This window comes from Caloenas nicobarica, chromosome Z (assembly GCF_036013445.1).
Source record: "Caloenas nicobarica isolate bCalNic1 chromosome Z, bCalNic1.hap1, whole genome shotgun sequence".
NCBI lineage: Eukaryota > Metazoa > Chordata > Aves > Columbiformes > Columbidae > Caloenas > Caloenas nicobarica.
In genome coordinates this window covers 41,558,772-41,630,860 of record NC_088284.1, presented here as the reverse complement: position 1 = coordinate 41,630,860, position 72,089 = coordinate 41,558,772, and the positions used below count along the sequence as shown (strand labels likewise).

Below are 72,089 nucleotides of genomic sequence, written 5' to 3'. Positions count from 1 at the left end.
TGATACACTAATCAATATTCAAAGTGTTCATCTTTCAGACACTGCCTCACAGCATACACTGTGTGTTTTAAAGACAATATTGGTTTATACGGTTACCTTCAAAAGGTTCTCCTATATGAAGGGCAGCAAAATATAGCCCATTTGATAGTAATTTCAGCATCCAGTTAAGTGTGTGGATTACATAATAAGAATAAATGTGAACAAGATGTAAACCCCCTGTGAACAGAAGGCCTTTTGGTCACGACTAAGTAGGATATTGAAAACTCTAGTTTATGGGCAGTACTTCTGTAGGTTAAAAATTAAGATGAATGTCACAGAAATTAAACTAAGTTCTTGGCAATTTTGTGCTAAGAATTTCATCATCATGTTGAACATTCCTCTCCTTTAGGTGATTCATATATTGTAGTGTGCTGGCACTATACTAATACAAAAGAAAAAGGAATCTCATAGACGTAGAAAGGAAAGTTACTGAAATAAGTCCAAGACTCAAATGGAAAAATTATTTTTAAAAATTTAGATAATGAAAAGTAAATTGAGAGTGTCAAGACCTAAAATGGCACAACTATGGGTCAGACCATTAAAGAACACATGTGAACAAATTTTTTAAAATGGCAAGCCTTTTTCTATTCATTAAACATATTTGATTTAAATGGTCAAGTTTCACCTCCAACGTGCTCTGGCAGTTCATTTATTTTCAAAGACAAAGTAGGAGTATCTCAGTCTCAGTGAAAACGCAGCTGAAGCTTAAAGCAATCATATTTTTAGACAACTAGTTTTACCAACAGTATGCCATCCATTCAAAAAAAAAAAGCATATTTGAGTATTTTAATCCCAAATGACCCCATTTTTGCAGCAAACATCCCTGAAAAACAGAATATTTTTGCAAGTCATAGGGTCAGAACAAGGAATTAGGAGGAAACCTGTCAATACAATTGAAGATAGCATCTGCTCTCCATAGATATTTTCCAAGGGATATTTTCCATATCCCTTAAATGGTCCTTTATCAATCTCAGGGAAGTTGGAAGCACCCATCAGATGTTCTTCTCTAACAAGACAAGATTCCATGCTCAGCAAGTCATTGGCATCTTTGTTGCAACCGTTTGGTGTACAGTTTTGTGGAAAACATTTATTGTTTCATTCTTTGCCATAATTGATTTTCATGTCTCTGAAATACCAGTCCTGAAGGTCTGTGCAAAAATGAAAACAATGAGATCTTACTTGTCTGGATGACCTCTCTCAACAGCAGCATCACTCACTTCTGTCAGACTAGAACTTCCAATGTCAGGACTGTCTCCTGCTAGCTGCTCCTGAGGTGTGCATGCTACAAAACCTGAGCTCTTCAGAGCTCAGTCCCTAACAGTCCCCAGGAAGGACATGAACACACCTAGTGATACAGGGCAAGACTCAAGAGTCACCAAGTGGTCAGGGGTTCCTCAGAGCTTCCCCCTAGTGGGAAGTATATATGCCCCTTTCCAGCATATATCAGGACACTGCTCTTATATTTAAGGACACTTTATCCAAATAAAAAACACTCAGTAAAAAATATAAATTTCAATGAATCATCATGATCATGTGGAAAAATTCTTTGTCCAGGTTCTCCCATGATTTCCCCTTAGGTAGTGCAAATGGGCAACAGAATGTGTGTAGTTCGCAGGGGGAAGGGTGTTGTTTTGTTTCACTTTTTCTTAACTCCTGGCACTGATCTGATGATCTGCTGATAATGCTGCTGCAGGAGAAAAACACATAGCAGAAGTATAAAGCATGCCAGCAGTCCTCACTTAATATCACATAGGAGCTGACAAGGAGCTAGTAGAATTCATTTTCTTGTACTTAAGGGAGAACTTCTGTTGCTTTAATAACCTGCAGATCTTGGCTCCTTAGTCATTACAAAGACAGTGAAAAGACATGACCACTTTTTCCCAAAACCCTTCAGGAAGTTTATGTTGAGTGAGGCTGAGAATATGGTGCATGAATTCAGTCATTCAATCCATTACTTAAGCATATGAAGAAGTTATTGTGGTTCTGCTACTGTTTTAGAAAAGAACCTTGTACTCACATCTGTGATGTGCCAGCCATACCTTCTGTAAACTATAGACTTCTAACCTGAATGATGCAAGAGTTACTTTTTAGATGGCTGTAGGGTCTTTAAAATCCATAAAATGCAATTATTTATGCTACAGCCTAACTAGTTATATATTATTTGACATACAGTATAGCCAACTTCTCTTAAAATCTGATAAGTATTTATGCTCTAAAGAAGTTTATAGAGGAGTTCGCTAAAGTTGTAAGTAGAAGCACAGTAATGATTGTATATTGAAATAGCCTAATAAACAGCTTGGAGCAAAGACAGCTGCCAGCAGCCTATCTGTCAGTGCTATCTATAATGACTTAGCTTCATTATTGCATTTCTGGTTTACTGCCATGGTAGAGAACACAAATTTACAGATCCATACCTTCGTTCAATTATCCGTGCAATTTAGCTTCACTAGAGATTGTCCTGTGCTTTATACTGATGCAACGTATTGTTATGATTACCTGGTTAAGAATTTACTTGGTGTGTTCATAAATTCAGCCCACCATTCGCAACTGCTTTTCAAAAAAAAAAAAAAGACCCAAGGTTCAGTACTTGTGTGTTAATATTTCTCCCGACACATACCTTCTTATTTTAATTACAAAGTCTTTGGCTCATTTCCAGTTGATAAATGAAACCACTACTAATAAGAGATTGTTTAGATTCTACTTAGGCTCTTTTATTTTCTTAGCAGGTGATTCGGTACCAATTCATCTCAAGTGTAGTTCAGTGCTTTTAATTCAGTGGTTTCTGTGATCCCTGGGTACACTGACATTTCAGCTTGTTACATTTTGCAGTACATTCAAGAGCATCACTGCACATTAATGTAAGATCAGTATCATCTTCATATATCTATTATTATTTCAGTAGGAGGTATTTCAACATACACTGTTGGCTCTGAAGCTCAACCTTTTCACTTTAGAGAACACCGGAAGATCCCACTAAAAGAGAGAAGCATATGGTTAGCCACCAGATGGCAGCAAGGAATATCGGAATCTGCCCACTGCTAAATACAAAAATAACTGTTCGTAGCATTCATTATTTATTTACATTTCAGTACATGCAAAGAGATAGCCTTTCATGTCCCATTCAGACATAAGACACTTCTAATGTTTATAGTAGCTAAATAGCTAAACAAAGAATTGTGACAGGAGTACACACCTTATTTCTGGAAAGCTTACATGCTTACAAATATACAAACCATACACCATTAACTTTTTTAAAAATTAATTTACTTCTGTGCATTTGGGTAACAAGATTTCAGTCCATTCAGATAGTCATAGTTAGTCTAAAAGTCAGTCCCTCAAGAATCTCTGGAAAAAACTATTTCAGCACGTAAATCATGGACAAGCCATTAACTGTGAATATTCACTCTTCAGTGGTTTTGACTGAACACAAAAATTTCATTATAAAGTTTTCCTTATTAGAGAGATCAAAACCAACTGTCACAGCTCTTTTCCCACAACAGATAAGCAGTGGCTGCTGTTACTATTGACTGAAGAGTGGAAGTTAAAACAGCTTAGCAAATCTTTTCCTAAATACAAAATGCTAAAGACTTAGTTCCAACTATTTAGGAGTTAATAGGGGAATCTTACCTTCACTTTCTGTGGCACACTTTGAGCTAGTCAAACTACTAACAGGCTGCCCAGGGAGGTTGTGGAGTCTCCTTCTCTGGAGACATTCAAAACCTGCCTGGTCACCTTCCTGTGTAACCTCATCTAAGTGTTTCTGCTTCAAGCAGGGGGATTGGACTAGATGATCTTCTGAGGTCCCTTCCAATCCCTAACATTCTGTGATTCTGTGATACCATTACATTAATATTGCTGGAGATATCGTTGGGTTTCTAATAGCAGGTGAACATCTAAAGTATTATAACACAGGCAGGATACAGTGTTTAAAAACTGAAAATAATTTTCATACTAAAATGAAAGGTAGATGACCAAAGGAAAAAAAAAATGCTGATACTTGACCTCTGCCTTGCAGCAAGTGAGAAATTGTAGCTTGTGTAGGGTTACTCTCAACAGAACTAATTTTTGCTAAAATACATTTTTCCCAGTGAGTGGACACTAGCTAAAAATTGCAGGTTCAAAACTGCCAGACCTGTCAGAGAAATAGGGAAATAGATGGACTTCTGTCAAAACTTTGTGCCATAATTTTGTTTAATTATAATTTAATATAATGTAATTATAACCATAGAATCATTTTGTTAAGAAGAGAGCCTCAAGATCATTGAGTCCAACCATTAACCTAATTCTGGCACTTAACCATGTCTCTAAGAACCTCGCCTACACATCTTTCAAACACCTCCAGGGATTGTGACTCCACCGCTTCCCTGGGCAGTCTGTTCCAACACATGACAACCCTTTCCGTCAATAATTTTTTCCTAATATCCAATCTGAACCTCCCCTGGTGCAACTTGAGGCTATTTCCTCTTGTCCTATAACTTGCTACTTGGGAGAAGAGACCAGCACCCTCCATGCTACAACCTCCTTTCAGGTAGTTGTAGACAGCGATAAGGTCTCCCCTCAGACCTCCTTTTCTCCAGGGTAAACAGCCCCAGATCCCTCAGCTGCTCCTCGTAAGACTTGTGCTCCAGACCCTTCAGCAGCTTCATTGCCCTTCTCTGAACTGGCTCCAGCATCTCAATGTCTTTGTTGTACTGAAGAGCCTACAACTGAGCACAGTATTCAAGGTGTGGCCTCACCAGCACTGAGTACAGGGTGACGATCACTTCCCTAGTCCTGCTGGCCACACTATTCCTGATACAAGCCAGGATGCTGTTGGCCTTTTTGGCCACCTGGGCACACTGCTGGCTCATTTTCAGCTGGCTGTTGAGCGACACTCCCACGTCCTTTTCCGACAAGCAGCTTTCCAGCCACTCTTCCCCAAGCCTGTATAATTCTAGGATGTTGTTGTGATCCAAGTGCAGGGAACCAGCCCTTAACCTTGTAAAGCCTCATACAGCTGCCCTTGGACCATCAATTCAGCCAGTCCAGATCCCTCTGTATGGCCTTCCTACCCTCCGGCAGGTCAACGCTCCCACCCAATTTGGTGTCATCTGCAAACTGACTGAGGGTGCACTCAATCCCTTCATCCAGATCATTGATAAAGATACGAAACAGAACTGGCCCCAATACTCAACCCTGGCGAACACCACTCGTCACCAGTCACCAACTGGATTTGACTCCATTCACTACAACTCTTTGGGCCTGGCCCTCCAGCCAGTTCTTTACCCAGCAAAGAGTATGCCAGTCCAATCCATGAGCTGCCAGCTTCTCCCCAATGCTGTGGGATGCAGTGTCAAAGGCTTTACTGGAGTCTAAGCACACAATATCCACAGCCTTTCCCTCATCCACTGAGCAGGTCACCTTGTCACAGAAGGAGAGCAGGTTGGTCAAGCAGGACTTGCCTTTCCTAAACCCATGCTGACTTGGCCTGATCGCTTGGTTGTCTTGTATGCGTGCATGATGGCACTCAGGATGATCTGCTCCATGACCTTCCCTGGCACCAAGGTCAGACTGACAGGTCTCTAGTAGCACAGAAGTCAATAGACAGGGAAACCCTGCTCCCTTTGGACTTTCAAGTCAAATAGAAAGTAGTAATAATAGCTTCCAAAGCTCTGCCCCATTGCTCACTCTGACTACTGGGAATCCTAATATCCTGCTCCATCTAGCAGCTGAAATTCTGAAAATCATCAAGGAAACAATGTATTCAGATAATAAATATGCCATAGCAGCAAGAGCTGCTTTGCAAGATACATTTATCTATATTAACACGTGTGTACACATATACACACAGAAGGTGCAAGTTATCAGCCACTACAAACCGTGGAGGAAGTAATAACATCCTGCATTATTAACTTCTCCCTAAAATATTATTTATTACTTTCTCATTCAACATATCAGCTGTCCTTGATGCACTCTATTCTCAGCAAGTCAGGGCCTCTTAATAAATATATAGAGCAGTGCTGCAGTCATAATTTACTCAACAGAACGCAGATGAAAGTAAAAGAAAATTTCCCTACCAAAAAAAAAAAAGGTACTTGTATTTCACTAATTTTTTTATTGCAAAACCTTGAAAATTATTTCTTAAAATGTCATTGATAGCAAAAAGTGCATGTTGGGAGGAAGCTGAAGTTTAAATTTCAAAGTGCACAGCCCTGTACAAAATGTATCTATTAGCATAATGCATAAAGTGAAAAAAACCAAGCTCCAAGCACATATCCACATGTATTTGAGCTTTATAAGTAGTCACATTGCAGAAAATAAAAAATATTTTGCAGCACAAAACCAGGGTATCACATCCTGAGCTTACATAGAGTACACAACTGACATCTTTTACAGAAGTATCTCTAGCAGTACCAGTTTGGTGCTTACTGATTAAAGTTAATGCTATGCAACAAAATTAAGCACCAGATCTGTTGGATAAACTGCACTGTATTACTTAGTTAAAGTGGTTTTGGAGAATTAACTGTCGTTGCTGGGTTTTGCATTGTGGTTTTAGAGTCTTATCTCCACAGGTCTTGTGCATTCAGCATGAACAGGAAACTAGACAAGTGTATAAAATGTGTAAAATATTAAACACAATATAGTCATTTTATCTCCAAAAATAGGTAAAAATAAATCTAAACAAGTAACACTAACACTAGAATCAAGATGAAGCAATCTGACAAGCAATAATTAATTTTATATCCTTTAAAGTACTGTTTATAATATTACTCTGCAGTCTGGCAAGAAGCAACCTCAGGTTAATAAAACAAACAGTTTATTAACTCAGTCAGTTACACACCAATAATGTCAAAAAGTTGAAGTATATGAACAGATATCATATGCAAAAGACAGTCACTTTTAACAGAAATCCCAGTCACTTTTAACAGAAATCCCCATAGCTACCCATAGCCAAACAATCAATTACTCATCTTCAACAAGCTTAATCTCTAGAATTGTGGATAAAATAAAACCTAAGTCTGTATTTACCTATCCCTAATGAGCTTTAATTCTTGCATTTGTGTAACATCACTGCATTGCCGTGGACAACTCAGTGAGAACAACTGTTCAGTTCACAGAGGATGGTCAAAAAAGAAAACACATTCAAATGTGGATATACACACACATCTGGGGGTTTGGGTTCATGGCAAGTTTAATAGGAGTCAACAGTGTGCCCTGGCAGCCGGAAGAGCCAGCTGTGTCCTGGAGTACATCAAGCACAGCACAGCTAGTGATCGAGGGAGGTGATTATCCCGTTCTGCTCTGCACTGGTGTGGCCCCACCTCAGGTACTGTGTGCAGTTTTGGGCACCTTAATAAAACAAGAACAGCAAACTCTTAAAGTGTGTCCAGAGGAGGGAGACCAAGATAGTGAAATGTCTTGAGGGCAAGACCTAAAATGAATGGCTGAGGTCACTTGGTTTGTTCAGCTTAGAGAAGAGAAGGCTGAGGGGTGACCTCATCACAGTCACAAACTTCCTCAAGGAGGGCAGCGGAGTGGGACGTGCTGATCTCCTCTCTGCTGACCAGTGATAGGACATGAGGAAGTGGCATGAAGCTCTGTCAGAGTGAGTTCAGATTGGACATTAGGAAAAAGTACTTCACTGAGAGTGTGGTCAGCCACTGGGACAGGCTTCCAGGCAAGTGGTCACAGCACCAAGCCTGTCAGAGTTCAAGGACTGTCAGGGTAATGATCTTTGTCATATGGTTTAGTTTTGAATAGTCCTGTGAGGAGAAGGGAGTTGGACTCAATGACCCTTATGGGTCCCTTCTGAAGCAAGATATTATATTGCTCTATATACATAGACTAATGTTGAAAATGGTTTATATAAATCAATGACAAAACTAATATTGAGTCCAGCCCCACCAGAATACTCCATGACAGTAAAATTGTTTGAGATACACAGTAAAAGTGGCAATAGACATGAAAAAAAAATCCTTGTGAAGAGACATACAATGTCACAACTAGATTGGACAAAAAAGTACTTAGAGACAAACGTGAAATAATGAATTAAGACAAAAGAGAGGATGAGCTGAAGCATTCAGTTGGATCTGTCATAACATGAGAAGAAAGCAATATTCTCTGAAACTGGAAAGTGATAACTTGAGAATTAAGAAGAACCAACTTTATGAGATTAAAAATAAACTAGGTACCAATATAATTAACAAGAACATCTCTATTACATTAAAGAAGATAAAAACCAGTCTATAAACTCCTATGCTGTCTGGAGTCAGAGGAAAAGCTTAGGAATGTCAAGGTTTCAGAAGCAGCTCCAACTTCATTATTTTCATAATTACATATTACAGAGATCCTAATGCCATTTCTCTGAAAGTACAGCTATGGTGACAGGAGGGCTAGTTGCAGAGTACAATGGATTAGAGAGCCATGCTGACACGATGAGCAGAAAGCAGATGCAGGAGCTAGAAGGCAGCTGAGCAATGTGTAGGAGCATTGTAGGATGCTCTGAATACTCAAATATCTCTGCAATCACTTTGGTAACACCGTCAAAGATAAGATCCAGGAGCAAATTAAAAACAAGCTTCACCAAGTATATAACTCCCTTTTTTTCATGTCATGTTTTTTTTGATTGATAGAAAATATGGTAATGCCAACTCTTTTGTGGAATTTGTGAATCCTAAGAAAATTTTAAAAGCTGCATTCTTGTTATGTGAGAATTTATACATAGACATAGTGTAACTTTTTGATTTTAAACAAACTCAGAAGTTTTCAGTTTTGATCATCTTTAATCCCACTCAAACAAAACTTGTCCTTTTTCCTGCAGGACACACTTCCATAAGCTACTTTAACACAGGATGTCATGGATGCAAAGGCTTTCTAGAAGTTAAGGGAAGAATGGACAAATTCTTGAAAAGCCCATCTGCTAATAAACACAGAGTGCAGATAGAATCATAGAAACACAGAATGTCCTGCGTTGGAAGGGAGCCACAAGGATCATCGAGTCCAACTCCTGTCCCTGCATATGACAACCCCACAGTTCACACCATGTGTCTGAGGGGCTTGTCCATTCTCTCCTTGAACACTGCCAGGCTTGGGCCGTGACACCTCCCTGGGGAGCCTGTTCCAGTGCTCCACCACCCTCTGGGGGAAGAACCTTTTCCTCATGTCCAACCTAAACCTCCCCGGCACATGCTCCTGCCACTCCCTCGGGTTCTGTCGTTGGTTGCTAGAGAGAAGAGTTCAGCGCCTACCCTTCCTTGTGAGGAAGCTGTAAACCGCGATGAGGTCTCCCCTCAGTCTCCTCCAGGCTGAACAAAACAAGTGACTTTAGCTGCTCCTCATAGGGCTTCCCCTCCAAACCCTTCACCAACTTTGTAGCCCTCTTCTGGACTCTATCCAGTAGCTTTATATCCTTTTTATCCTGTGGCGCCCAGAACTGCACACAGTGCTCCAGGTGAGGCCGCACCAGTGCAGAGCAGAGCGGGACAATCACCTCCCTCGCCTGGCTGGCAATGCTGTGCTTAATAGATAGAGAAATCCTGTGCTTAACAGAAATGCTGTGCTCAATAGACATTCTCTCTTTAATAGATAGAGAAACCACTCACAAAATCCCTGAGTCAGAAAATTTCCAGAGCCTGCAGTAGTCCATAGGAATCATTACTGCTTGCTGTATGTCTTTTTTCCATTTCTGTTGCTTCTTTCTAGATGTTCTCTCTTGACCATAACAGAAGAGAGCAGAGGGAACACAGCTGGATTCAGCAGGGCTGTCTTATGTAACATTTACCTTACAGAACATTATAGTTTTCTCTCAGATGCAGAAAAAAAAAAGGAAACCAATGATATTACATGATCAGAGCAGTGAAATAAATGTCTTTGAAAAAAGTTGCAAGCCTACATTGCAATACTCACTATGGCTTCTTGATAGATTCTTTACTCTGTCCTTCAAATAGCACAGTATCATACATTATGATACAATGGGATGAAATACGGTCAAGTGGGGTCCAGGTACAACAGCATTCTCATCAGTTCCTAGATGTCCCATTCCAACCTTCCAGGTCCATTTTGAGATTTTCCTGCCTTCTTTTCCTCTGAATATTTTCTACTTAATGCAACTCTACAAGGCTCTCTCTCCGGTGGCTAAATTTCTGCCTTTGTCTCTATGGCAGCAGAAAGGTGCATTGACTCACTTTATTCTTCCAGTGCTGTCCTTCAGCAAAGATTTCGTCAATAATTTGCTTAGTAGCCAAATCATTTGTGACATTCCAGCAGAAAAGACAAGTTCCCATTTCCTTCTTTCTAGATTTTGCTTTACTAACTTGAAGACTTAATAGCCTAGGCATATCATGTTCAGCTTCAACCACAAATAGCAAGGTATTTTTTTCACAAGCTAAGTGTTTTCAGATCAGCTCTAAGGCAGAGGCAGCCTAGACTGAACAGGCCTTTTCTAATTTGAAGCAGCTCTGTTGTTCAGAGTTTGTTAGATGTTAAAGGAAAACAATTACTTTTACTATATCTCCATCCCAGTCAGGACAGAAGTGTTTAAAAAACATCTTTACATCGTTTGACATCAAGCTCAGCACAGAACTTTCACTACAAAATAGTCTTTTATTGTATTTTGTTTGTCAAAACCCATTATTTGATTTGTTCTTATGAAGATTAAGTCAAGGAGAAGAATGTCAAAGACTACACTTTGCCGTATAACTTTCAAATCTGAAATATGGAAGACGTTTCATTATGAATTCTGCTATGAGCAGACATACTGTAATATTATGGGGTAGAAATACTGCCTCTTATACAAATAGAAAGAGAAGGGCCTAAGATTTTAAAATTGTAATTGGAAAAAAAAAAGAAAACAGGAAAAACAAAACAAAAGAGTAATGTCTAGGGATTTTGTAATTTCCAGGGCCTGTAGATAGAAATACTAATCATATTAAAGATACTTGCTTTATGTGTGAATTTTCCAGAATAAACTCACTAATAAACCTAAGACTTTCTCTCTACTCCCATCTTTTCTGATATTAGTTGCATCAATTGATTTTAGACAGTACAAAGATTTCATTATCATTAATCTCAAACTTATTTGTACTGTTGTTGCCAAAAAATAATAAAGATGAATGTAAAGAAAAATATGATAACACACAGAGTGCATTTATGTGCAGTGTGCATATCCCACAGAGCTATCATGGACACTGCAGAATCCCAATATGCAACAAACCCAACACTATGCAAATTATGGAGATTACTTCTAATCACTATCCTTGCCCTCGTGCTATCCCCAAGCACATTGTGAAGGACAGAGAAATAGACTAGGTTTTATACAATGTTTCTTCCTTCCTCAAGTGGATTAAAAAGAATGGATTTCAATTCTAAGAAAATACTTTTGAGTATTGGCTCCTTCAATTTTTAAACTGGAATGAACTTTCATTTTGGTGCTTTCTTTGTTTACAGTTTAAGTGGTTTCAAATAAAAGGTTAAGTCCAGGCAATAACATCACATACGCAAAACAAGGTCAGGAGAAAAAAACATACAAGCATCTAAGGGGACATTAAAATACATTTAGATTGCAATAGTAAAATTCTTAACAGCAGGCACTTACTCAGTGGTTAATGGTCCAAGATGCGGCCGAGGACTATTAACTCCTTCCAACTGGTCATTAACCGGCAAAAGAACAAGAATCCAACTGTGATTACGAATCATTCATTTAGCTCTTTAGATACTAAGTCAACTTCTTCATACCCAAATGTTAAAACACAGGGAATTCAGCTTTTCTGTTTCTCCAAATAAGTTTAAAGAAAGGAGAATCACCATCCACAAAGAATCATCATCATTAAGCTGTCAACACTTGCAGCTCACCAAAATAAACTTCCTGGCTTATATATCCAGGGCATATATGCATTCTCCAAAATCTGTCAAAGGAACCACCAAAGAGGATGAAAGGGAAGGAAACAAAAATTCCAATGATTAGGTTCAGATCATTTAGTAAAGAAAAATGGAGAGACTGCATACAGACTACCTCCTGCTGAATTGTAAGACACGTTTTCTCTAGGAGATTAGGGAAAAAACTGCCAAATTTTACCACAGCCTTAATATATAATCTTGGAGAGGTCACTTACGCTATTATCATAGGCTTGAAAGGACTTCTGGAGGTCATTTAGTCCAACTTCCTATTCCAAATCCAAGTTCAAAAACTATACAAAGTTGCCCATGGCCTTGTCCAGACTAGTTTTTAAATCCTTCAAGAGTTCACAGCCTCCCCTGACTACCTGCTTAGAGTAATTGCCTCTTCTCATTATAAACCTTTATTTATACTTTAGAATGTGCATTTCTGTTTTCCCTTCATAGACCAAAAACAGAAAACCCACTTTCATTCCTGTTTCAATAGAAAGTTTTTTAAACATAAATGAGTAGTCACAAGTTAAATACGATTAAGCAATGTTACATGATAGATGAAGAAGTGTACATCTTGATTCAGTCATATACAGAACAAGTGCTCATCAGACTTCCCACTCTCCATGTTGGGCTGGGTATCATTCCACTGATGTGTAACTAACTCCATCATGTGCACTAACTCCATCAAATACCGTAAGAAGTTCATCCTTTCTTCTTCCTCCTCACTCACCTGCCACCCCACCACCTTTTAATTGTCCCTGCAACAACCACTTATTTTTGCCAGCATAACATTTTGGTCAGGAAATCAAGTCAGAGAAGTGACCAGGTTAAAACTATTCATCTGAAATGGAAAATGTGATGAGTGCAGCTTGAAGTAACTGCAAAACTGCAGCCCTGCCCTATATGTACTCCAATACAGAACTGAACCTCTTTGTACACAAAAGATGCTCCATCCTGATTCAATGGTTTCTCAGTACTATGGCAGTATAATAAATATAATATTGTATCATGTTTTAAAAGTAGTGTGTAGATTTACTTTATATATAACGGTGACCACCGTCCTTCTAAATATTCTGATTACTTCCAAGTACTAATTGGAAGGCGGTAATAGGCTACATTTCTGAGATTCTGGTCATTCTCTGCACCATGAAGTGAAAGGTTTGGTTTGATTTTGAACAGGGACAGACCAAAAGTTAGGATAAGCACTGAAGTTCTAGGTGTCTATGAAAAGAGATTTTTATATATCACGTCCAAAACATTTTGTTTACAGTTTTGATCAAATGATTTTGAAAAAAGTAAAGTCGTCATTTCCACATATATCTTCTTTTTCTGCCTTCTGAGATACGACTGTTTACTTCAGTGTCCAAATCAGGTTTATGGTATTAATCATGTATACTGCTGATGTCTTATAGCCAAAATAACTGAGGAAAAGAAAAATGTTTCATTTGCAAAACATATCAATAGGCTTGCCAAAGAAATTCTGCCTCCAGACTATTTATATTAAGGATGATGTAGAAAGTTGAATGGAAACACCTTGAATTTCAGATAAATCACTGGACTTGCTTTGCGGGCTGTTAGAAAAATCTTGCTTTGACTTATTAACTGAGCACAGCTGATCTGGAAGCTTCAACAGAAAATAAATATGAAACGCCAAGGTGTTATTTTCAGATAACTACTTTTCTAACTATGCTTTACAGAGTCCATTGTTGTAAATACAAGTTTTTTTCTTCTTTTTATTGTCTGTTTTATTGTATGTTGTTGTATGTTACTGTATGTATTGTATTTCCTTCTATATTTGTATGGAAATATTCAGTATTTGCTACTCAGAGAAACTGGAGGTACCAGAACTGTAGACATATAAGATGTTCTATTTGTGCTGAGCGTGGTGCTAAGCCTGTCTACAATGTCTTTTCTTTCGTCAGAGCCTATTAACTTAACATCCCATTAATTAAAGTCATATGTCTTTTGGTCAAATCAGAACAGGAGCAGAAATAGTTTCCAGCTGCTTGCAACACACTATGACAATATCTTAATTAAAGCCTTTTTTAGGACAATTAGCTGGAAGGTACAATATATGTATTCCAGCTCCAATTAGCACAGAAACATAATTAGTTCAAATAAAATCAGTTCAAATAAAATCAGTTCAAATACAATTAATGAGACTTAAGGGCACATCCCTCAAGCATCTGGAGAAGCCTGCAAACAGAAATTGATGTGCTTCTAGACTTTGTGCATTTCCTGAGACAGACAGCAACCACTCAGGGATATCAAGAATCTAAAATCTGGGCTTCTGTCCTGAACACAACTTTATTCCTGGAGGTGCTACCTCTGGCTTAGTGTTATCAGCCCTGTGCAGATATTGCACTCATCTCAGACTGAATGAGTGTGACTGTCCCAGTGTGCTGAATGGCTTTTGAAAGATTTTTTTCCAAATTACACCAGCAATTAAATCTGTTATGGCAATACAGAAATTGCTCTCATGTTTTTATTGTTTTTCCTAAACTAAATAAAAAGTGAATATGTCCATCAATGAGCTCTCCTATACATGTGATATGCACAACTGGCATGAAAGCGTGAAAATTAAAACAGATCCATCACTGTGACCCAAGACACAGGCAGACTCAGGTCTTCCCCCAGTGGTGTTGAAAGCCCAGATAATATTATTTCCCAGACATTTCCACAAGTGAAGAATGAGATGACTGGGTGAGCTGCACTGAAGAATGAAGGAAAGAATCTGCAATCAAAAGCCATACCTCTTCTCTAACTTTATCTTGTGACATGGAAGCACAGTGTTATCTACTGTAAAATACAGATACTATGAACTGGTCTGCATTCAAAGGTATAAAATTATCCCTCATGGGATAGCTTAAACCACTCATGAATGAAGACAGCCATTAATGAACTCAGTTAGTAAAAACACATTACAACCAAGTCCATATCCTAGCTTATTTGTTTAATCCAGTTCTGTAATTGTGTTGTTTCACAGCAAAGCCCAGCACCAAGTAAAAATGCTTCCGTACTGCCCAGAGGCTTTTCTAGCCATCCATTTGCAGTATCCTAAAGATTTAATCAGGAGATTATAAAAGATATAGGAAGGATGAACCAATTAAGGGGTAAAAACCCCAGCCTATGCACATAAAGGATGGAGTGGCTTATCTCACCGTTTTGAGCATGGCAGGAACAGCTGCAGATTTGTAGTTGCTTGTCACCTTTAGGCCTGTTATTGTGACCTCAACAATCATTTTAATGGGTTGCAACTCCGAATACAAGAAGGTATGGTATCTTATAAAATGTATTTGTAGCCTGTTACCAGCAGATTTATTTTAACTTTTAGCGTATATTTACAGTGCTCAAAGTCACATATTTAAAGCTACAATTCAAGAAAAGGTAAGTTTTCTATCTGTTTTCCCAAGACCTGAAATACACTAACTAGGTACTTGGTCTTCTGGAAGATTTACTATTTTATCTAAAATTAACTTCAATATTATGTAAAAAAGTATAGTATAGTATAGCATAGCATAGCATAGCATAGTATAGGACTTGTGCTTGTTAAATTTCTATGCTGATGGACCCTTGAAAAATTCAGCCTCCCAGCTTCTACTGCTAATGCAGCAAACAAAACATTTTGAATCCCTGCCAAGCATGCAGTATCAGTGTGTGACACCTTCCACAGCTTCTCAAGAGCCATTTGAACACCCCCCACACATACCATATCCAACAGAGGATCATCTTCATGCTGAGTGTGTGGAAACAAGTACTATATAAAGCATCTGTCAAGATTTTTGGCACTGGATCATTGCTAAACTGTAGACCATTACAATAACATTTTGTCAAGGAAAAAAAGGCAGAAAACCTTTCTAACATGCTGCAGCTGACATGGCATGTTTCAGATTTTACTCCTTTTTAGTCTATGAAAAAAATAAAGCTAATCTTGTAAGAAGGTTTATATGGCTAGAACACTCCGTAAGAATTAGCAGGAAAATTTAAACCCAAGAATCTGAAACAAATACTGTAGAAGGGAAAGGGCATTTTGTACATGCACATAATTTTTTAAGAAACAGGCTCTGCAACAGGATTGAATTGGAAGTGTGAAAAAAAAGTCATCATCATCATCCCTTTCCCTCTGCAGAGAGAGCAATAAGATCTAATGGTTATTGGTGTATTGCTCTGCCTCAGATGCTGACAGTTACAATTTAACTTTCATTTTCATTTTCTTCTACCAATATGCTTATCTCAGGAAATGAATTTGGTGCTTGAAGAAATAAACTCCCATTAAGATCATAACTTTAAAAGAGCAGCAACTGCATATGCTTGTATTGTTAGATCATGTAGTCTCTACAGTGTAGTTAATACAATAATTTAGAAGCATATATGGGGGAGGCGAGGAAGGGGACATCAGTGCCCCATTTTATCTATTTCAATTATTCTTACACTCCTAATAACCTTTCTGAAAAGAAATTACTCACTCAAGAACAACTAGACATCGTTCCTTGTGACTCCAACAAATAAACACTTAAAATGCCAGACAGAAGAATCACAGAAGGCTTTGGGTTTTAGTGTAAGTTGAAGTTTAAGATCCTCTCAGGATGTCTACATTGAATATTTCTATTCACCTAAAGTTGCCTGAACAAGCATAAAAGCCGATATGTTGGATGAGTCCATGCAGAAGACTCTACCTTCAGTATTTAAAATGGAGCTCAGGTATCTCTAAATTTTACTGCAGTTGGACATATGGATAATCCCTTCAGGTATCTCATTAGGCAGTCTTATTTTTCAGATTGCCGAGGACACAAAACTCTTAGCAGCGCTTCCCCTGAACACTCTGAAGAGTCTTCACAATGAAACACATGGCTCCTTCTAGCAATGCTCATGTTAAAATATATAATATTCTGGCCTCCTAATAATGTTCTCTTACCACCTAAAAGTGATGTTATGCAGTATGCTAGAAGGACATTATTGTTCAGGCAAATAGTAAAAAACTCAATCAGCACATCTTTCAAATGCTTTTGCTTCTTTGCATCAGAAAGTAATGAATGCTTCTCATTTCTAATTCCATACAGAATGTGTGAGATATTGTTACTTTGTAAATGAAATTTTTAAATGGAAATGAAAGAAAAATATTTTGTCTGCCATAAATAATGTGAAAAAGTTACAAGATAAAACTAGTAAGCATCACCTTCCACTTTATTCATTTCAATATGAAAGTGAAGGAAAACAAAATATATAATGAATGCACCAAGCAATCCATGCAAACCACTACAGAGTTCACAGGCGAATGAAATATCATTCAAAGTAAATCTGCATCTGTTCAAAGAATACAGTCTTATACATGAGACTCTATATCCCATTCACTATATATATAAAAAGATTTCAGACTTTTTCTGCAGAGCACATAGTGACAGCATTGAGCCCTGTTGAGCCTAGGTCAGCTCTTTCTGCTGATGATTTTAAAACCACATTATTTGCAGATACTGTCTGTATATAAACAAAGTAAACAAACCAACAAAGGGAAGAATTAACTAGATCACTGCTGTCAGTCTAGTTTAGTTCGGTAATCCTTCAGAAAGAGGCAAACTTAATCACTGTGTCCAGACCAACTTTAATATTGCCAATTATGTACATAAAGAATATCATGTTGAATTGCACTTATTTCAGTATCAAATGTTATCATAAGACAACGCACAAAACACAAAGGTCCCCCAAATACTGAAACTGAAGAGTAAGTTCCAAAAGGCACATTAATATGTGATTATATATAGGCAAGGTACTACACAGAATGTCTACTCAACATACCACACAAGTTTTTCCCAGATTTATCATAGAATGCTTTAGGTTGGAAGGGACCTTAAAGATCATCTAGTTCCAACCCCTCTTTTCTTTCTAAAGCTCCTCCTGAAATTTACTTCTTGGTACAATATTCAAACTTAGTAGGAAACAACACTAGCACAAGGCTAGTTGAATATAAAAACACCCAGCTGAAATGTGTATAGATCTTTTTCCCTGTTTATCCAATTATATTATCCTGGGAATATACCTCTTGATTGGTTCATATTCTATTCTTGAAAAACTTCTACCTCCATAGCCACTAGGTACTTTGATTAAGTAATAATGTGCTTTTGTACGTAGCTAACACAAATATGTCTTGCTTAGAGCATTCAGGACAGATGACTAGATCTAATTATATCCAGTCGACATTGATTTCTATCACATTGTATTGTCAAAAAACTGTTGCTCTGTAGGTTGAGAGCTTCAACATGCACATCAAACCAGCCCATTACATGATACTCTTTCTGGCCCAGCAGTGATATCTCCAAAAATATTTCACACAGTGATCATAGCAGCTGCTTATTATGGTTTTTTCGTTTTACAGAAATTTTAGTTAGAAGTCTTCATGCCCTTCCAAGCAGTTTTATGTTTGTTATTTTAATTAAAAGGGGGGGAGAAAAAAAGCAAAGAAGTTTTTTCTCCATTAATGTATATAGCCTCTAGCAACAGCCATCTTACCTATCAGAAGCACCAAAAAAACCCCAAAACAACCAACAAATCACACAATAGCACTGTGCATTCCACACATCTGTATCATCCCAAATGCATCCATTATAGTAAAATATTTAAAACAGCATGATTCTGAATTGACTTATAAAAGTTTTAAAATTACTTTAAATCAAGTACATCTCTAGCACAGCATGCACACTGTGCAAGTTCAAAGAGGGGAAAAAAAAATCTAAATACTTAGCATCAACTACAGATTGGATTAATTCTTGCCCACCTTATCTGCTTTGTCTTTTGCTGTTTCACACTTAAACACTGAAGTTTTTCTACCCAGCATGTTTGGATAGCATTTTTTTTCTCCAGTAGACCACTTACAACTGAGTTGTTTGAGTGTAATGGGAGAAAACCCAGAAAACATGTATTGTTTGCTTTTCACACATAATCTCAACTTTTTTTTCAGCTTGCATGCCTTTAAACAAAAAGAAAGTAACAAACTGATACATAATGCAGGAAAATTTTCATTGCATTAGTCAATATCCCTCCAGTTAGTTTGAGGACTGCTCACTGGCGACTGCGTACAGCACTTCAAGGTTGCATGGGAGACCAGGAAACAACAAACAAAAAATTCTTGAGTAGCTGCTTAGACTGACTGGGCTAAGACATTTAGTCCTTTTCAATGCCTTAATGCCTGACTCTCACTATTGAACAGGATGAAAATTTCATTAGACTTGGGTAATTTTTAAACTTAGCAAAGCTTAGGCACTTGTTAGTTCTCTTCACATACATAGCCTCAAATTTTTGAAAACTAAAGAAAAAGCTAAATGAAATATCTATTTAACTATTCCCTGGACTGTAGTTTCAGTATTGAAAACACATGCAGTATACTTTAGCTTACTAACAAAGGAGGCAAGAAAACAAAGAGTGCTTTTTGTAATACATCAATTAAAAAATTCTAACTCTGAAAGGCTCTGAGGTAGATTTTCCATAACAGCTCAAGTATTTGAGAAAACAGAAATGCCTCAAAAGATTGTAGTAATTCTTACTGACAATTGCGGAAAGATCCAGAAAGTAGGAAAGACTTACTTACAGGAACTGAATTAATAAAATCTAACTGCTTTTGCAATTGTTTTTAATAGCTTTGTCTTTCCTATGAGTTTCATGCTTTAAATGAGAGCCTATGTTAATCTGAAGATGTGAACATGAAGAGAAAACCATTTAGTGCTAAAATCCACAGCCTCAGTAGCTCAGAGTTGCTTATATCCCTCTCCTTACACACATTTATGGATCTGCTCAGCTTGAAATCTATGGATACTTTCAGGGAACTGACCACATGATTGAGGTTAAATATTTGTACATAGAATAGTGGGATCACAGCACTAGGCAAGACCTTTTCCACCTATTCCAGTGAACTGGGTGTGCGAGAGACAGTTCTTCAATACTAAGTGCTAAGTAATGGTAAAAATGGTACCTGTATAATATATGATATGATATATATTTTGGATACAAAATAAAATATATTATATATATAATATCATATATATTTTAAATTAAAACAAAATTAATCTGAAATTCATGATATCTTGAAGATATTTAAATACAAAAATAATTCCCTGGATTACTCTCATTATTGGTTACTGCAGGTTTAAACCAGAAAACTTCATTTTGTTATCCATTTCTTAGGGAATCATTTTGAAAGAATAAAATTGCTTTCTACAGGGTTCTTAAAATGTTCTTTTTCTGGGGAAGCAATTAGAGTAAGACAAGAGCAGAGAGGAATATGATCACACAAGAAAGTAAAAACTATATCTAAGTAAAAAAAGCAAAGGGGTTTACACCTAGAAAGAAGTTGATCCATGAGCTTGGATCAACTAAGCCTGTTTTCCTCTGGACTTGTCCTGCATCTTGAGCACAGCTCCTAGCCTTCCCAGTGCTGTCTCACTGCGCATCTACAAGCAGCAGTTACTCCTCCAGATCTACACGCAAGGACCTGGCTGACCTCTAGCAGAAGGAAAAGGCAGATGGTTGACATAACTTTCTTTAGTGCATAGCACTCAGCTATCCGTTGTGATAAATTTTGATGAACTTTTCTGGAAGTTTCACATATTTGTGTCTTCTGTGCCTGTCAAATTTGCTATGGATTCACTCACAGCCAAAAAATTCTCAAGGAGGACTTGGAGGAAATCTTAAGTAAGAAGGGAACTGACAAGAATAGGTCATATTTGTTTTGTTTTCTTAGGAGGTCAAGCTAAAGAGATTCCTCATTGCAGTGTTGTTTGAAATTATGAGCCACCCAGAGAAAAGCAGAGCTACGCTCAAGAAAATGTTGTTAAAAATCAAACTCAGATAGCTGGAAAGGAAACATTGGCATATTATTTGGTATGCAAAAAATCACAAAATTAGACTAGCATATGCATATGAAAGACACAGCCTTACAAGAGGATAAATCATTTTTACAGCATCAGGAAGCTAAACTTCTTTAAACTGCATATAATCTTTTTTCTTCTAGCTATCCTACCACGTATTGTAATGTGCAAACAGTACCAGATTGGTTTCCATGGTTTGTTTCCAGGAGGTTATGCCCCTACACATTCAACCACTCTATGTCCTTGTGTTCCCGTAGGAACAAATAACTGATTTACAAAGCATTTCAAATGAAGGTCGTTCACTTTGACTACAATGAAATACAATAGCGTTGTAATCTTCTTCATCTCCTGTATGAATTTCCTTCAATTTGTCACATTTTCAGCCTTCGTTTCTTTTGTCTCATTTCCTGTCTCCTGTTATAGCTGTTTAAGTAGGTTTATTTGCCACTGTCTTCCTGGAACTGCATCACTTCACTTTTCACAGGTAATTACTTCAGTGTTTTGGAGCCTCCATATCTGTAGCCTGACAGTTTGCCATTCAAAGGAATGGCAACAGATGCCTGAGAAAAGCAAAGTGCAAAGGTGGAGATCTAGATTTGCATTAATTGGCAATCTTTTCCTTATCTATGAAACCAATATCTACATCTAGTCAATTAAAACATGACAAGTGAGACACTTTTGAAAGATGACTAGGCAGAAAAAAAACTTCTGAAAAGCACTAATTTTCTGTCTCCAGCTTGCATTTCCATCAGAGCTCAGTCATTTCTTACAATGTTTATACGTTACCAAATCTTTTCAATTTTGTGACACCAACCTCCTTCAGCTGCATACGTGGTAAGTGTATCAAATATTAAATGATTGTCTTGCAATTTGTTTAAGCACCTTGATTCCCTCACTGTCTTCAGACCAACTGACCCTACTTTATGATTTTATTTCCAAACAAGTTAAATATTTCCTCACTTTGCTTCTTTAAAGACAATATCAGAGCAAAACACAGGGAGCAAAACAGGTCCCAAGTTAGCCCAGCCATTGTTAGAAGTTCCTGAATAATTTGAAGGGAGCGATCTCTATACTCAGCTTGGATTTTATTTTCCTGGTTTGTATTTCACCTCTATTCAAGAGCTCCAATTCAAGCTAAAAATTCACATATTCAATATGAATGCTTAAAAATTAATAATGATCAGAAAAACAACTTTATACGTGCCCCTGGGACTTCCATTTTGTGCATTTCCTAAGATATTCTGTAGACTGGAGAGGAGTGGGTGTTTTATAACCAGTTACCAGCACTCACATCATGCAGATTTTGAAATGCATACACAGGGGTAGGCAGTACAAATTCATAATACTTCTCTGTATAACAGACCAACTCTTCTGGGTATATTTGCTATGGGAGCAGCACACAAATAATGTGTTAAAGCTTTTTTGTGTCATTTATTACTGAGATAAAAGATTAATTAGCTTCTTCTATATTTTTGTAAAGCTTCTCTAATCTAACACTGACTCTTGTTGCCTGAGGATTTCTGTCTTTAGGGAAAAAGAAACACAAGAATCCATACAAAAATGGAGTTGCAGAAAGTGCTGCACAAACACGTCAAAAAAAGAAAAGAAACAATAAATAGGCATATTCAAGAAGAAAGTCACTGCCACTGCCAAAACAGAAATCAAGCAGACAAAAGCCACCCATCACAGTTCCATTAATAGAATATTTTTGTGAAGGCTGTATATTTTCTGCTCTGCACTCTAAAGACCTACGATGTTGCAAAAAAACCCCAAACCAAAACAAACAACAACAAACAAAACACAACAACAACAGCAAACCCCAGACCACACAACTGTACGTTCTCCTATTATAAGAAAAATTACAGAAGTATTTCACATTTATTCATTCCCAAACTGACGTACTACTCAACCCACAACACTTTTGAAGATATTCAGACCTGAAAGATGTTTTTAAATATTTTTCTTACACTTGTTTACACCTGATCTACACTTAAGATGTTTTATTAATAGATCAGGAAGCAGTGCAAGGCCCATTGTCACCACCTCGGTAATGGTCAGCAACTGAACTTTGAATATGTAAAATTAGCTAGCAGGCTGCAGCATTCCTAAGGTTCCCACATTTCTGTCCATAGTATATCAGTAGACATTCTTGGGTCTACTCTGTTTAGAACCAACCCATTTCAGGTCATTTTGTTCAGATGCCTCTATTCATGTATGAAGAGGCTCTGCAAGCAAGGTAAGCATACAAAGTACTTTTAAAGAAATGATATATGTGGTAGCCACATGCGAAATAAAATTCAAATTTTCCCTTTTCTCAACATTTATGAAGCCAGGAAGAATGTTCTCTTGCCATTGCAGTGCATTTTGGGTTTAAGCTATTTGCTCTGTAGGAGTGCTCAAATACAAAGAATTATCTTACTTCAACAGGGGCTCCAGCTTCCACTCTCTAAACAGAGCTTGAGATTACCATTATCCCTCCTCTGCAGAACAAAGAGAAATGCAGTTATGATTTTGAGATAAAAGAACACACGCCAACAAAGACAGTTTAGATCAGAAGTTTAGTCTCAACTGTAACAACTAGTTACTGTCACTCCCTTTTAAGACTCCAGGAATCGTACAGATTTAGTAAGCAGAGGTTCCAATAAACTTTTGGAGACTTTATTTGTGCTAGCTACGCAAGGCAATATACTTAGGTTTAGAAGCTTACTTCTGGCTAACAGATGAATTAAAACTTTTGCTCAAGTACAATGTTTAGTTGGACAACCTCATTTGTCTTAGGATGTTTCTAAAAATAATCACGCTAGGTAGAAGATACAACTTTCAAAAAGTTAAATCATCTTTATTTCGGACAATACTTGAGATTCTTAAACCCCAAATCTGTTGTAGTTAATACAACTTCAAAGATACAAGTCCATGAATATAGCACTCCAAACACTCTAAATTGTAGTTCACAAGGCATGTAAAAATCACAGAAGACTGTCAAGTGCTGTTTGAAATGTTTTATCACTGTTACCATGAAAAAAACTAATATTAGCCAGCGAGACACACACAGAATTCACTGCTAAATTATGCTGTTTAATGTAAGATACAAGCTGATATTAAAAAAATAAAAACACACACAGAGAAAACAAAACCAACCAACCAACCAACAAGGAATCCAAAGGACACTGTGCATGAACAGATAGGTCTTCCCTTGCAGGAATCTGTATAGAATTGCATATGGTGAAGGGAACAAAGGCCACACTGAGGAGCATCTCACAGAAACACAGGACCAGTTAGGCTAGAAAGGACTGCTTGAGACCATCTAGTCCAACACCCATGCTCAAAGAAGGTCAGTCAGAATAGACTGTTCAGAACCCTGTCCAGTCAGGCTTAAACAACTCCAAGCATGGTGACTTCACAACTTGTCAGGCAACCCATTCCCCTGTTTGACCATCTTCACAGTTAAAAAAACCACTGTGTTCAAAGAGAACTTCATGTGTTTCATTTTGTGCCCACCACCTCTTGTCCATACAGTAGGGCATTAATAAGGAGAGTCTGGCTTCCCCCTCTTCAAGGCTCAGGTACTCCCTGAGCATTCTGTTCCCCTGGCTGAAGAGAGCTTCCCCAGCTCTCTTACTATGAAAAATAGTCCAATCTCTTAATCATCTTTGTAGCCCTGAAATATATCCCCTCCAGTAAGCCTGCAATACTCGAGAGCTCAGAACCGAACACAGCACTCCAGGTGTGTCCCCATCGGTGCTGAGTAGAGGTGAAGCATCATCTCACTCAACTTGCCAGCAGTACTTTGCCTAATGTGGCCCAGGATGCTATTAGCCTTTTTGGCAGAAAGTGTGTATTGTTGCCTTGTGGTCAGCTTGCCCACCATGAACCCAAGGGCCTTCTCTGAAGAGCTGCTTTCCAGTTGGGTGGACTCCTGCATGTTACTGGTGCATGGCGTTATTTGTCCCTGGGTGCAGCTCTTTGCACTTCCCCTTGTTGAACTTCATGAGGTTCTCATTCGTCCATTTCTCCATCTTGTCAAGGTCCCTATGGATGGCAGCACAACCATTTGGTCTATCAGCCACTCCTCCAGAGCACAATATATCCCATTGTTCTCGTTTTGTTAAAAACAAGTTTCTCTTTCAGTGATTTTTTTCTGTCAGCTAAAGTTTTCTTACTAACTGCAGTTTTCCTGAAAGTTAGATACATGTTTTGGTAGACATAGCAATGGAATGCAAGGTCATTGATAATGATGCATCCCGTGAGAGGTGCAAGCAGCAGGTGACTGAAACTGACCAACTGAGCATTCCATCCTATTCACGTGATACTTCATATAAAAGTGGGAGATCACGAGGATCTCATCCCTTTTCCTTATGGCCGACATTGGGAGAGGACCTTGTGAGTTGTCCCTGCGAACTGAGGCCTAGTGACAGACTGAATCCAGTTCCGGTTGGCTGCATGGTCCAGTCCAGGACTTCGGGTGCCAGCCCTACATCTGCCAGAGCAGTTGCCAGGACTTTCAAGATTGGTTTTGTATATTTTGTATTATTTTCTCTATTTTTATTGGTAGCATTAGTAAAACATTTTTAATTTTTCCAGCTCTCTTCTCTCGGTCCTTCTTTCCCTCCCAATCACCTGTCCTCAGTGGGAAGCAGGGAGAGGGAGTTAACTATACATCTGCCACAGTTTGTCACCCTGCAATGAAACCTGGGCACCCATGATTCAGGTCATTACTGAAGAGGCTGAATTGGATTTGCCCTAGTACTGATCTGCAGAGTAAAGCACTAGTGACTTGACTTGAACTGGACTTTGTGCTTTGACCCTCTAGGCCCAGTCATTTAGGCAGCTTTTAATTCACCCTCCCCATTGAAACAACTAACACACACTTGTTCAGCTTGTCTGTGATGTCTACCTTCACTTAGTGAAACCTTTGCACAACATCTACTGCAGCCCACTATCTATTGTTATATCTATTAATTTAACATTGCTATGACACAAGGTAAATGGGTAAACTTATCCAGTTCTAAATATTTGGTCTCCAAATCATCATGCTGCTTGTCCAAAACTAGCAAGGGTAATCTTTAACAAGGCATAGGATAGATTATGAATTGCAATAGCCTTTAGCATTAACTGTAATTTTTACACAATGGCAATACTTCCTTCCTTCTCCAACCAAATAACCACTCCAGTGCAACTAAGAGTGCTGATAACTTCCTCAGAAGTTCCTGTTGCTCTGCCCAACAAGTTTTGTAATCTCTGCAATCACATTAAGGAGGAGAAACCATAAACTATAATCTCACAGTCTGAGACAGAACAAGAGAAGCAAGTTTAGCAGTTTAGCTACCATATGGCACGTCAGTACAATGATTAACTGATTTGCTATACCACACACAAACCATATTGCAAACTGAATTCAAAGTTTTAGGCCGTATTTCCAAACTTTATGGAAGATTAGTATTTAGTTTTTAACCGGAGTCACTCATCCTGCTATGAGCCCATTTATCAGGAAACTGCATTACCAGGAGACATTCAACTAAATTGAGCCAGTGTAAATTCAGTTGTGTTCTGCCCCCTTCCTCCTGTGCCTCAAAATCCATTAAGTCTTGTGCTTTCAGGCAGTGTAGTCTATTTTGCTTTATTTCCTGACTAGTTCTTTCTAAATGGTTACAGAGGATCCTCTTCCTGAGTTGTATACTTAACCTCTACTTAAACAGCTGCATTTAAAAAATTAGAGGAAACATAATACATACGCCATAATACTTTGCTGCAACACTTGTTTTAAAATTTTGGTAGAGTCAATGAGTATAGTTCATGTAACCAGATGAAAAGGGTATACATGGCTACTTAAGAGTGCCATGCATAGTCAGTGCAACAGAAAGTTTACATTAACAAAGTAAAGCAAGTGCAGAGGACATCTTGCTCCCTAAAAATTTCCAGTCAACATTGAATAATATTTCAGTAGCAGGCAATATAGTTTAGTATCTGGTAAGAGTGACTAATTTGTACACTACATTCATTGTGCTATATAAATACGGTTTAATAGCATACAATGTTTAAGTTAAAAGGAATAATTAAAGCTATGTCTTCCTACTTTTGATGCTTGCATACATATTCTTCGCTATATTTCAGCTTCTTGGAGTTCAGAAGTCTAGAATTCAGTCAGTTAGAAATGACATAGCATACACAGAAGCAGTAAGAAAATAGGTTTTATTTTCAAATTTTATAGAAAAATATTAACAATGCTTAAAGAAAGCAGCTTGAGAGCAACTTTCTGTATATATTGCAGATAGAAACTCAGGCACTTAAATTAACAAGTATTTTGCTGTTACAAACCCAGCTATCCTGTAATAATTATTCACATTTTTCTACAAATGCTAAAAAGTGAACTTACACCATTAAGATAACATGTAAAATATTTTTAAAAGATGTCTATACTTGCACATTCCCAAGTGTATCTACAGTCAAAATCCCCAAAGGTACTATCCCAGATTATGTGCACATTGAAGTTCATGTTAAACATCCACAGTTCCCCTTAATGTATCAGGTTACTTGTTTTCTTCCACTGCAGTCTCACTTAAGTATTACTTTATAGGCAAGGGGAAATGGGGCTCACAGTCAGCCCAGTTCAGTTTTTTGTTTGTATCAGAGGATTCCACCCTGTTTCATTTGAGTTATAAACTACACATTAAAAATTAGACTGCAAATTTAAGTGTCACTTTTTTGAATATACAAATAGAATATTAAAATGTATGTTTAGGAAGTCAGAGAACACTACAAGTCAAATATTTTAAGTTGTTCAAAAATTGATTATGATCTTTTATATCCAGATAATGGTGTACAAGAACTTTGGTACAAGCATGGTGCTTATTCTTATAGGCTTCTTTTGAAAACCCCCCAATTTGCTGATTATTTATGTGTGTACAGCAGACACCATTTCTGAATCCTTTTGTGACAGGGCTACAGTTGCTGGTGGAGGCTTATACAAACATGCTGCCATGACGATAAAGATGATTGTGATGATTTTGCAAGCAGTACCTGAATGCAAAGAATAGAAGAGTCCTTGTTGCAGTCATGTTCAACAGTAGACAAGAGTTTTTCAGCCATTTATAAAGTTTAACATACTGAATTACACTGTAAGACTTTAAATGGATGCTGTGAACTTCAATGTATTTTACATGAACTGCAAAGAGCAGGTAAAGGCAGTATTCCAGTTGACTTCCGACCCCCTAGCTGCCTGCCAGTTCTTGCTTGCAGCAGCTACTGCCATTACTTCCATTCAGTATTTCTTCACCCCATTCTAGTCTGAAGTGCAAGTCTTCCTTATTTCTTGTTTCAGTACTGTTCAATGCATCCTCTTTGCCACACACTAAAACTCCAAGTACAAACCTGTACTCAACTACCTTAAAAAGTTGTTCCATTTACTCATCACTGGTACCTAGTGGTGTTTGTGCAACTTGGCGGGACAAGGAGAGGGGGAAAAGAGGAGGGATTGTATTTCATGACAAATATGCCTGAGAAGTAGTGAAACCTGAAGTCGTGACTCTTGCTTTTTTAATTTCAAGATTAGATGTTAGCAGTTCAGTTTATGCACTATATCACGGTTGCTAAAAGACAGGACAATAGCAGTTACCACAGATTCAAGCTTAGCCTGCCTTCCCTTCCCCAGACATACATACCTCACACATCTGAAGGGAAAAAATCATTAAACGACTTTTGACTAAAGTTCAAAAAGATTTTCCATCTCTTAATATTAATTTAGGGAAAAGAACTGAAATATGACAAGAGGAAGAAAGCTCTTCAGATCTTAAGCTGCCAAACGACCAAGCCAGACAAGACTGAAATGTGTGCCAATCCCTTAAAATTCAGTATGATAATGTCCAGTGTGACAACGAAGAAAGACCGAAAAGGAAAACTGGTTTGTATTAATGTTACTAAAAAAAAAAAAAAAAAAAAATGTTTTCTAGGTAATTTTTAAGAGCCATTTAATGTGGCCTTGCTCCTTCCATGATATTTACTATTTATGAAAAAAAGTTGGGGTTTTTTGTTGGTTTTGGTTTGGTTTGGTTTTTGTGTGTGTGTTGGTTTATTTTTGTCATTGTTTTGGTTTTGTTTTGTTTTTAAAAAATGACTACTGCTAAAAAATAAAAATGTAATGTTCTATTGTAAAATAATTCCCATATGGCAGTCAAGGTCAGTACATCTATTACCTTGTATATGTACTTAACAAGAAGTAGTCACTTACTTATGCCCATCAGCAGATAAGCCATTCTTTCATTGTCATAAACCAAACAGGCTCCTTTAACTTTACATTCATTAATATCCCACAGAGTACAGCTGTTGTCTATAGCAACACCAAATAAAATTGGTCCAGGAATAGTACCTAAAAAACACAGTAATATGTCAGAATGTTTGAGTTACTTGGAATAGTCTTACCTCATCTTGCTGTATACAATGAAATGCCAAGCTGGTGGGGAAGATAAAATTGGAGAGCCACACACTAAACTTAGCATTTTAAATCAAAGTCATAGGGCTCATATTACATAGCAAGTGTGCCTCTTCCATTGCTCTCAATTAATAGGTAGGATACATAGAGTGTCAGTTAGTTCTTTACATAGCTTTCACTTTATTAAGCAAGAAGTTTGTTCAAAGACTTGAGCTTCTTGTAACTTCCTCAGTTCTACTTGGAAAAGTGTTATTAAAATTAGGAGGGAGAAGGGGTGAGAAATCAGCTAATCCAGGAAACAGGATTTTAACTGAAACAAAAGTCCCTTTCCTCAGATCACATACACTAACCTGGTACAAATGCACAAAACCAAAATATATGTTAATATGTTCAATTATACATTTCATCCTTCAGATGTAGTCAAGCTTCTAGGAAAAATTTCACATAAAATGAGTAGCATTTAAAATTATTCCTGCCTAGAATTTATTAGATTTGTGTGATTTTTGTTACAACGGCCCTTTATGAAGCATAAGTGTTTTGCAGCCACGTATAGCCAATTTTATAATAAACATTCCAGGTATATCATTACACATCTACCTAAGGCCTAAACTGTTCTTGAGCTAACAAGCAGCTGTCCTCACTACAGCTCTTCTGTCCAGAGTCCCTGTGTGATTACTCAAGTCTACAACATAGATATCTTGTTAGTATTGATGCTGCTAGATGCTGCCCCCTTATGTCATGGTCAGTACAGGCAACGCAACAAGTTATATCTTATGCTCTGCAGTGAAGTCAAGAGTTAAAACTGTGCAGTAGGTATCCTACCTTTGAGTAAAATGGAACAGGGAAGCCCTCATACAACACTTAACATCACCTCCCAGTTAATTTCTACCTGTGCAGTTTACTCTTGTTATACTTTATTGGTAGAATGACTTAGATTAATTGGAGTTTCAACAGGTACAAAGCAGAACTCAAGCTGCTAGATATTTGATCTCAAGTGGTACAGAATGGCAACTGTACTGAATACTGACATAAAAATCTAAACAGTAACTGAGCCTCGACCCAGTCTTGAATTACATATGCCATTTAAAAAGTGTTGAAGACTAAAACAACAGTTTAAAATATGCCTGAGAAAATTCAAATGAGTGGTTCAGAGAACACCTACATGTAGCTTTATGTTTTGTTTAAGGTGATTCACTTGTCTTACTGAGATCCTGGAGTTGCTTAGATTTAGAATTTAAGTAGATTTCTCACATAAAACCCAGTAACTAAGAGTGTAAAAGTATCTACAACTTCTATAAAGACTAAAATTAGTCAAAGGAATTGAAAGGGAAGAGAAAAAAGGGAAGACTCCACCTATCCACTTTAAAAAGTACTGGCATGGCCAGTAAGGATACAACTGCATGGGACTGTGTCACTTTCTTTTAACTTCTGGAACTTGAGATGTCAACTACATGAAGCAGTTTTCTATTACATCACTTTTTCTTATCTCAGCTTTCAGAATAGGCTTGCTTCTAGGGGAAGTGACAGCAGGTGACTTTTGCTGAAAGAATGACAGTTACCTCTATTTTGCTCATACCAATAAGAACAAGAAAGGCAAAAACAAGCAAGCATGCCCAATTTAAAGAGGAATTTGAATCTCAGTGGCATCTGCCTTATAACAAGTGTATTCTATAAGTCAAATACAGACTGCTTCAAGCTTCTCTGAAAGATTTTTAATGCATTATTTTTAAGTGTATGAAAACATCAAATAAGCAGATTATTCAGAGGCAAATGCTTCAACAAAGTCATACCCAGTAGTCGCAGAAACACTGACTGTACTCCAAGAGCAAATGAGCGCTGTTTATCTGGCACACACCTGTAAACAAGATTTGCAGTTTAAGACTCAGTAAACAAGTGTTAACTGTTCTGTTTCTCTGCTTTGTCCCTCAGTAAATATGCTTTGTCGTAATATACTCTTTCAACCTCTCTAATTGCAGAGGGTTTTAGAAGTCTCATGTGCAGAACACGTAACAAAAAACTTCAAGAGGAGTTTTAACAAAAGATGGAAGCGACTCCTATAGCTCATCAAGGAATTTTAGATTGAACTCATTTAACAGAACAATATAAATAAAAAGCTAGCTTACCAGCAGCACCCTGATATACTGTTGAACATTTTTTCCCCACAGACCAACCAAGGAATTAAGGACAGCACTACGATGCAATCCTGAGCTACTATTCCTAAAGCAGCAATACATTAATTGAGACTAGGCTTCAGCAAAGCACAGGTGTTTTATTTCCCATAATTTTTTTATATAGTCACCTGACCTTACAATTTATCAGTGTTGGCCTGTTCTATACAAATAAATATATTGATTTAATAACTAGCAGAATTTACTCCCCCTTAGTGCCTACCCATTTCTTTCAGATATTTCTCCAGCAAACACTTTATTCTGACAGTGTCCTAAAGATACTACCATAAAGATTAAATACAACCTAATTTACTTAATTTATACAGGTTAGTTTCAGCACTGTTTTTTTAAACAACCTGTATCATTGAAACACTGTCAGTGCTAAAAACCAAATGATACTCAAGACTTATTCCCTCATTCTGGAGTATGTATAAGGATTAGCCACAGAACAACATCCAAGCTTAGCAGCTATCAGCAGTCACTGTTAGGATCCCCCTACCCATGAAGATGAGTAGATGAAGGAGAAAGCGTTTTGCATAGAGTGGGCGGTTATTTCTAGCACTAGAACACTGTCATGAACACATGGATTTACAGCTAAAGCTGCACAAAACAGGTCCACTGAAAAGATAACAGAATATACTGTAGTAATTTACCTCGCATTCAGCTATTTAAATGAGTTTTTGCAGATTTAAAGTGCTCTGCAGTGCTCTCTTCCATAAAAACTGTTTAACCATTTCACTTGAAGTATACAATAATTCAAAATTCCAGAGGTTATTGCTTAGATCTACATAAAACTGTATCAGCTTAGTTTTCAAGATAATGCACCATTCCAGCATTATTCTGCCCCCACACTATTGTGACAAGGTGTTAATTCCAGATTTGCATGAATTCTGAACAGGAGGCTCCTACAAAGCACTGCTGCAGTGTATCATTTCCCTCCTCAACTCCCTGCCTGAAAAGTTGGAAAAAAAGCATCTGACCACACCCTCCCAAAGCATCATGTGTACGGCGCATGTATAACTATGCACCATGAACTTTTTCTCTCCAGAAGTATTAGAGGTACAAGTCAGATGTCAACATAAAGTGTAACAGCTCTACTTTCAGAATGAGGACAACGTTTAAAAAACAAAAAATTATCTGGCTTTCATGAGTATGAAAGACAGTCAAACCACTGGTTAGACACATACATCCTGTCACATTTTATATTAATGACTACCATACATACAATGTCAATATCATACGAAAGGTAGTCTACAGTTCTTGACAGACTACGATTTTGCAAGTCAGAACTCTGAACTGAGACAGGAATCAAAGGTTGATAACACAAAACTGATAGCTATTTTAATATTTTCTTGGTACAATTTGAAATCCTGCCACTACTGATACACAGGCTACTTGAATATTTTCTTCATCCAAGCACATGGCACTTCTATTCCTTCTTGCTCTGACTAAAAGTCAGGAACGCTCCCATTAAAGAGGGATTTTGCTACAAGTAAGACAGACTTTTTTTTAATAGATTCAAACAGTATCTACTAACCAAATGTTATTACAGAGACAGTGAACAGTGTATGACTGTCCTCTGCTTCGAGTACTGCCTGCTTTCTATACAAAGTACTACAACACAAAATCCCACGCACATTGGTTTAAGTCCACATTCCAAAGTAAAATAAATCAAAGTACTTCACCAATCTGAGTTTTCACAAGAATGCTACCTATTTCTCAGCCCAAAAAACATACCTGAGAATGGCCACAGTTGTTGGAGTAACAGCCATAAATGTAAAAACAACAGCAAAAAAGAAGAAGGTCAGGAATAAAGATAAAAGTTTGCATTGTGTTGGACATTTCCCAGGGGCAGCTTGATAGAGAAAGTCTTCTGAACCAGTTTCTCTTTTTGGTTTCCCAACACAGGAACAGTTGTGGTATGTCTACAAGTAATTTATAAAACAAAATTTAGCTCTAAGAATGATATAAGTGACACTAATATGGTAGATGTTCATTGGGTCTGCACCACACTGAACACAAGAATAAATCCTGACTCTGCAGTATGGCAAACAGCTCATTTCCTGCTGCAAATATGACACTATAACCCTCGTTTTTAAAATTGGTTCATCAGAACTTGACTAATCCAGGTCACCTGGGCAAAAGCTATTTTTGGTTTTGTTATCTAAAAAGACAGTGATAGTCCCCATTTCGTATGAAGCAAGGTTTTAAGTACAAGCATAAAAAAAACTAAAGAAGATTTTAGAGTTACAGGCACAATCATATGCAGTACATAATATTATGCAAAACCACTAACAGAGTGTTGGTAAAATTCTAATTTTTGCACTCAAATCTTATTATAAATCAGTGAAGGTAATGCTGGTTACTGTATACAATTAAGAAATGGCAAGCTACAGTGTTAAAAACAAGATTTACTAAATCTTTATATATATGCAGATATTAAAAAAAATTGGAAATATATAAACACCACAGAAGGTGTCAAGGGTTGGAGGAAGGGATAAAATGTCCCTTTTCTCTTTCCCTGTATGAGACTGGTTTCATTTGCAAAGTGTAACTTCTGAACAAAGTATAGCCAAAAGCTGCAGTTCCCTTACAGCAGGGGATATCTTACATGACCCTCAAAAAGTAATTTTTCCAATACCAAAATAGGTTAACATTAATAGGTTAACTGTTACCTAGTTTATTAACCAAAACTGCTGTTTCTGTGCAATTCAAAAGTTACACTTCAAAAACCTTTAACTCTCCTGACTACTAAACAATGTTAGTTGAACCAGTTTCATTCTTTAGATTCACATCTACATGTGCCACTATTACCTCAAGCCTTATTCTTCAAGCTTATAACACATATCTAGTTACAATAGGAGTAGAACAAACTGGAAACCGCAAAAGTTCACATTCTTCAGAGATGTTAGCATGTCCCAGATCACCTAGCTTGACAGTCTTGTCTATAAACAGGCTGGTTTTTTACATTTGGCTGTGCTTATCAGGAAGAGAGGTGAGCTCTACTCTTAAGCAAGAAAAAACAGAAGCAATGTTGGATTGCTTTTGTAAGCAGGTCAAACAAACAGAATAGTTTTATGTTCTTCATTTACATCCACCAAAGTTTGTTTTCAGATTAAAAAACAAAACCAAACAAACAGTGAAGTGTGAAGTTTTCACAGTAAGAAGTAGTCAGCCTCCTACATTTTCTTCTAGATAATACCTCCTTTCATTTGACACTGGTCCCCAGAGGCACCCTCCGGTTCAGCTTTCCTGCTTTTAGGATCTTCCTACACTCCTTCCAATTCCCTACTCAAGAGTTTGTTGTACTAGTAGAGACAAGCACAGAAAGTCTTTCAGCTCTAGGAAGGCTTAATAATAACCAGCAACTTTCAAGGCTTAAGATTCCTACATCAGGGCAATTGACATTCAAGGTTTGGAAACTCACAGAAGCAGGTTGCCATGCACATAATAAACATTCCATTATGCTTTAAGATCTAGATAAGAACTAGAGTTTAATGTCAAGGCAGTTGCTGACTTCTACTTTTCTGATTGTCAATTCTTTTGAAGTACATTCAGGTTTAATGTAATTTCAGCATTAGAAAGTTTAGTAGAAGTAACATTTGCAACAAAATCCTACGCAAGTGTGAAAATATACTGTGACTGAACAATAAACCCCTACAATGGAAGAAGGCTCAGAGTAAATGGAAAAGGGTGATGTGCCCATAAAGCTGACAGAACAATGCAGACTGTGAGAGAGCACAGCTATTGCAAAGAAAGCTGTGCAGAAAAGAAACAGCTATGTCAGCTGAGCCAATCAACTTGGTGGTGTAAATGTTTCTCCCTGAGTTCCTTAGGAGTGTGAAAGTCTCCCTAAGTTCGCCAGACCAGCATGGCAGGAGTGTGGCTCAGCCCAACATAGGCTATAAAAACCCAGGCAACTAGCAGAAGAATTTCAAAGAGCAATGGGTTTAAGCTGCCTTCAACCCACATATGCCTTCCCAACAATTGGAGAGGCTGAGCATCATGATGGTGAGCAGGTCAGAGACTGGTAATTGGAATCACACTAGTACTGTGACTGAACTGTGTATTGCAATCGCTGTACTTTCCTAAGCGTAAATTACATTTGTATTGTGTTTTCAGTATATTTTGTATCACTTTGCCAAATCAGAAATCCTGTGTAACATCAACTGTCCTGACGTAAATAAATTAGATATTGAACATTACACTCTCCACAAGAGGAGCACCTAAAAGCACCTGGTCAGAGAGTATTGGATTCTGATGCATATCAACATTCATCCTACTTAGACCTGTTATTTCCAATCCATACCAATTTTTCTTGTAGTGACTACAACTTAGATTCAGAAATACTGTGATTTCCTGTCATACCAGTGGAAGAATGCTTTCAATATAAAATGCATTTTGCAGGAAACCAGAACAGACCATGTGAACTATCTTCATAGCATGAAGTACCTTTTTTAAGTTGTTAAAAAGATGTGATGCACATCCTGCGAAACAGGGAGAAAAGTACTGGACTTCATCTCTGCCACAAACTGGGTAGTACATAGAGCGCAAACAGCTGCAATTAGCATTGCATGGTGCTGTTAAGTTATTTGGCATGCCTGTTCTGAAAGGTAAAAGTTAATAGGCTTTTACTAAAGTAATTTTAAATAGCACATTTATAAATAAGTAATGCAGTACTTATAGGATAATAAATCTCAAAATACTCAATTCAGGTGATTTGTGCACTAAATTGTTTAAAAATAAGCTGTATTCCTAGCAGCTACAATTCTAGAGGAAATTCCCATTTATTCTGTACTTATTCCGTATTTGCATGTGTGCGCTATTGTTACTTCCATAGACTATTCCTCCAATTTCCATTCACAAAAGAGATAATGAAATTCTGTGTCCCAACCCAACTCTTCTACCATTTCCTCTGTCCCACACACCTATACATTTGAATTTGTTCAATTTACAGTTTTAAAAAAGAATGCAACAAGATTAAAAGCAGTATTCAGTATTCTTTAGTCTATGGATCATATTAAATGGTTTTCTTCTTGTTCTGGATTCAAGTCCAGTTGGAAACCCACTGTATTTTTATTAACACTGATATGCAGAGTGCCATGACATACAGTCAGTCTTATCACACCCAAAAGGATTCCCTCTGGCTGTTTAGGGAGTAAGTAATGAAGAACAGAATTTAAGTCTTGCTTACTGTAAGTACTGTCAATTTAGGTCTTTACTTCCAGTATAAGCCATAGTATGGCTGTATTCGAAGTAGTCCCACTATATTATTAGTATCAAAAATAAATTTGGGATGTGGGAGGACCTTCCTAAGATATAACTGGAGAGAACAAAAACACCCTTTGTTTTTCTAAAAGTAGTGCATTAATAAGTAAAGAAGCTTCACAGGTTAAGGATTCAGTCAGCTGAAACCAGGATACTGTCACTGCCAGCAGTTTAAATATTTAAATATTGTACTGTAAACTGAAAGTTCCAGATTCATTACCTAAGAGCCAGATTTCTTCAAGAGAATTTAAGATGGTCACAAATCCTATGAGGAGAAATAATTTATCTAGGAATTTAGCTGGTTACTTACACGGAATTCAAACTGCACATGGAATATTAGGGACATCATAACTACATATATATACTTAATTTGGTGGTAGTACAGCTGAACCCTATTCAGTTACATTAGTTCATTTTTCAAAACTAGCTTGCTCTGGCTTAAAGCACCATAGCCAAATGAGCTAACCACAGGTTTGTTCATATAGTGTCTTGTTACCCTATGAGGCATGCCAGGCCTAGAAGTATTTAATCAAATTGGTAGCAACATTTGTCTTATTCACATGTGCAGACAATGTCTCTCTTCCCTGACCTACAAAGAGAGACTGAACCTGTAGTTATTCATGGTCAAAGATTAAAATAACAAAGAAATACACTTTAGTGTATATAGGTTCTTATGACATGGACCTTCTTGTTCTAACATCGTTTTTCTAAAGAGGCCTAGCAGATGAGGCCATTAAATGGTCTTTAAGAGCTCTACAGGTTGGGTGTTTTTTCCACAGCAAAACAAAAAAAGGAGTCAGAGATCTGTAGGAATGAACTGAACTACAGAAATAGTCACTCCATTTCTGTTCAGGCTTTCAAAGAAACGCTGGGCTAAAGAATTTGGCAAAAAGAATTACTTAGTCTAGTAAACACTTCAAATAAACTACATTAGTTCTGCTTATAGCCTAATTTAGTTATAAGCAGAGCTACCACAAACTATATACTTTGTTCATTTACATACAAACTCAAAAGTGATCTCAAACTCACGAGGTTCTTGTACTAAACTTACAAAAGCTTTTCTCAACCTTACACCTCCAGGCTATTTTTCAACAGAAAGAGACTGCTTGCCATGAAGGATTTCTTAAAAAAGTCTCCATAAAAATGAATCTGTATCAATTTCTAACTCAACTCTCAGAGCACTCTCATAATTTATTCTTTCAGAAGCATTTGCTCAATAGCATAAGCAGGAATTAGAGGCTTGGCTATTCTTTCACAAGCTTACAAATGTGTCAAAGCTGCTACTACTTATTTTAGTTGCTTATCGCTCCATGGAAAACAGTTTCAGAACTGGCACTATCTTAGTGCCACTAACTATTCTGATGCAGGTCACATGTCCAACAAGCTATGGTCCAACATATAACAGTGAATTAGATAAAATGGATAGTGAGTATAATGGATACTAAGTAGAGTGAGTTACTTCAGGATTGGTTAACTCCAAATTGCTATAGATAAGAGATCTTCAGCAACACTTAAACTACATAACTGCTGAAGTTACACAAACCTATCAAATAAAACTTAACTGCATTTAACTTAGGACATAAATCAATTTGGCTGTACCTATTGTCAGCTGCTCATTATCATAGGACCTGGTATAGAAATATGGATAGCTTCATATACTATTTTCTATATAACCTCTTTAGTATTCAATTGCTACACAGAAATTCTTTTGCTCAATATGTAACTATAAATTTTCCACAACGTCCATATCCTAATTTTCACAGTTCTAAGGTGTCCACGGTAATCTTACAGCTAGCCTTTTTTTTCAGACACTGAAGCAGAGCTATGTTTTAAGTGTCAAATGTCAACACTAGCCTTTGAAGATACTGTCAATTGATACAGCATGTTGTAAAGCTGGAATCAGAATCAATGGTAACTGGGGCTATTGGGCTAATGTAAAGAAAGCTATGCAGAAAAGAAAGAGCTATGTTGGCTAAGCAGATCGACTTGTGGTGTAAATGTTCCTCCCTGCGTTCATTAGGAGTGTGAAAGTCTCCCTAAGTTCGCCAGACCAGCATGGCAGGAGTGTGGCTCAGCCCAACATAGGCTATAAAAAGCCAGGCAAATAACAGAAGAATTTCAAAGAGCTTCCAAAGAGCCGGGCTTTAAGGATTTTTTTTTTCCAGTCAGCGGGATACAAAATTTGGTTTATTCCTTTTATATGCCTTCTGGAAAAGGAAATACAAATGAATGGTTAAGGCATCATGGCATGAAATTTCTACCCTGCTAGAAAACATGAAGCCTGTCTTCAATCACTGCTGCCTCTAAGCCCTCTGAATCTCTGTCCTATTAAGCTAAGGTTATCTATTCCACTGTTTTCACACTTACCTAAATGAGAGGCGTGAAAGATATCTGGTTCTTCTTTCAAGTCACTTTGCATTTTTTGGGAAAAAAATTGTAATATTTGTAAGTTATGTTTATGTCAATGCTTCCCTTAAAGGACCCAGGAAAATTAGTTGCCTTCATCTTCTGTGACATTTGTGCACTTAGTTGCCTCCATGAGTAAGATGTGATTTTTCTGCAGTCTTCTATTTGTTATATGTTAATTATAATGCAGTCAAAAAGCATGGTAAATATCAAGTGAAGAAATTATTTAAGTCTAACTGTTGATTAGATGTTTATCGTTTTTCCCTAGAAATATTACCAAACTGGATGCGCATTACAGGATACAAAACCAATTTCTTCCTCAACCCATCTTCTGCATTTCATGGTGCACTTCATGCTGTTATGTCAGTAAAATCCTATTCCTCATCCTACTTAGGTTAAAATGTCTTTTTATGCACTAGTGTATAACTTACAGATTCTGCTTTTGTACAAGGTAGAGGTGCTTAACCCTTTTCTAAAATGGGAGATTTAGGGAAAACAACAAAAAAAAGTATTGGTAGGTTATTTACCCATTTGCCTGGCATGCTGCTCTTGCTTATGATTTTTTCGAACAGCAAGTAGCAGTTCCTAGCTACCAGCCTACTAGAGCTATTTTGCACAACAGCACCTGGCTCTTTGGGAGACCCTCAAACAGCTGGAGCTGCCTCTGGTTCTGGCAATTCATGACAGAACAACTGACCACTCGAGAGCACAGTTTTGGCACAGCTAGCTACCTTCTTCTTGCTCTTAAAGACTGCTTATGCTACTTAAAGGTATTACAATTGAAGCATTATAAACTTATAACTAATTCCTTAATAAGGCATGATCGGGCATTTTATACAACATAGTGCCTGTGTTGGTGATTGGATCACATATATTCAATGTTGAAGTTTTAAAAGTGGACCTAGAAATCCATTCTCTAAAGAATGCTTATGCTTGCAGATATCTCTTTTTCATCTTGCTTCATTTTTACTTTTCTTAATGTTTTTCCCCTACAGTCATACTGGTTTCCAGAGTAAGCTTTGTACACATCAACAGGAAGAACATTCATCCTAGAATTTCTATTACAATTACTACAAATACTTAAAAATGAGTGATAGACTAAATTCTCATTCCTAATGAGAATGATGTTTAAGGGAAAGAAAAGTACTAATTGTTTAGAGAAGTCTTTCCTATACATGTTAGCCAAGAATATTTTGAATTATATTTCAGTTAACCATGTTAGTCCACCCATCTTATTCTTCATCTTTGGTCACTGAGCTGTGCTCTGTTTGTATTAAATTTCTACCTCTATAAGCCATTTTATCAGGAAAAAAAGAAAGCCTCCTTTGTAAATGGAGGCTGGATGTGCTGGAACCTGATGCTAAAATGTCTTTGTTTTTCTGGGGAGAAAAATTAAATCAGTTTAAGTTGCAATGCATCTCATTGCTCCCTCATGAAATTGTTGCTCCTGCCTGGAAGGAGTCTGCCACATGCAAACTGCCCAGATTGTCAAGAGTCGGTTAATAAAATAAGATACCAAAGACATGCCACTTCTACAGAAATACAAAATTAGCTGTAGTCAATACTGTTACTACCACACCTAGAATTGTTAGAGAAGCTGGAATTTTTTTTTGTTGAACAGAACCAATCTGCTCAAAACATTTTGCAGGCAATGTATCATTATGTTTTCTTGTCTATGACATTATTACAAAGATTCCAAAAACGAGATTTTAGAGTACCATAAAACATTTCAGTTTCATAAACCAAGGCAAAATATACCATTTAAAAATATTTTGTATTCTGTGATGTAGCTTACCTATTTTAAATATTAATACCAAACTCAAAAGTGCATTAAAATATATTTACCCATTATATGTTTCAGAGACACCTGCGAACGGTTCATTCCCACATTTAGCAAATAAAAACACTGTGTTTAACAGTAAGGCCACAGAACAAGTGCCTATCATAAACTTGATTATGCTTTTGCAATCCATTTTGCATTTGGAAACCAAGATGCCACTTATGATTTGGCCTAGTGCTGCTGCTGGAATTAATACAAGCCCTGGAGGAAAACAAGACACCAGCAATTACACAAAAATGCAAGATATAATTAGTGAAGCAATTTAGAATGCAATTTCACATTAAGGAAAAACAAAACAAAACAAAACCAACAAATACCTGTGTCTAAAGATGCAGTCAATGTGATGTCATTATCAAACCATCCTACCAGAATATACTGGCATGAGTAATTTATCCTTACATTATCTTTAGCCTTTCCAGAAGTTCAACTTGACAGTGTAATTTATAGTTCAACGCAGCAAAACTAAGTTACTTAAGATTAATACATACTGGCCAGGAATCTCTGAACTCCAGTTCATGAAACTAGAAAATGCTCTTTCATTGTTTCATTGTTTTGTTGGTTCTTTGTTTTTTGTTTTGTTTTTCACTTGTCCAAGTTCTATGTTATACATTTGTGTAATTAACTTTTAAATAAGAGAAAATAATCATTATACAAGAGACAACACAAGATACAATAAGACATCTACAAAAAGATTTTAGAAGTCTAGCTCAGTGGATCAGTTTTGCAATCATAGTCCATATAGTCCATAATAATCTAACCTCTTTGCAGTATTAAGACTTGAGATAAACAACTGAGCATTTTTTATAACTAATCTACAACATAACACAGAACTCAGTGTAACTTGCACCAGCCTGAGACAGCTAATTTTAAAGACAGCTCAGCTACAGTGGCAGAACTGCACAGGCCACAGATACCCTTAAACAGTTAACACGGTCGTTGATAACACTGTGCATCAAGCACAGCATTGCCAGCCGGGCGAGGCAGGTGATTGTCCCGCTCTGCTCTGCACTGGTGCAGCCTCACCTGGAGCTCTGTGTGCAGTTCTGGGCGCCACAGGATAAAAAGGATATAAACCTACTGGAGAGTGTCCAGAAGAGGGCTACAAAGTTGGTGAAGGGTTTAGAGGTGAAGCTGTGTGGTGAGCAGCTAATGTCACTTGGTTTGTTCAGTCTGGAAAATAAGAGACTAAGGGAAGAACTCATCACGGTCTACAGCTTCCTCACAAGGGGAGGAGGAAGGGTTTCTGCTATCTCTTCTCTCTGGTGACCAATGACAGAACCAGAGGGAATGGCAGGAAGATGTGCCAGGGGAGGTTTAGGTTGGACATTAGGAAAAGGTTCTTCACCCCGAGGGTGGTGGAGCACTGGAACAGGCTCTCCAGGGCAGTGTCACAGCCCCAAGCCTGACAGTGTTCAAGAAGAGACTGGACAAGCGCCACAGACACATGGTGTGAACTGTGGGGTTGTCATATGCAGGGACAGGAGTTGGACTCAATGATCCTTGTGGATCACTTCCAATGCAGGACATTCTATGATTCTAGACTGGCTAGCTCATCATTAGTTCAGGTACGGCTAACTTTCAACATTAGTGCAGGCATTTCTTTATAAGGTTGGCATTTGATTAACACTATCAATATTTTCAACTCATACAGACAAAAAAGGAACATTTGGTCTTCAACTTCACTGATTACTCTTTAACAATTGAGTGTATATTCCAATGTATTTTTATGTAAAACTTGCAGATACTTTGTTTGAAGCAATGATGTCTGAACAGTGATAGTAGTATTTAGTACTATCCAGGGAATTAAATCATTCAAAAGTCTCCCTCGAACATATTTCTGTTGGGGAAAGAGCACTTCAACTAGCATTTGCTTATATTGCAGCACTATACAGCTGAAGTAATTTAGCAAGACATGTTCCAGAAATATGAAGTCTACCATATTGCAGATCTGTTGGCCTACCTGCCTTGATCTGGTTCGTGTTCTTCAGAAGTAATTGTGTCAGTCATGTGACCCTACCTAGTGCAGGTCTTCCATCAGATTTTTCTATTTGTTTCTCCAACACTCAGCTTTTCATAGCCCTCCTCAGTTCTACCTATTACTTCTGCACATCGGGTAATAGGAATAAGTGACAGTAAGCCAACTACAGAAGCAGTTACACAATAGTTTTACAGCATATCCTGATTAGTCATGTTATTGTAAGCTATCTCACTGTAACACTATGGTGGAATTGAAGAAGGGAAAGGTCAAGTCAACCCCTTACTTGCCGTAAGCACTGCTCTTTTGCGGCTGCCCTTTTTGCTTCCTTTAGCAGGGACTAAGGCTTAATGCTCCTTCAGCTGATTTTAAATGAGGAAAATTATGTGTTTTTCACCAAGAACAAGGAATAAATTACAGTTTCAACAGCACACAAAATTCTCACTCTGCTTTGAATATGAGTATCAAGTCTTCTAAACCTATAGACAACAAGCAGATTTCCACCCTTGATGAATTAAGTACTGTAGTTTTCCTAGGGCAGGCAAGAATAATATAAAAATACTATTTCTGTTGTGGAAACTGCATTTCATAAGTATATTCACAAATAGCTCAGTCAAACACAAGAAGCCTCTATAAGCTTCCCCATTTAATGTTAATACGGTTTTCAGCACAATATAGTTAAGATTTAAAAATGAAAAGCCATATTACCTCCAAGAGTCGCTGAAAAACTTGATGTCTTTCCAAACTGATTTTCTATAATTTTTGGTAGAAAAGTGGCAAAGCCAGTGGCAACTAAACTTTCTGAAGAACTGGCTAATATTAGAGTCATAAGCACTGGATTCTTCAACAGTATCTATGGGGGGAAATTACCATAACAGTCAGGAAATTATTTCATTGTAGTACCACATAAATTACAAGTCACTATATTTTAAAGTAGATACTCTAATGTGCAACTTCACTAATAAGCTTTTCTTGCTTTAACAATCTTAAGCATCAACAAAATGAATATGCATTAAACTATCCACAGCACTGGAGACTTCCCTTTCACAACATGATAAAGCAGCAATTACCTTTCTAAACACTTCTGTATTACCTGAAAAAGAATTTAATTTCTCAGACTATATCACTTTTAGTAAATTCGGGATGTTCTTACCAGGAGAGCCACAGGAAAGTCTTCAAAACTTTTTCCAATATTCTTGGTCTCAACAAGTGTCTCACTTCCATCATTATGAGTTTCAGAGATTTTTTCAGCTTGTATTTTTGCTGTTCCTACGAATGGACATATTTATTGACAATTAAAACATTGAATACTGCTGCTCTTGAAGGCAGAAAAAGTATCAAAATAAGTTGTTTCCTTTCCTTGGGAAAACTAGATCAGACATTGTAAGACTCCTTGTATATTTTATTAGCACAGATCCATAAAGAGATCAATAATATATTGCTGTGGAAAGAGGAATTTGACTGAAGGCTTCATGCTTCCATTGGAAGGCCTTGGCTGTAAGACATTATCAGGGATATCCTAAGAATTTCAGACTATCCTGAAGCCCGTTCATTTTTTTTTTTTCCTAAATCATCCTCACATTCTCCCCCTAGTTTCCTACTTAATTCTTTCTTCTCCATCATTTCTCTTTCCAGATAAGCATAGTTCCTCTAGATGCATTCCCAAGGGACTCCTAGATAATAGTTGCCTGAACAGAAATTACATAAAAATTATTCTTTTTAGAAGGGTGCTCTGAAATACTGTGATTTGTGCTTTATTATTCCACCCAAAACAATAAGACAATGGAGTCAAAGACAACAACGCATGAGTTAAGTCAATGGAATTTCCTTATGATTCTTGGTGGGTAACACAGCAGCTTTAAATAAAATCCTAGGTGCTTAGCTGCAAGGATCTTCCAAACTTTGACCATCAGTTACCATGCTTTACCTGTTTCTAGTGCTACTGTACAGCATTACATACACAAGATCCTCCCTCTAGTCCATTCGCCTTGCTTTAAAGGTAGCATATGGGAAACACGGTATTTATCGACAGGTTTAAGCCAAAGACAATTAACTCAGAATCAAACAGGAATCACTCAGTCCATGTCAGAGACTGGAAATAATTATGTCTCAAACATTGTGTCAAAACTGGTTCCTCCAGCCTCAGGAAATGGGAGATTGTCAAAGGCTGAAAAGAATCATGCCTCAAAGGTAGCAGGAGATGGGTCACTCAGGATAAGGTGATAAGGTGAACTGTGATCTACATACCAACAACAAGCTAAGGGGCCACAGACAAAGGCCGGCTGGCTGACAGTAGGAGGTGGGGGACGTGCTGGAGGGCACACAGCTCCACCTTCTGATACGCCCAGCATGGCACAAAGGGAAAAGCTGAGAGCCTTCAACATGGTCCGAGACTTGTCAATCTTTCACAATAACACCTCCACAAAAGACCAAAAATTACGCAAGCCGGCAACCAAGAGGGTTATAAAGGCCCACCTTGTGCAAGCACTGGCAGCGCCCACCCACCATCCTGAGGACCACTCCGCCCACCAGTTTCCCCGCATGAACTGAACAAGACACCGGAGGACGCCGCACATCGCTGGATCTGAGACTGCAAACTCCATCACACATAAAGCAGAGCCATAAGGATGGTGAAATCTTTCTCTCTCTTTCTTTCCTATACTTCTATTTTTTCGCTTCCCTTTTTATAAGTAATACAGTAACATAAGATTTACCGTCTTGCATATGCCGCACACTTTTTATTTTTACCAGTTGAACCTACAATAACGTAAATCCTTCTGCCGCCAAATCATTTGCCAGTTGGGCCAAGCTGCAAAATAAAAGCCTTTTGTTTGCAGACCTTAAGTACTGTGTGTACTGTTTTCCAACCACTGGGGCCCATGAACCTGAGTCACCTCTCCCCCCTGCTCATACCTCTGGGCTGGACATGACAGTCCAGCAGTCTATAATCCACAAGCATAAACAAATCTCTCTTCCAATGTAGCCCATTATTGTTAAACATTTACCTGGTAGGTGTTTCGGAAAGCATGAAAAAGGTATTATAAGAAGCCAAATGGCAAAAAAGCATGCAAGAAATGCTATCCACCATGCTCCAAGCCAACGCGGGTCATCTTGATCTATCTCTGTACTGCAAAAATAATTTGGAAAAAGTAGGTTACCATTCGTGAATTCAAATCAGCAATTTCAGATGTCAGTGAGGTGGCTTTTTTTTTTTTTTAATACTGATTTAACAGAAACTCTTTTAATATAGTCATGGTTTTATTTTCTACATGTATTAAATTTGTTGTTTGCTTGTTTAAAGCACATTCATCAGCTCTATTATAAAAATATTGTATTCTACCCAATATAGCTTTCAACTCATTAGATAAATTCATTCTTATTAAAGGCAAGTATTTGGCCCTGATTTCAAGATCTTGTAGCATTGCTAAAATACTGGAAAAGCTGTTTTTAGAAAGAATCTTCATAGTAAATGAGTTATGTGAAAGCCAATACAGAAGTTCAGAATGCCATTGCGTTGATCTGATACCCCCAAAACATAAGAAATAAAAATGTAAATGAAGCTGTTGGTTTGGACAGTAGTACAACTTATAACACCATCTTTTCAATACTGGACTATCACTCAACTGGTACATTTTCTAGCAAGCTCTTCTCCAGGAGGTAAGTAGCAATATCCTACCCCTCATATCCCAGTCCAGGGAAACATTTTGCACAAGAAATCAATTGTTGCAATCTAACCTTAAATGAGTAACTAATCAAAGACATCATTTTTTGTTAATGAGCTTTAACGTAGCTAAATTTCAAAGTACTAGAACTAAGTATTTGCACTACAGAGAAACTTTCACACACAATGGGCTGACTATTCACTGCAGGAAGTAACTCACTTGCTAGAAGCCCTTGTGAATGCAACTAGTTAGCAAGTTATAGAAGCTCTTGAAAATGCGGTATTTTCCAAACAAAAACTATTTATCCTCCTCACATGGAGAAAAGCTGAATATTTTAATATGAAATATTAGGAAAAGAAAATAGAAAGCAAAAGACTAAGCTGTATCTTGCCTTTCTGGGATCTGGATATCAATATAAATAGTAAGTAGCTGCCCTCCTAAGACATAGCCAATAGCAGGACCCAGCAGCGACATGGCATAGCCAATTCCTAGAAGAGAAAATACAAATTCACCATATATGTAAGGCTTTCTTAAATCAACTTCAGACCAAATGGTTTCTGTAATTCATCCTGTTCTTTCACTGTCATTACTTTTGACTATAGCATGTAAAGATAAAAATGTGTTCCTCGACAAGAAAATTTGCAGCTCTCATTAAAAGTTTCTACTCAGAGGTTTAGCAAAAGACACTTCACTGACAGCATCTTTAGGCATTATTAGATTGCTTTTTGCAGATCTTGTGCCTACAAGCATAAGCTAGTTTGTGAAAGTTTCTGAAGTGAGGTTGTTACAAGCATCAGTTGTTAATAGTACATGCCCACAATCTTTTTTTTTTTTTTTTTTTTTTTAAATTTTAAGCTGGGTTTTAGATGTGCCAAGACAAGAAGCTAAAGTGGAACGATATCCTACTAAAGAGCACTCTTAGGTCTATCCACTTCTCTTGGCCTTAGGATGAGATCTTCTCAATGTCACAATAGTCTCCCTACCATACCAGCCAGATTTCTGTGGCACTTTACCACTGCTGGCAGGAGCACTGCCTCTGCAACTAATAGTAACTAGATCTGTCTAAATAATTGGCCCTTACTGAAGATACACTTCCCCAGGCTGAAGAATCTGGATTTCTCATTTGTTTGCAAAACACCTGGATCCTGAGTATTTTGCATTATTTCACTTTCTTTAGACAGCAAGAAAGAATGATGTGGGGGAGGGGAGAGGTGCAAGAGGGGGAAGGGATACAGAAGGGAACACTGAAATATCAGTGAGTTAAAATAAATATTGAGTTGACATATCCCAGGCTTTCTTGTATTTCAGAAATAATGACATGGTAATAAGACCTTTCTAAGTCCACGTTCATCCTACAGAACTTCAAAACTAGTTTAGAAGGTGCCTATTTCCTCCTAGAGACCAGTCTAAACTGCCATTTAAAATTGCTTTTCATTGGCTTGAGATGTAGATGGCTCAGTTCAGTAAGAGGAGACCAGTCCTCATTAAAATGCATGCAGTTTCCAAAGAGAAAGAAAATACCAATTTATGAGTTGCAAGCATATAGCCTAAGATGCTAGCATCTATTTACAGACACTAGCAGAAACTTCCAGGGTTTTTTTGCTGCCTTGCACAAGCCTTCTTGCATCAGGCAAAGCAATGCAATATATTTTAAATCCTAAATCCACTCCATAAAAGCAAGAAAAATAATTAAGGTTTAATGTAGCTATTTGTCCACTAACTTGTCTTCCAGTTTTGTTGTATTAGGCAGAATACACTGTTCTTCTGAACTCCGCAGTTGTCCAAAGATTACACAAGCATTAGTTTATTGTATTGCTCTGTTCTGTTTTAAGTACGAACACTAACACAATTCTCCTGAGTTTTCAGGCCATTTCTTGATCCTCTAATCATGCAAACAGCCTTAATTCTTCTCTATTTATTTCACTGGCCTCATAAACAAGTGTAGTAATCTTCTCTCTCAAAATAAAGAAACAGCAAAAATAAAAGCTGTCTTTGATATTTAAGATTTAACATACACAACTATTCTATTTGTTGGCATAAAATGAAGTGGTTTGCCTGGAATAATTAAGCAAGAATTGTATGCAAATAGATTATTATTTCAGTTTTGTCCCCTATAATACTGATGTAGCCTGGAAAACAGTCCAGGAATACAAGATGCTTTGGATTCCTCCTGCGAGTTACCAGTATAGCTAACATACCTTCAGTTTGCAACTGAACTGGGGAAAATAGCAAATATCTTCATACCCATAGAAAACACACCTGGACTGCAATGAACTTGGTAGCAAAAATGCACATAACCCGGAGAATGTTGACTGGAAATATTAAAAACCATTGCTATCCCATTAGTATTCCTCAGCTTCCAAAAATCCCCACAGTAAGACAAACACATCCTTCATGTCTGTAAGTAATCCCTTGACTTTCAGTTAAGGAAAGATACTTCCAGTACTTCCTCCTGAAGTTCCAAATTTGTAAGTGGCTAGAGAACTGCATTGATCGCATGATGGACAGGACTACCCCTGAACTGAGGGGACAGCATACTGTTGGAAGGTAAATAAATAGAACTGGTAAAGGATACAGTAAGGTCTGGCTATTGACCTGATATACAGTAGTTTTCAACATCTGTGGTAGTAAAAAATAAATTTTTATTACAACTTATTCTGTTCTTAGCAGGCAGGGTACATAAACCACTTAATCACTTTCAGTTACTGACAGGAAAAAAAACCTGCAGACGTGCACAAAGTAGCCTTAACATGCTCTGCAAAATAACTATTGAAAAGACTTTATATTTACAGCAGACTGATACCTAACTTGCAGAGTAACTGATATAGAAACACTTTATGCACATAAATGACAATGTTCAATGACAAGATTAATTTAATTAGAGGAATTCATAAAAGCATTCGAAAGACATCACAGTCTATGGTCTACCCAGACAATGTGTTACAAACAGTTTTAAAAGTTACCTATATAAAAGGAAGACTTGTGCTTTGGAACACTATCATCAATAAAAGCAGTCCCCAAAGTATATAGTGGAGTTCCTCCAACCCCCAGCAGGAGCTGCGCCAGGATAAAGACATACAGATAGTTGGAAAGTGAAGACTTCATGCTGGCACTGCAAGTGAAGTTAGCAGAGCTTGTTCCTGGAATTTGGCACGTGTCTGAAAGACAAAGACAGTAAGACTTTAAAATTATGACACCTATCTCATCACAGTCCAACTGAAGAAAACCTGTACTGAAAGCTAAACTATATATGAAGTGTTGTTAGTGTCAGGCTCTCATTTTCAGCCCTACTAATATATCCTATACGACAGTGCCCTAACCTTCTGTGATATCATACCCCCCTGCCTCCCCACCCCCCCCCCCAAAAAAAAAGTATCATGGCTAGGTTTTTGTTTCCTTGCCAGGAAGGACAGTAAAAGAAATAGCATTAACAACATGTTTTGGCTTGTTGAAAGCATTACTGACCAGGTGTATGCAAAAAAACCTGTCAAATGGTCATTCCACAGGTTAGTAAGCACTCCTAGGTAACAGATAACTTGATTTTGTTCTTGTACTTTATAATGATCCTGAGAAGCACTAACAACAATTTCCATTCTTAAGTAACAGAGCAGATTGAATGACCTGAGGGAAGCTGGACTGCTAGTGAGGAAAGTGCAATTGTCAGAGTTGCAAGCAAAGATAATCCTCCCTTTTTATACACTGTTTTGAGAAGTGTTTCCCTAACAAAACAAAACAAATCACCACCACCATACAAAACCACACCACTATCTCTCATAGAACACAAGAACATACATCACCCTATCTCCAGAATGTGAAGTAAATGTAAAGCCTCTGTACTTGTCCACACAGACACAGAAGGAAGCAGGACAGCCTAAGGTTGTATGTACTCCTGTAACATTTGGCACTGAGGAGGGAAAAGAAGAAGTGCAGACAGGGCGTATGTTTTCTCTAGTCCTTCCTCTTGCTATCATTGCAACTTTCAGTGACAAGATCAAAAAGAGAAGCATGGTTCTTTCCAGGTTTTTCCACAGAAGAATATACAACCCTAAGGAAGAGGACAGACCCATTATGTTGGTGGAAGCAAGCTATACTGACCCAACATATGAAAGTACCCTTCAGATCAGGTGAGGTCCCTTTACATTTGAGAACACTTTTTACTTAAGCAAACAAATGGCATGCTTGTTCACACTTTGGACTTAGAGGGCATAAAACACAAGGAAGTGTTTGCCACACAGCAGATAAAGATAGCTGTCTACACTGATGTTATAAATGCATCCATGAGCTTTATCATGCCTTCCTCCAAAAGGAACAGCACCATGGTGGTGGGGGTCATGTAGCACACAAGAGGGGATTCAGTGCAGTTACACAGAAAGTGGCCAACATAGAGGGATGGGAAAAACCTCACTTCAAGAGGAGTCGTTATTACATTTTTCCTTCCTTTTCACTTAGGAACAATCATTTTAATGCTATGCTGCAGCCACATAGGGAACATTTTATTATCACTACTCTGAAAACTAAAGCTTTTAAAGTGTATTTTCCATTTATTGTCTACCTGCTTTCTTGAGCAATATTCCTCTTTTCTGCAGGAAATTAGGTATCAAATCAGGTTAACTTTGTACTATTTACAGGCATCTAAAACTGACTATAGAAGGACACCATGTCCTACAATATCTTATTGAAATACACATATTCGTGTACAGCACATATATAGAATATACCTGCAGTTACATGTTAGCCTTGGGCAAGTCTAAGCCACCATTTATCAGATAGTGGCTCTTCATGAATCCACATCCCCACCCCACTATCAATATCTCAGTTCATGTCAATCTAAAAGCCTGTGTCATTGTGTAACTAATTGATTATACCCTCTCTCCTTCAGCTTTCTAGCTCTTCAATTTATATGCCCTGGGAAATTTATCCTGACATTGATATGGGAGAAGCTTATGACATTAGTTTGTTTTCAGAACCACATAGTCCAGTCCAGATACAAAATTAAGATAATCAATCAATATGCTTTTTAATACAATTATAATCCTTTTATTTACACCAGCTATCAGACCACCCCCACCCTCCTGCCCCTTTTTTTTGTGCCAAGTACACAGGCACTTGCTTAATGGAGTTGTGGACTATATTTCATGTTTCCAAGAAACATTTTAAAACCAAAGACGATTTACCACAAAACTATGAGATTAGTTTAAACCAGCATAAGTCAAAATTGCCATCAAACAGTTTACCTCAGCCACTGATGTCATCCCCTTCCTGTACCAGCCCAAGGCTTAAGCAGATTGGCAGAGTGACTCAGGTTGAATCTAACCTGCATTAGATCCATAGGCCTGTTCACTGCTGTCACAAGAATGCTGGACAGAGCAGGCATTGACTTCTACATGATCAGGAAAGCCTAACCTGAGATAAACCAAGCTCTGGAAGAAGTTTAAGATGGGCCACTGACCATTTTTAACTACCTTTTCTCATTAAACTTGTTTCCCTTTTTAGAAGTCAGTGGATTAGACCTGCATTTTAAAGAGCAGAACTGCATTAAAGGCAATACCATCCAACAGAATTAGTAATTATAAACGTTCTTGCATGCCTTAATTTAACACATCTACCTGAATCCAAGTTATAAAAGCCAAAATATTCCCTAACACCTAATGCAACATACTAGCCAAGAAGGCAGAACCAACTGTGAGTTCCTTTAGCAATTACATTAATTAGAAGACAGGTCAATATTAGTTTTACCTGCATCTTAAACTGCAGCCAGGAGTGTGTGGGTTTTTTGCCTTTTGCAGGACGGGGAATAGTTTAAAGAGAGTTGTGAGGAGTGATAAATAAAGAACAGCTTGGTTTCCATTTCTTTTCAAACTTAAAAATTTGCCTCCCTTTTAAGTCTCAAATGGGAAAGTCAATCAAAGCTTCAACAAACATGTTGAATGAGGACTAAGTTCTTAGCTTCTGGAGGTGGATGTTACAGTATTACAGAACACCTAAGTGGTATAGAGAAGTAGACCAAGCAGTATAGAGAATGGCAGCACTATCCATTATTTGACTAATCAGATAGTCCTTCAGAAAGCAAAACCAACAGGAAAGCAGAGACACACTGATGGTACAAGACAAAACAGTCAACTTACACATATCACACATATTCTGCCACCATTAGTGACCAAATGCTACAGTTTTCTTCAGCCTTCAGTTGTCCTTAGCAAGTTCTGGGAAAGAAGACCAATTCATGTCCTTCTGAGAAAATTCACTAACTCTCAAACACTAAATGACTGATCCACCATCTGAGATTCCAGTAGAACAGAGAACTGAAAAAAGGTGTTCAAGTCATTCTCCCTGTTCTCAAATCACACCACACACATTTCAACTCCAATGGCTAAGACTTGGAATCATAGAATGTCCTGAGTTGGAAGGGACCCACAAGGATCACTAAGTCCAACTCCTGTCCCTGCATATGATAAGCCCAAAATTCACACCATGTGTCTGAGGGCATTGCCCAATTGTTTCTTGAAGGCTGCCAGGCCTGGGGCCATGACTGCCTCCCTGGGGAGCCCGTTCCAGTGCTCCACCACCCTCTGGGTCAAGAACCTTTTCCTAATGTCCAACCTGAACCTCCCACAGAATCACAGAATGGTTGGGGTTGGAAGGGACCCCACCTGTCAAAGCAGAGTCACCTAGAATAAATTGCACAGGAATGCATCCAGGTGGGTTTTGAATGTCTCCAAAGAAGGTGACTCCACAACGTCTCTGGGTAGTCTGTTCCAGTGCTCTGTCACCCTCAAAATAAAGAAGTTTCTCCTCATATTCAGATGGAATCTTCTATGTTTCAGTCTCTGCCCAATGCTCCTCATCCTATCATTAGATACCACTTAAAAGAATCTGGTCGCATCCTCTTGACATTTACCTTTGAGATACTTATAAGCATTGATATCATCCCCTCTCAACCTTCTCTTCTCCAGGCTGAACAGACCCAGCTCTCTCAGTCTCTCCTCATGTGAAAGATGGTCCAGATCCCTAATCATTTTGGTAGCCCACCGCTGGACTCTCTCCAGTAGTTCCTTGTCCTTCTTTAACTGGGGAGCCCAGAACTGGACACGGTATTCCAGATGTGGCCTCACCAGGGCAGAGTAGAGGAGCAGGATAACCTCCCTTAACCTGCTGGTCTCACTTTTTCTAATGCATCCCAGGATATCATTGGTCTTCTGGCCACAAGGGCACATTGCTAACTCATGGTCAACCTGTTGTCAACCAGAACTCCCAAGTCCTCCTCTGCAATGCTGCTTTCCAGCAGGTCCAACCCTAACCTGTATTGGTGCTTGGGCTTATTCCTCCCCAGCCGCAGGGCCCTGCACTTGTCTTTGTTGAACTTCATTAGGTTCTTCTCCGCCCAGTCCTCCAGCCTGTCCAGGTCTCACTGAATTGCAGCACAGCCTTCTGGTGTGTCAGCCTGTCCTCTCAGTTTGGTCTCAACAGCAGACTTGCTGACGGTTCACTCAGTTTCTTCATCCAGGTCATTGATGAACAGGTTGAACAGGACTGGACCTAATACTGACCCCTGAGGAACCCCACTAACTACAGACTTGTTATTAACAAAGATAATTCTTTTTACCAAAGACATCATTCACATCCTGTTACTAAAAGAGACTCACAGAATATTTCAGGTTGGTACAGGCAGAGTTGCATAGTCCAATCTCCTAATCCAAACAGTGCCAAAACCAAATGCAGACCAAGTTGCTCAGGACTTTACTCAGCAGCATCTTGAAACAACCCTGAGATACAGACTGCAGAATCTTTCTGGGTAATCTGTTTCAATGCTTGTCTGTCTTCACAATAAAGTTATCTTACTGGTATCAAGTGAAGATCTACATTTCACATTCGCTGTGGCTGACATATTTTACAAATTTAAACATGTTTCAATAAGATTTCAGACAAAAGGTTAAAAGTATATTGCTTATAGCATCTGCAGTTTTTACAGTCCTCTGTACTGTCTACGGATAATCAAACACAGGATAGTTTCATCATGAGAAACCACTAGATGGAGATCCTCACTACAAATGTCGGAGCCAGCTGAGACTCAAGACCCCTGCCTAACCTAAAAAAGTTATCAGAACAAATAGCTGGTTACATTTACGTTACAAATTTGAGTCTGGTGCCTTTCTGGAGATGGACATTTTTGGAAACAGGTAGACCATTAATTAGCTAGTCATTCAGTATGAAATGGATTAGACTATTTCTAAAGAGTACCGTTATGATAAATATTTCCAATGGAATAGTTTTGTACAGTAGGGTATGTATCTAGTCAGAATAAAAGTAAATCAATATCTCAAGGTAAAACAGTACGTTCCAGGAAGTCTGTAAGCCTTATACCAGAGGCTAGATGTATTTTGTATTCCAGACTAGATCTTTTACTTAACCTGGGAGCCATATTAAACATGGCATTGAACTATACGTTGAAGCTGTCCTGCAGGTGAAACTCACATACTTACATATAAAAGATGAACATAAATAATCAAGTAACCAACTAGGAACTGATCAAAAATGAATTAGGTGGTAGATTTTAATACAAAGCATCAAATAAGAGCTTACTCCAAATCCATTAAAATCTCTATAAACCAGTTGTCCGAACAAACAAGCAACAAGGAAGGTTTTTGGGGTGTGGTGTTATTAAAATCTACAACTAATTGTGTAGTTAAGATGCTTCATCAACACCAGAACTAGCTGAACCAGACATCCTATAAAATCATACTGTGGTTTATATAACTGTTAAAGGATGCCATTACACAGCACCTACAGGTTTACATTGAGTCTATCATGGTACAAACATTCCCCGTACTCTGCAGTCTTTGATAGTGTTTTGGTTAAGTCAGCTTAAGTCCTTAAATCTGCTTACCACAGTTGCAACACATGTACCTGCATTACAGCAGTCAAACAGTATGAAATCCATCAGCTTACAGTGCCATGGAGATGAAAGCACATATTCCACTTAAAATTTTCCCTACAGCTTTTAGATTTCAAAAATCCATGTCAAACATGATCCTAAACAAGCCATCAACACCTACAGCATCTTTAATTGTGGATGAAGTGGCAGATGTTTGATGAAACAGTAACAGATTCTTTGAGATTTCAACCAAAATTGGTAGTAGGAGGAAGAGATCAGTTGCAATAGTTGGCTGTCTCCCTTTCCACTCCCACCCTGCCAGTATCGTGTTTCAATTAAAACAAACAAAAAAACCCCACCACACACACAAACATCACAAACCATATTACAATCACATTGGCAAATTGAAACTTTTTGTATTAAAGTCAGCTTCCCTTCCATACTAGTAAAGCAGAAAGTAATCCTGAAACTAAAAATATAGAGAAATAGGGCTGTAATAGAGACAGGAGCAGGCAAGCTGTTGCCCCTCTACTAAGGAGCAACAAGTATTAGGTTGGTGCAAAAGTAATTGCAGTTTTTGCATGTTGAAATTTGCCATTTGATATTGGAATTCATTCTTAAATGAATGTGGTTATGTTATACATCATATGGGTCGTTAAGTAGCAGAGACAACTCACAACATCAACAACAATGCATTTGGCCCAGGAACTGCTAACAAACGTACAGTGCAGTGGTGGTTCAAGAAGTTTCATGAAGGAGACAAGAGCCTTGAAGATGAAAAGCAACCATCAGACCAACCATCAGAAAATGATAACAAACTGAGAGCAATCAAAGCTGATCCTCTTACAACTACATAAGAAGTTGCTGAAGAACTCAACATTTGAACTCAAGCATTTGAAGCAAATTGGAAAGGTGAAAAAGCTCGATAAGCAGGTACATCATGAGCTGACTGGAAATAAAAAAAAAAAAAAAATCATTGTTTTGAAGTGTAGTCTTCTCTCCTCCTACGCAACAAACCATTTTTCAATCAGATTGTGACATGTGATGAAAAGTGGATTTTATAGAACAACCAGCAAAAACCAGTTCAGTGGTTGGGCCAAGAAGAACCACCAAGCACTTCCCAAAGCCCAACTTGCATCAAAAAAAGTCATGGTCACTGTTTGGTCGTCCGTTGCCTGTCTGGTCCACTACAGCTTTCTGAATCCCAGCAAAATCATTCCATCTGAAAAGGATGCTCAGCAAATCAAGGAGATGCACCAAAAAAATGCAACACTCACAGCTGGCACTGGCCAACAGAAAGGGCCCGATTCTTCTCCATGAAAACACCTGACCACGTCTCACAACAAACACTTCAAAAGTGTAATGAATTGGGCTACAAAACTTTGCCTCATCTGCCATATTCACCTGACCTCTTGCCAACTGATTACCACTTCTTCAAGCATCTCAACAACTTTTTGCAGGGAAAACGCTTCCACAACCAGCAGGATGCAGAAAATGTTTTCCAAGAGTTAGTCAAATCCAAAAGCACAGATTTTTACACTACAGGAATAAACAAACTTACTTCTCGTTGGCAAAAATGTGTTGATTGTAATGGTATTTTGACTAACGAAGATGTGTTTGAGCCTAGTTAAAATTATTTAAAATTCATGGTCCAAAACTGAAATTACTTTTGCACCAGCCTGATAATCATTTGCTCATAGCCTACAAACACTTAAGAGTTTTTTCTCATGGCCTTGTTCAGTTAAAGGTTCAATAAAGTTCTGCCTCAGATCCTCATTCATTAGATATGGAACAATAGTTTGATATCTGGACAGTTCATGGAAGTGTGTGATGTGATTAGCACTTAAACTAATTTGAGGATCAACAACTGGAAGACTGAGAACCTTCCTTCAGATTGCTTAGTAACTACTGATTTTATTTTGGTGAGCACTTTAATATGCTTAGTCATTGAAGGCATAAATCTGATTAAACACTCCAATAACAATTAAGACAACCTAAAATATTACGCCATCCTGCTTTAAACATATCTGGATGTTTCTTTATTAGCTACAGCTGTGCCACCAAGTTGAGATGCAAATAGATGGCATTAAGCTCACTGCACTTACAGTCTTGTTTTATGAGGAAAAGATATGCAAGATTCAAGATCTGGCTACTCCCACAATGTCAGCACTGCTTTGTTCAGTATAGTTTAGTACTGCTTATTTGTTCTTTATTTCAAAGAAACCCACACGTTTTAATCAACATTTTAGAAGAACTTAGTGAAATCTGTTAATAAATTACTCAAGATGCCTTTATATGTTGCAGTTTTTTGGATTTTGAACTATTAGTCACCTTTCAACACGAAGACGTTAGGTCTAACAGCTTTTCTTTAACCATTTGTTCTACATCATTGACTTAACTTGCTTTCCTATTCACAAAGAAATGCTAGACCATTTTTCACTCAAAGTGAGTTTTAATTGCATTCATCAATGCAAGTCAAAAGAGCATTTTATTCTAATGTTGCTTACAAGTAAAAAAACTGATATTGACATTCAGATCTCTTCTGAAAAAGGAAGTTCACTGTGCACAGACACAGCTCTTGAACTTACAGATTTCACAGAATCATTTTATTTTCTGTGTTAGAAATAATACCCTATTTTTAGGACTTAGAGATTAACTATGTTGTACAAAATTAAGAGTTGCACCAAATCACAACTGAGAGGCTTGGTTTTGTTTTGTTTTAATCATTTCAAAAACATAAGGATAAGCTTACCTTCAACTTTAGCTCCATAGCGGTATTTTCCACTACTGAAGTGTGGTAACGAAAATATAAGTGAGCCCAACCCCAGCATAAATGCTGAGAAAGCAAGCCATCGTGGTTTATGCCCTCTTTCTCCAAAGAAAGATACAAACAATGACAATATACAAAAAGCAATGTCATAGCTTGCAGAGATTAAGCCAGTGAGGGAACTGTTCAACTCATAACGCTTCTCAATTGTTGAAATACTAATGTTAATCAGGCCATTTACCACAATACCTACAAAAAAAAGAAAAAAAAAAAAGAAAAAGAAAATTAGTCAAAGATACTTTAATTTGATAGAGTTGCAAGGGTAAACTTACCATTGTGTGATGGAAGGGTTAAACTGAATAGATTTACAAAGCAACGTGTTAAGGTAGTTGTTAGCTTTAAAATCCAGGTATACAATGGATTGATACAGTGCCAACTTAAGCCAGTCAAACTGCATAGGACCTATTCAATTTTGTTCTCTCCTGTGGGCATTAAAGATTCAAAACTCAAGTAGTAAGCCAGCAGAATACCATGCCTCAAACTCTGTTCACGTATGAAGGTTCCAGATTCAGTTTGAAGCACAGACAGATTTCAAACAGAACACCTAACAGTGTCATAAGACACTGTATAAATTAAAAGGAAATTAGTCAAGGTCACGACTTGTGTAAGAATACAAGCTACAACTGAAGCAAATCAAGACATAGCTTTCAAATAATGATTGTCAAACAAACATCACTTCCTCCCTGCCATCACAAAGGGAAGATACGAGTAGGCTTTTGAACAGATATCTTTCTCCTATAATATAAAAAAGTGTGAAGCTATCTGAAAATACTTTGCAACTGTTTCAGAGAAACTGAGGAGATTAACTGAGAAAAAAGTTGGGTCTCTGAATCTTGGAGTTCACTGAAGCACAAGTATCAAACAACCTGGAGAAAAGGCCTTGCACAAGCTGCCCTACTTAGGCAGAGGTGAACTCCAAAAACCTGATCCAAAAGCAGAAGCAACTGAGTTGCAATTGCCAGAGCACACTTATACACACTGTCCATTTTCACAAGAGTATTGGTTTTAGATATTAACCTGAATCATATTCTGCCTCATATTCTGTTTGTATGTGAAACAACCAGTAGTTAAACTTACAGGAGTTTACTTTTAGTAGTTCCAAAACAGGATTCTCATACAAGTGAGATGAATAGTTATACTTCATTATAGTGCCAGATAACTTCATGGTAGTCTAATTAAACTGTGCCTGTAATAAAATATATCCCCTGGAAAAAAGTTAGGAAGTCTTGGAGGCACAGTTGCAAATAAAATTAAGAGTTCTGTAACCTCACAGATGACTGATGAGCATCTCTTATCACACAGGCCCTACAGCTACTCTTCTTTCTAAAACCCAGACATGATTCTCTACTGTCATTCTTAAAAAAAAAGCACGAAACACCATTACAGATGACCAGGGACAGCAATGGATTTAAATCAGTTTTCAACAAGCATTGCACCATCCAGAAGGGCAACTACACAGGCTGAACTTCAATAGATCTGCCTACAGTGTTCTACATATTAAAAAAATCCTCAGATCTGTGATCAACCAGGTATGTTCTTATAATTGCAATCCCCACCATAGCTAAACAATTCAGCTTTCTATAAGGAGATAGCACTTGGCACAACCTTTATTTTCCAATAACCTACTACAGCCTCTTTAAGAAGGATGGCAATTTCAGTCTGACCACCACATTTAAACTCACATAGGATTAGCAAAAGTATACAGGTGTTCCTCTGCTGCCATTATTTATACCTTTAGCAGCTTTTTCTTTTTTTCCTTCTTAAGGAGCATTGACCAAAGAACAATACTAGTATGAAGGAACGAACAAACAAGTTTTTTCCCATTTGCCAGCACTTCAAACATTTACTAAGGCTCTAAAACATTCACATGAAGTAGGTGTGCTACATTGCTAGTTGATTACAGAACTGGAAGACATTGCCTTTTACCAGTAGTTTAAGTTGCCATCTTTAATGATATTCTAAAAGCCATAAAACCTTGTGGTTATTTTTATTGGATAATTAGATTTCATATGTGAAAATGTAGATAAGATGAATGGCAGCATACCTTCTCCAAACCCATCTTCTACTGATTAATCACTAAAGTCTCTTCAGGAAAGATGGAATCTGGATGATACTAACTTGATCTGAAACACAAATCCTACAAGGACATCAACACTTAAACACTACTATAGAATTTATTTTTTATCTATTCCATCCAAAACCTCATTGTGCTGCCCCATCTGTTGGAACTGTAGGTAGAATGTGTACTGACCCACGAGATCCAGATTAATCATAAACCAAATACATTTGCTCTAATTAAAAACAATAGTATTTTTTCTTCATCCATTTAACAAAAAATGTGCTCGACAGTTGTTTTAAGTATGGTGGCTTTAGAGCAGTGGTTTGCAGACACCCACTTACAAAAAAGAAAAAAAGTTAGAAGTCCTTCCAGTAAAAAAAAAATCTAATGAAATATTAGTGCTGTCCAAAGTTTTCGGACAGATTAGACTGGACCAGTCTCAAAGAGTGGTTATGTTGTTTTGTTTAATGAAATTATTACTGACATGAGGAATAAACCATCCTTCTTGTACTCAAAATAGTGACATGACTTCTACCTTATTTGCTAGTACAGCTACGAACTGCAGCATATCCGGTTACTGTATTACAAGATGCAATCACACATTTATGCAACTCTAAATGCTATACAGAAAGCAAGTATTACTCATGTAGCCATGTTCTACACAAAGCAGTTTTTCTATTCTGGAAATACAGGTTTCACACGAACTTGAAAAAGAAAGAGACATAAATGAAGAGTTAATTTTCACCTGGAATCTTCTGACAAGCTGAAATACAGCAAATCAAGTGCTAGTGATAACAATAACCTGTTTTCTAGGGCAGCTAGAAAACAACATAATAAATACCTGCCTTCAGTTAGACACATATACACATGTAACAGGTCACTGCAGATAACTACTTATGATGTTCACTCATTGTGTAAAAAGTCTAGTATAAGAACTTATATATATCAAAAGTCTATTAAGGATTACTTCATTGCTCTTCAGCACATTGGGAAAAAAAAAAAAAACTTTCCTAGATGTACATTAGGAAGTTTTATAGACATATTTTATCTTCCTCAGTGACAGTTCCTGTAATTTAGAAGGTAAATTAAATTACTGGACCCACAGCTAGAGCACAGTAGTAGCTCACGGAACTTCAAAATCCCAGTTGTGCTTTGTGTGCTTTTATCTAAACTCTGAAGCTGCAAGAGCTGAATGTTTCGCAAAGTTTTACATGCAGCACTGAATTTCTTGTCTGAAAATTATTCTTGTTTTTTCTGCTTCTCAAAAAGAGTTGCAACTTCAGTTTTCAGTGCCTGATTTCCATGACCTAGCCAAAGGAAAGGTACTTATTCAGAAAATCCAGATAACACACCATTAAGAATGCCACAAGGTATACAATAGCTATGCCTAGGGCTTTCAAAATAAGCATCAGAAGTTTCCTTACATTAAGGCCCTAAATCTGAACTAGATTAGAAAGGTACCTCTCTGATGTCCAGCAGACATCCACAGTTAGATAACAGTACCAAGACCGGATAAGTGGCATAACCAAACACCCACAGCATCCTAAGGGGACACAGATTCTTACGATACAAGATGTTTTTACGACTGGGAACCTATCCACACTACTAATAAAAGATTGAAATTTAAATGATACTGAATTCATTATTCATCTGAGCAGACAATTAGATAGGCACGGCAAACTGGATTTTAAGAACTATTGCTATAGCAAATGTAGAAGTGCTAGAAATGTTCAAGATGTTTTGTCTAGTGTAATATAATCTGAAACTTTTCAGTGTCACGTTCAGGGCATTTTTGGTTGCCTATCTGCATTCTTAAGCTACAAAGATATACATGCATGACCTTCTAGCCTTCTACTACTCAGCTGCCATTGAAATCTGCTATGTAAGAAATTCTTCCACCCCTCCCTTTATTTATACTATGTTAGAGAATATAAATTTCAGGTAACAGCACGACAATTTTAACAGAAATCACCTCCTGGCCCTACCAACTGTAGCACAGTCAGATCCTCCTAGGTTTTAAGCAGAACCTCCTACTCAGCTCTCCTCAGACCATGCCAGTTACCTCAGTTTGGTTCCAGGCAGGAACACAGCCATCCATATCCCACATGACTTCGTCACAGGCTGCCTGCTCTTCTAGCACTGAATCTCTTCTTCGACCACCCCTGTACAGCAGCCTCATTCTTTATGAGCAACAAGGATGAGCTTTAAAGCCTCATAATTTTTCAGGAAACACAGTTTTCTCTTCTAGCTAGCCCAATAAAGTCAAAGGGTTCTGAACATTAATCCAATAGCTCAGTTCGATGGACAACTATCTAAGCTTTACAAACCTAAATTCTGTACATTTGTTACACTAATGCTTCCCCTCAGCCGTTATTACTACTTTCTAAGCCTAAGGCTTGCCAATAAACTAATAAATCTTCTTACAGAAAACCAAAAATAGGGACAAGGATATGTAAAGGTGAAAAACAGAAATTAATAAACTTCAGGTTCCCTCAAAGTTAAGTTAAGCCATTAGTTAAGTGTTAGAAAGATGGCTGCACGGAGATCCACTGAACAAAACCAGATTTGTTTTTTAAAGCCATCTCAGTTACTCGAAGTCCCATACAACTATGCCAAGGCACCTTTTTTATTGTCAGGCAGGTAACAAAGTACATATGTGTCAGGACACTACAGTTTTGTCTGTCAGTTTATATCATATGTTTTATGCCCTGGTTTGTATGTCTCAACCTGTTAGGCACATAGGGAACACTATTTCCCTGTGAGGAACGGCAACGCAGTACAAACAAAGGAACGAAGCGCAGAGCTGATGAGACCACTAACTCAGCAATGGTAAAAAAAGGCAGGCTGGAAAACAAGACAAGAAAGAACAGAGTTAAGTACAGAGAGTAATACTGCATGACCAACTTCCCCATTCAGAGCACCAGGGCACTTTCTTCCCCTAGTAAAGCCACTACTGTCACTTTTCAGCAACAGCACAAGACTTGGGCAGCTGGAGGAACTCTGCCTCACCTTAGCCACCACCCAAATCAGCACCACTCTTCCCCTGTCATCCACAGCCCAGGCAACCAGCTGATTTCTGCCAGAGTTCCAAGATGGGGATGATGCCCAGGGCAGCAGAAAGCCTTCATGGGCCAGGTCCCACAGGGAAGGTTGAGGGGAGGGCAGCAGGTCCGCAGCTCTAGACAAGGTGGTGAGGACAAGTTACCTTGGAAGATAGCCAGAAAGCTGTAGGCAGCCAAGTAGCCCTCAGGGTTGTTGCAGAGTTGCAGAGCCTTAGGGGTGCACCGGCCCCACCCGCAGGGCCCCTCCTCAGCGACACCGGCATCTGCCCCGGGGAGGCTCGCCTGGCGCTGGCGGCCGATGTCGGGGCTGGGTGGCTCAAACACCGGGTTCTCAACACCGTCACCCTTCATAGAACTAGGAGGCCACTGCCCAGCACCGGCTGCAAGCGACACCCAGCCGCAACGCCCCCGTAAATACCAAGAGGACGGGCGGGCCCTAACAGCGGCAGGTGGCGACACTTTTCCCCTCCCGCCGAGGAAGGCGGCTCGGCCCGGCCTGGCCCCGCCCCGCCTTGGCCGATGCGGGCCGTGTCCCGCGGTTGCCGGCGTCCGGTGGGAAAGCCCCGTTGGTGGTGTCGCCTCCGAGCCCGGGCCGGTCGGGGGCTGCAGTGGCCGTTGCCACTGTCCCGCCGCTCGCGCCGCGCACCTGCCCCTCGGCCGCTCGGGAAAAACGGCCGCCGGCACGTGTGCCGCGTGAGCGCCGCGCTCTCCCTGAAGGAAGATTCCCCCACACCGGGAGCCACGTCATGTTAATAGCAGCGATTAACATTAACGTCAGGCGGATCAGGCTGGGGTGGGGTGAGGGCTGCGTCGTGTTTTGTTTAAAGTTCGTGCGTCCAGAACGAGTTCTGCCTTAAAACTTCCCGTTAGCGGCTGGTGAAAGTGTGGCGTGGCGCACACCGCCCGCCGGGCAGAACCACGCACGGCAGGTGTGGGCAGGTGAGGCGGTGGAGGTCAGCGGATGCGAGGGGCACAAATGGGGCAGCAAATACGGCACATCGATTTTAACTAGAAATATTTGCTCTGAAAAAAAACCAAAAACAAAACCTGCAAAAACAACAACAACAAAAAAACCCACCTGAAAACAGTCCTCATCAATGTGTCTTCTGGAAAACTAGAAAATTCAAAATGTTCCTTGTAAGTGTTGGAAAAGGTGAAAGTGAAGCTTTTACAGATACGGTACTTTCCTCTTTTAGGCAAGTGAGTTGGCACATGACCTGCTTGGATGTGGAAACCCATCTCTAACAGAAAAAAAACCCTGAACATTTGTAAATGTCAGCCTTTGGAAATTTTATTCCCCAACTGTAGCACAGGAAGTTTCCACCTGCAGGAGCTTCCAGTCATTGAACAAGTTAATTCAGTTGCAGACGTCAGCCATGTCAGCCAAGTGTACAAGGAAGTACCCAGTTTGTTTGCGTATAGAGAGAATTATTTCACTCAGCTACAGAAGAACACTGGGAAGGAGTCCAGGGATCAATTAACCATAACCACTGGTGTTAATCTCTAGGCACTGCAGATTTGTCCTGAAGAGTCCTTCCCCTTTCAAGACTCCAAAATGCTTTATAGGCAAGTGCAATAAGACTGAAAGTGGAGACATCAGCAGTGGATTTGGTTTCATAGTCAAAGCCAAGGCACCCTGCTGCATTCCCAACATTGCATCCTCTCCCTGGTGTCACAGCTCTTCACAGAGAACCACACATTTTCAAGTATTCCTTAGCAGCACAAAAACTACATGGAGATGACCTTTTGCAAAAAGAAAACCAGTAGGTTAGAGTCGTGTCAAATTATATTTGCATAGGTAAGCTGCAAATGAGAAATCAGCTGCTGCTGCTGTTGCTCCAGCTTGCAGGGGCAGTGGGTGATGGGTGGTGGCTGGAGGGCCATGGGCTTCCCTGGCAGTTGGGCCTTCCCCACCCTCCACCCTGGCCACCTGCCTCAGCCCCACAGCCAGCCATTACCTCCCTGAGCCCACAGGAGCTCAGACAGCTGCTCCCTGGTGAAACCTTCATCTGCTGGTCATTGAGAGACCCCAAACCCTGAAATTAGCTTATCATTTCAGGCTGTAGTCTGAAATGGGTTTCCTCAACTGGCTATCAAGATACAAACCATTTAACAGCCTTTTGAGAGGTCTAAGCATGTGCCTAAACCAGCTGACACACTAACTTGTTTCACGGAAGTCTTCTATTCCTGTGTTTGCATTTTATTAATATTTTTTCTTCTCCCTCCTTAAAATGAAGTAGGACATGTCATTGGAAATAATATCCTGATCTTTGCTACAGTGTCCACATGATAGTGTAATAAGCATAATCCACAAAATTGCTAAATTATTATACTGCTAATGAGACATAAAAACCTCCCTTGATCTGCTGGGTCAGCTAGGTTTGTTGTTATCTTTGTCTAGTTGGTTTGCTTTTATCATCACAGGAAGGTGAAGGAAAGGAAAGGAAAGGAAAGGGAAAAAGGAAGTGAGCAGATCTCACTATGAAAAAGAGTGTGTTCAGCCAAAGACAACAATTTTTTTAAGAAAATCAGGGAGTGTAGCATTGTGGTGTTCCAGCTAACTATAGTATGGGAATTACATAAGGAATTAAATAATCTAGGGAATTAAATAGGAGTGGACTCTCAAGACTTTATACCATGCTAGCAGAATACAGATTTTAGGAGAAAACCACAGGGATAGGAAGAGACAGGGAGTAAAAGATAATATATTTTTGCACAGGTTATGTTGCCTGAGTGATACTGTTGTTCCTCAACAGGAAATTTACAGACAAATGCAGTAGATCCAACCAGCTTTCATAAACTGCTTTAATATGAGACATTACTTAAAGTTATTAAAGAAGGTTAAATTGCTGACATACTGGATACACAACCTACCTGAAAATGGCAAAATACTACTCGTTTCTGGGAAAGTATGTAAAGTGCTCAGATAAAAATTGTAATAGACTGCCAGGTAAATAATCTGTTGGACTAGACAGAGGTAGCTTGTGGAAAAGGCAAATATAACTTACAATTTATGTGTGTATTGCTATCAGAGCTAATGGAGACCTGCTGAAGTTGTTCTATAAACTGCTATCCACCATACTGTGTGCCACTTAGATCCTTATCTTCCCAAAGTGACTTTTAAAGGAGCAAATGTGCAGAAAGATCACTAGAGAAGTTTATTTACCAACAGATAATTGAAAGAAACAGGCTTGTTCAGTATAGCAAAGTGAAATGCTCCGTGAAATAATAAGCAATTGTAAGAAGGACAAAAGGCAACAGAAAATTTTAAAACGGATGTGCAAACTGATCGTCATTAATTTTCTCTTAGAAGTTAGAAGGCTTTTCATTTTCATTAGATGGGAGTTTTGGAACAAACTTCAAATGGATTTAAAAAACTTTAGATGGAGCTTGACCAAATTATGACTAAAGACATGAGAACTTATTAACTAGGAGTTCTTTTTCTGATCCAAAGTTCCTATGAAGTAGAAATTGAAAACTAAAATGATAGTCTAGGAACAAACTGATGGTTAACTCAGAAGAATGTCATAAAATCTGTACTGGAACACTTTGCAGAGAGACAAACAAGTATTTTAAAGAAAAAATTGCTAAATTTGTGAAAGGATTATAAAATGTAGCCTTCTAACTTTACAGCATTGTATTTGATCAGCTACAGCTTCTGCAGTCTCACAGCTGTAGGAGTTCTCCTGTTGTATGGTATAATGATGTGTCATGTTTCTGATCAGACATAAACCCACCATAAGAATGCTAGATAAGACCTGTGGATTTGTTTAAGAGATAGAGTTGCATTTTTAAAAGTCTGAGAACTGCCATTCACTGAACTGCAAAAATGACTGAGTTTTTGCCATCAGATACGGGGGTGGGGGGAGCATATTTAAAGCATTTCTTTTCAAGCATCTCAAAGCCATCCCCTCTCATTTAAAGGCTCAGTGGCACACAGACCCACTCTCACCTTTTAAGAAGATTGTCTCCCAGGAACATGGCACAACATTTTGCCAGTACAATACTCCCTTTAACTCTACCAGCTATAGAATAAGATGCAGAGTAGATTACCTGGGATCCTTACGACACGTTTTCCAGGCAGCTTTTCAGTGTTTGCTGAATGTTTCAGATGTCAAATTCTTCCACAACTCTACTTCTGACAATTTGGCACTGTGACTAAAATTCTTCCCCTCTGGGGATTATTTTCCCTCTACTGTGGTAGCTCCCTCCACACCATTTTCTGTTATTTGGCCTAGGTCAAAATTAATTCAAAAAACAGTGCTACCTTTTTTAATAAAGCATCTTACTTTGTGTCTGGTTTATATATTTTTTTCCTTTCCTAGAAGAAAAGCCTTGGGTCCTGAATTTGTATCTAGTTTATGGTATTTAAAGATGCAATTAACACCTCTACCAAGTATATTTCTGTTTTGAAGAGATATGTGGATTAAGATATGTTAGCACCCAGAGAGAAACATGATAGAGTAGAAATTAGCCTGCCTGCTTGGCGTGCAGAACCAGGAATTAAATACATTAGTTATCTTTTCTCAACTGTCTTCTTTGTTTTGTATTTCTAGTAAAATCTTAATTCCATTTAAGTCCTGAGTATGTGTTTGTTTTGGAAACAACGTGAAATCACCATTTTGACTATCTGGGTGGAGTTTTCTAGTTGTTTATGCAAAATTATCTGGTTTTGTTTCTTTTTGAACATGTTCTTTTGAAAGCGAACAAAGCAAACCTACAGCTGTGTACTCTTCTACTGTAAGATATGAACTGGCTCAAGGTATTTTTAAATTACATTGTGCCTCAGGCCATCACGTGCTTCTGCCAACACAGCATTAACCTCTCTGTTTGTTCAGAGTTTTCTATCTATGTTAGCTAAGGTAATGTGGCTCTTAATCTGCCCCGTGTCTAATTCTGCCACTAGTATAAGCCCAAAGAAGCAGCATCAACTTTTTCTCTGTTTTGAAAATATGGTAAAGGAGATACGTTATTGAATGATTACCTTTATTAAGACATTAGTAATGGATCTTCTGTTCTCACTCTTGTGCCATTTTAATCCTTGGGAAGTCCAACCAACTTATCCTGCAGTGAAATAAAAGTGTAATTAAAGTGTATGCATGTTTACTTGGTTAGTGAGAGTAAAGGGATTAAACTGGTAGCCTACAATTAATTCCTATCATTTGTTAAACTGTCTAGTGAATATACCTCAGTGTGAAAACTCAAGGCATCTCCTGTTTTTATCTCAATGCTGTCATCTTTTACTTCTGACCAAGTCTTCCCTGTTTTCTGTGAACTTCATGTTCTTTGACCTGTAAACATATTCAGAGCTAATGTGACAAATCCTTTGCCACAGTCATTGATCTTTCACATAGGAAGTTCCACAGATTGTTTTCTAATCTAATCTAAACTTATTTTCAGAAACACTAGTTTCAGTGTTTTCTAGAACTGGGCAGTCTCTTCTGTTTTCTTTCTGCTTGGTTCCCAGTTTCAACAAAAAAAATGAAATTTTAGCTGCTCATGGTTTGTTTCATCAGCAAATACGTGGCCCTTAGTGGCAGGAAGTTAGTAACGATTTATGATGTACAGTAAATTCTGCATACACAGAGCAGAAACAGGTAAATCCACAAAATCTCTCTCTTATATGCTATGCTTACCATGATGGCAACTCCTTTTTAACAGTGAATTTAATCTATTTATAATATTCATATGGCAGGTGAAAATGCACACCCTCACTGTGTTCATTCTGCTTAAGTGGCTTCGTCCTCAGATCACTTCTACTGAACACTGGTGAGGCCACACCTCTAGTAGTGTGCCCAGTTCTCCTCAGAAGAAGAGAGAAATGGAGCTAATAGTGTCCAGTGAAGGGCCACTACAATGGTGAAGGGACAGGTGCATCTCTCCTATGAGGAAAGGCTGAGATAGCTGAGACTGTTCAGCCTGGAGAAAAGCAAGCTCTGGGGGTGGATCTCATCAATATCTATAAATAGCTGAAGGGAAGATCCAGAGAAGACAGAGCCAGGATCTTTTCAGTGGTGCCCAGTGACAGGACCATAGAATCACTTTGGTTGGAAGAGACCCTCAAGATCATAAAGTCCAACCATAACCTAACTCTAGCACCAAACCATGTCCCCTAAACACCTCCAGGGGTGGTGACTCCACCACTTTCCTGGGCAGCCTTTTCCAATGCCTGGCAACCCTTTCCGTGGAGAGTTTTTTCCTAAGATCTAATCTGAACTTCCCCTCGTGCAAGTTGAGGCCATTTCGTCTTGTCCTATCAGTTGCTACCTGGGAGAAGAGACCAACACCCTCCATGCTACAACCTCCTTTCAGGTAGTTGTAGACAGCGGTAAGGTCTCCCCTCAGCCTCCTTTTCTCCAGGCTAAACAGCCCCAGATCCCTCAGCCACTTCTCATAAGACTTGTGCTCCAGACCCCTGACCAGCTTCGTCGCCCTCCTCTGCACTCTCTCCAGCACCTCAATGTCTTTCTTATGATGAGGGGCCCAAAACTGAACACAGTATTCAAAGTGGGGCCTCACCAGTGCTGAGTACAGCAGCACAATCACTTCTCTAGTCCCGCTGGCCACACTATTCCTGATACAAGCCAGGATGCTGTTGGCCTTTTTGGCCACCTTGGCACACTGCTGGCTCGGGTATAGCCAGCTGTCAATCAACACTTCCAAATCATTTTCTGCAAGGCAGCTTTCCAGCCCCCCTTCCTTGAGCCTGTAGCGCTGCATGGGGTTGTTTTGACCCAAGTGCGGGACCCGACACCTGGCCTTGTTAAACCTCACACAGTTGGCCTCAGCCCAACAATCCAGCTGGTCCAGATCCCTCTGTATAGCCTTCCTACCCTCCAGCAGGTCAACACTCCCGCCCAATTTGGTGTCATCTGCAAACTCACTAAGGGTGCACTGAATCCCTTCATCCAGATCACTGACAGATTAAACAGAACTGGCCTCAATACAGAGACCTTGGGAACACCACTCATGATTTGCCACCAACTGGATTTGGCTCCGTTCACTACAACTCTTTGGGCCCAGCCATCCAGACAGGTCTTTATCCATTGAAGTGTACACCGATGCAGGCCATGAGCTGCCAGCCTCTCCAGGAGAATGCTGTGGGCTATGGTGTCAAAAGCTTTACTGAAGTCTAAGTGCACAACATCCACAACCTTTCCCTCATCCACCACGGGGGTCACCTTGTCATAGAAGGAAATCAGGTTGGTCAAGCAGGACCTGACTTTCCTAAACCCATGCTGACTGGGCCTGATCACTTGGTTGTCTTGTATGTGCCATGTGATGGCACTCAGGATGATCTGCTCCATGACCTTCCCTGGCACCGAGGTCAGAGTGACAGGTCCTCCTTCCAGCCCTTCTTATAGATGGGCGTCACGTTAGCCAACTTCCAGTCAACCGGGACCTTCCCAATTAGCCAGGACTGTTCATAGATAATGGAAAATGGCTTAGTGATCACCTCTTCCAGCTCCATTGGCACCCTTGGATGGATCCTGTCTGGCCTCTTAGACTTGTGGGGGTCTAAGTGGTGTAGCAGGTCACCAACCATTTCCCTTTGGATTATTGGTGCTTCATTTTGCTCCCTCTCCCTGTCTTTTGGCTCAGGGGGCACACCTGGTCTTACTATAAAGACTGAGGCAAAGAAGACATTTAGCACCTCAGCCTTTTCCCTCATCCTCTGTCACTACATTTCCTCCCGCATCCACCAGAGGGTGGAGATTCTCCTTAGCTCTCCTTTTGTTGCTGGTATATTTGTAGAAACATTTCTTGTTGCCTTTTACAGCAGCAGCCAGGCTGAGCTCTAGTTGGGCTTCTGCCCTTCTAATTTTCTCCCTGCATAACTTCACAGCATTCTTGTATTCTTCTTGAGTAGCCTGCCCCTTCTTCCAAAGGTTATAAATTCTTTTATTCCAAAGTTCCAGCCGCAGCTCTCTATTCAGCCAGTCTGGACTTCTTCCCTGCTGGCTCACCTTGCAGCAGACAGGGACAGCCTGCTCCTGTGCCTCTAAGATTTCCTTCTTGAAGAGCAACCAGGCTTCCTGGACTCCTTTGCCCTTCAGCACTGCCTTCCAAGGGGCTCTGCCAACCAGCCTCCTAAACAGATCAAAGTCTCCCTTTCGGAAGTCCAAAGTAGCAGCTCTGCTGACCGCCCTCCTTACTTTTTGAAGAATAGAAAACTCATTGCATTATCGCTGTACCCAAGGCAAACTCCAACTGACACGTTATCCACAAGTCTTTCTCTGTTTACAAACAACAGGTCCAGTGGTAGGCTCACTAACCAGCTGTGTTAGGAAGTTGTCTTCCATGCACTGCAGGAGCCTCCTAGACTGCTTCCTCTCTACTGTGTTGTATTTCCAGCAGACATCTGGTAGGCTGAAGTCCCCCACAAGAACAAGCAACTGAGAGACTTCTCCCAGCTGCCTGCAAAACATTTCATCTGCCTTTTCATGCTGGTTGGGCAGTCTGTAACACACCCCCACCAGGATGTCCACCTTGTTACCCTTGCCCTTGGTTCTTATCCCTAGACACTCAACCCTATCATCACCCTCATCATGCTCCAGACAATCAAAATACTCCCTGACATACAGGGCTACCCCAGCTCCTCTCCTTCCTAGCCTATCCCTTCTGAAGCCATCCAATGCACCGCTCCAGTTGTGAGAGTCATCCCACCATGTTTCTGGGATGGCAACTGTATCATAGTTTTTCTGCCACACAATGGCTTCCAGGTCTTCCTGTTTGTTGCCCATTCAGTTGGGCCATTGATCCTGC

General features: G+C 38.7%; 1 protein-coding gene across 1 annotated transcript; it reads right to left on the bottom strand.

The window, feature by feature from the left end:
• Positions 1–27,651: 27,651 nt before the first annotated feature.
• LOC136002330 (solute carrier organic anion transporter family member 4C1-like) lies at positions 27,652–63,674 on the bottom strand. The gene is made up of 13 exons (XM_065657256.1): positions 63,467–63,674; positions 58,128–58,391; positions 49,467–49,661; positions 46,895–46,991; positions 45,847–45,968; positions 43,995–44,110; positions 43,550–43,694; positions 40,872–41,067; positions 35,805–35,958; positions 33,090–33,277; positions 30,975–31,039; positions 28,984–29,121; positions 27,652–27,776 (listed from the first exon to the last, which is right to left on the bottom strand). Exons 1-13 carry the CDS (start codon positions 63,672–63,674, stop codon positions 27,652–27,654), a joined length of 2,013 nt encoding a protein of 670 aa, XP_065513328.1.
• Positions 63,675–72,089: the final 8,415 nt, after the last annotated feature.

Coding starts and splice junctions, on each gene's coding strand:
- LOC136002330 (XM_065657256.1), bottom strand. CDS start 63,674: ATGAAGGGTGACGGTGTTGAGAACCCGGTGTTTGAGCCACCCAGCCCC. Junction 31,040..33,089: donor ACAACTGTGGCCATTCTCAG/GTATGTTTTTTG, acceptor TCTTGTTTACAG/GTGTGTGCCAGATAAACAGC. Junction 29,122..30,974: donor AGTGTTTCTGCGACTACTGG/GTATGACTTTGT, acceptor TGTGTTTTTTAG/GTACTATTCCTGGACCAATT.